Source organism: Vigna unguiculata, chromosome 4 (assembly GCF_004118075.2).
Source record: "Vigna unguiculata cultivar IT97K-499-35 chromosome 4, ASM411807v1, whole genome shotgun sequence".
In the NCBI taxonomy this organism is placed as follows: domain Eukaryota; kingdom Viridiplantae; phylum Streptophyta; class Magnoliopsida; order Fabales; family Fabaceae; genus Vigna; species Vigna unguiculata.
The window spans coordinates 16436479-16508567 of NC_040282.1; the positions used below are offsets into that span (position 1 = coordinate 16436479).

Sequence of the window (72089 nt, forward strand, 5' to 3'; positions counted from 1 at the left end):
ATGCACATAAAAAGTTGACACTAAACTCAATTATCCGAATACATACCCTTGAAATAAGAATTCACTAGAGGCGTGCACTTGTATAGTATTTATGCTCTATAGAGCCCTAAACAAAAGGGTTATCACCCTAGTACTCATAAGGTTAATCCCCTTCATGCCTAGGACCAAACAAGTTTATTGACTAGGACCTCTTGCGATTCTCACCACATAACCCATTATACTCTACATGAGTGTAAATGGTTATAAAGTTCAGGGTACCCCCTTAGTGAATCTCATACATCAATGCATACATTAAAGTTACCACCATCAAGAATTTGTCATTGAAATTCCGTAATCACCCTCTCTTAGTATATTGGTTCAAAATAGTTTTAAAACAGTGGGCTTATGTTGAATTGCTCAACTACTCATATTCTAATTCTCTAAAACATCACAAGATAAATCCAAACAAGCACAACCATTCTAACATGCAACCTTCAACCAAATCTTAAAAGATCACCTCAACAATACACATCAAAGCATAATTATAAAAATATTTAATGTATCCCCAATTAATCTATCAATAGCATGCATCCATCAAATAGAAAAAGCACCACAAAATAAGTCAAGATTAGCTTCCCCTATGTGCTAAAACTGCTCAACAAGCTTTAAGACACCAAAAACACCTTTAGTTTCACTGGATGCTCTATCTATACTTAGGAATAACACAAGAACGATCAAGACATAACGTTGTGATCATTGATTAGCAAAGACTCATATAGAAGATTAAAAAGACACATACAAGCGAAAAAAGCCTCACATGCAACATAAGATAAAAGAAGACCAAGAGAAAAGGGCTGAAACTTAACTTACCGAACAAAGAAACTCATCGGTCCAAATTGAAGAGCTCGTCGTGAGGATCAATCTTATGATCTCGATTCTTTAATAGACAAGCAAAGAGAGGAAAACCCTTAGAGAGAAGTCAAGAAACTCTAGAAAAGTAGTTTCTAGATAGATAATATATTTTAAAATAATGAAACTCGTTTATAACAGTTATATTCATACTAAAACCTTTTAATATTAAAATAATCGAGTCTCGCTATTTTTAAACCACTATTATTTCTAAAATGTTATTTTCTAGATCTTTACAATACATACCACAGTTACATTTTTTTTAATAATTAAAATAAATATTTTTAAGAGAAAAACTTACAACTCAATTCCATCATGTTTTATATTTGATACTTTACATTTTTATACTGAATAAAAGTAATCGTGTTAAAATAAAAGAATATTTCAAAATTCCAGCACAACTAAAAATAAAAATAAAGTTATAAAAAAGACGAATAAAATGTGATATATATTAATATATTATTTCTATTATGTAAACCATTTTATCAAATTCTAAATAATTCAAATATTAATATAAAGAAATCTTTGAATAATGAAAAATTTTAGTAACAAAAAATAATCAAGTCACTATAGTGACCAATTTAAAAACTAAAAATTATTGATAACTAAAATAGTTTCTAAAAATTATAATTGGTCTCTGAATTGGTACCTAAGAAAAGTGTCTATTATAAATTGGTTTCTAAATTAATCACTAACATAACCAAGGTTTTGACTATCAAAGAAATTGTTCCCTAATTAAATATATTGTTCTCTAAATATAATTTCGGTTATTATTTAATAGTTTTCTTGTAGTGTATCTTTAAAAATCATTAAACAAACTTTCATTTTGAAATATTTTAACCAAACTAATTAATTTCTTATGATATTAAAATTTTAGTACTTTTAAAACTAATAAGGAAAATGAAGTTAAAAATGAAAATCAAACCGAAAATATCATTTTTAAATACTTTTTCATTTTCATTTTTTTATTTTTAAAAATAAAAAAAATAAAAGTCTTTAAATATGACTTGTTTTAAAACAAAAAGTTACTTTTTGATCATGGTACGATTTATTTCGGATGAAATTTTGTATGAATTCTTTTTCCAAGCAATCATAACCTCTCCAAACAATTTCTTGTTGACCATACCTATGAGACCAAGTTACCTGAATGAGATATAAATATAAGAGAGAGATGGGAGAGACAAAAGAGAATAATTGAGTAAGGAAAAAAAATGGAGAAATATTGTATCAAGAACAAAGGAAATGAGAAACAAAAATGCATGGTCAAATCAATAGAAGAATTGAAACTACAATCTGGTACACATATTTAAGATCTTCTTCTATCATTTTAACTCTTTGTTTATTGTGAGTTGAATCTCTAATTTAACCTTGTGTTTGGATAAAGCATTTCAACAATACTGAGAAATTGAAATGAATTGTATTTGAATTACTTGCAATTAAATTCCATTCATTTTTTAAATAACTTGTTTGGACAAAAAAACTAAAATACCTTACATTTCAATTTTTTGTTTGGATAAAATAATTGAATGTCTTGTGAGATAAAATTTCATTTTAAAAATATTTATTTTAGGCTTAATTATGTTTTGAATTCATGATAAATTTGAAACGGGCTCAATGAGCTAGATGGGTCGGGCCGCCCCACGACTTAGTCGGGTCGAGAAACCCAGACGGGCTAGGTTAGGTCGGCTTGACGATCGAGACAAGCCTGATCAACCTCACGACCCATACGGGTCGGTCATGCCCGTCAAGTTCGTTGACCCAACCTGACCCAACCCGTCTAGGACGTTGACCCATCTGGATTGTCGGGCATGCTTGTGTCATTGGGCACACCCGACAAGTCTGTGTCGTTGGAGTGGCCCGACCTAGCAAGGTCGTCGGGCCAGTCGGTATCGCCCGGGTCTTCAGGCCCGTCTTAGTTATCGGGTAGGTTAGGCCTGACTAGGTCATCGAGTCGGTCAAGCTTGTTGTAACATCCCTAAGGAATATTACTAATTTAAATAAATACATAAAGAAAAGAAAATAAACATCACGGTATTATTATTCCCAAAACGCGGGAAAATGAAATAATTTAAACATCGCGCCACATTTATTAAAATCGTAGCATTTAAAACTTTACAATTTCCAAAATAAATTAAAACATAAGTGATAACATAAATAGAATCCTAGCTTAATCCCAGCTAGCCCTCACTCCGTAGCTTGAGCGTTCTCAGCATCACCTATATCACTATCTGCTCCCGTGTAACGAATTACACAATCATCGCCATACACAAACAGAAAGGGTGAGCTTATAAAAGATAAAGTAACATATAATAAATCAGAAATAACAACAACACACCCATTTATTCTATTCCATTTAGTTCTTGGCCAAGTTCCTAATTTCTCAAGGTTTTACAACCTTCAATTCACTTAACATTGTTAGCCTTGGACTCAGGGTTTATGATGCTCGCACGAACATGCCCGCTTGTGGTCCTGCTTCTACGAACCTCCCCGCTCGTAGTCCTACTCCACGGACATGCCCGCCCGTAGTCCAACACACGTGATCCACCAGCTACGTACCTCCCCGCACGCAGCATCTCTCAAGTGTGAGACGAACCATACGAACCTACCTCGCCCGTATCCTTACACGAGAGTAACTGGATATGAACCTCCCCACTCATATAATCACGTATTACCTCCATCCATGAACCTACCCGCTCATGGCACATAATCCCCTGATCCAAGTTTCGCCTCAAATGCCTCCAAACAACACACACAAATCACAATTCTTGCTTAGGCTAGAAGCTTTAGCTCAAGCGATCAAGCCTGACTCGCTTAAGCTAGGCTCTCTCGCCTGGGCAAGCCTGTGACAGTGAAAATATACGAGAACTCGCTTAGGCGAGACCTTACTCGCTCAGGCGAGAACTCCCTTCGCCTGAACCCCAAAATTCTCTCGCCTAGGCGGCGAGTCCTGCAACCACAAGCAATCCATCACAATTTCTCGCTTAGGCGAGTACCTCTCGCCTGAGCGAGCCCCTCGAGCACAACCTCCACACTTCACGATCTCTCGCCTAGGCGAGATACCCTCGCCTGAGCGAGATGCTCAAGCAACAACAGGGTTTGAGTTTCTGGTATTTTTGCCTGGGCGAGACTGGCTCGCTTGAGTGAAATTAACAGACATTCTCCTCTGATCACGCACCCCGATACCAATTCCAACCCAATTTCCTTCCTTCCATATTTACCAAGCAATCCAAAACACTTCGAGAGTTATATGGACATTATTTAGACATAGTTTGACACCAATTTTTGATATTGCCCATAACACATCATACAACAAAGATAATACCTCCATCATATTCATAACAGGGTATAAGGCATTGTCCAACAAACATCCAAATAACCAACAAACCAATTCACAGCACATAGGCACGAGAATTCAAAGCAAACCAACATACAATCATGGGCATATGACTCTTACTCATACACATAACCTAAAACATGAAAATAGCTCCCCTTACCTGGTTTCCTATGCTTAAAACAAGAAAAGATGATGGTTCTTCTTGCCCAAAATTAACTTCTCTTGGTTTTTACTATTTAATTATGGTAAATAGTAAAAACAAAATTCTGATTTTTAAGTGTCTCTAAATGCATTTTAAAGACCATTATGGGTTGTTTTCCCACTCTTTCACATTCAGACCACTATTTTATTAGCAAAAATAAAGAGAGCAATTTCGTTATGAACGGGATTTGAACACACACCCTTGAAATTCCAAAGTTAAGACACAACCAATTAAAATTAATAGTCAATCAAATAACACACATATGGCAAACATAGGACTTGAACCCAAGTCCTTTCACACAATCAAAGTACTCTCAACCACTTGAGCTAGCACTTTTCCACGTCATAACAATTAACATTAAATGCCATAAAAGCTTCTACTACCCGTATTTATTAAATAATTATTAATTTAATTATTTAAATTTCATGGGTCTTACACTTGTCGAGTCAACGGGTCGGTTGGGTCACTGGGCTGCCCGACACATCTGGGTTGTTAGGCCCACTCGTCACTTCTAGATCATCTGGCTCGCCAAACCAGTGTAGGTCGTTGGGCTCACCCGTCCTGTTTGAGTTTTAAAGCCCGCCTGACCCATGTGTGTCATCAGGTCACCCTGATCTGTCTGGGTCATCGGGCCCATTCTGGGTTGTCGGGCCTACTCGACCCATTTATGTTGTCAGGTCAGTCTAATCTGTCTGGAGTGTATATCCAACCCAGCCTGTCATGGTTGTCGGGTTTGCCAGGTCTGTTTGGGGTTGAATATAGAGTGTGAGGTTGAGTGAGAAGAATTTCAAATTCCACCTTTTTTTAGGATATTTGTATTCCTTCTAATTTAACTAATTGAAATACTTTAAAAAAATGCATGCATTTTAAATGCTTTTTAATTTTTCTATCCAAACAAAGCATTTCATTACAAAGAATTTCAAATTCTCCAAATAAATGAATCACTCTCTTGAATTGTCTCATCCAAACACACCATAAATGTTTTCAAACGGTAATTCTTCAAAAAAATTCATTGCATCAGAAAAGGTTTTAAGATTTGTCTAATTCAATTTTTAAAATCGATTTACAAGGTAAAGATCACACATAAGAGACCATAATTTTATTATTTTACTCACTTTTTTACGTAAAATATTGCCTAAATAATCGACCGTCTATAAGATGTGATCTTTAGTAGTTTTGAGTCGCACCTATATATTTGTGGTCTTTTCTATATTTAGACAACAATTTTATATAGAGTTGTCAAAACGGGTAACCCGACCCGGCTCGACCCACCACGGGTTGATGATTTAGTGAGCCAACCCAACCCGGCTCACTTTTTAGCGAGTCAAAAAAATTCGAACCCGACCCGACCCACCATGGGTTGGCAGGTTAAACGGGTTGGCTCATGGGTTCACTTAACTAAAAAATATATTATTTTTTATTTTTTTTCAGTCAAAACTAAATTGTAATTCTAATTAAAATCTAAACAATCCAAATACAAACCAAAATAAAAAAAAATACAAATTATTTATGTGTTGGATAAAAAAACAACCTAACATGATCCAAATGTAAAGTCTAACTTAATCAAAATAAATAAAAACACTTGTGTGACCTTTTTATCTGCGGGTTGGTGAGCCAACCCGGCTCACCACGGATGAGTTGAGTTCTAAATGAGCCGGGTCAAAAATCAACCAGTATTGAAATTTGTAAAAAAATTTCAACCCAACCCGACCCGAACCCGTGGTGAGTCGGGTTGGCTCGCGGGTTCCGACCCATTTTGACAGCTCTAATTTTATACATGTGGTTTAAAGTAAAGAATGATGTAGTGTCCCCCATTCTCCTCTTTTCTTTCTCCTCCTCTTCTTCTTTCTCCTCATCTTTCTTCTCTTCCTCTTACCACTTATCACAAATTAATTATCAACAGATTTAGAAACAAAAATTCAATTACTGGTAAATTTATCAATTGATTTTTTTAAAAAATCAATTACCAATAAATTTTACAACAATTTTTTTTACCAATGCAAAATATTTGATTATCAATAATAAAAATTTGGTTATATTATACCTTTAATCCTATTTTCGTAGCAAAATATCAATTTGGTCCCTCAATTTTTTTATCTCAATTTCATCCCTATTTTGGGAAATTTGATGCAATCAAGTCTTTTTTGTTAGTGGTGTAGTAATGACGTTAAATGGGGTGCCACGTGTTAGTTCCTAGACTTTTTGAATTTTTTTTTGAATTTTTATTTATTTTTCTAATTTTTTTAAAAAAATAAAAATTTGCCATGTATCAAGCTGACATCGTGTCGTGTGGCAGTGATAATGTCACGTGTCATTATTATGCCAGGTGTCATTTCTCTATTCTCAATTTGGTCCTAGTATTTTAATTTTTGTCTCAATTTACTCCTATTTTTTGTAAAAATTGTTCAATTTTGTTCCTCTACAAATTGAAAGCAACTTTAATTTCTATATAAATATGCACAAATACTTCTATCAAAATTGATATTTCAAGTAAATATTTTTAACAAGATTAAACTTTATTTAAAATTGTTTTAAAGTTGTTAATAGAAAATAATGCTAATAATAAAAAAAATCATAAATTATATTGATATTTTATTACATCATACTTTAATATATTTTTATTTGAATTTATATTTTAAATAATTGCATATTTTTAAAATGTGTAAAATTCAATAATTTCTAACAAATGTTTTAGTTGGTGTAAAACTAACAATTATATAAATTGAAGAAAAATTAACTAGTTTATGTAACAATCAAAAACAAATAAATTTAAATTTTAAAAACAATTTTAAGTAAAATTGAATGTGAAAAAAATTTAAATTAACTTAGTTTTGTTGAAAATATATAATAAAAATATCTACTTGAATAAAAAAATCAAATTTAATAAAAATATATGTATAACATTTATATAAAAGTTAATTTTTGTTTCAATTTGGAGGGGAACGAAATTGCACAATTTTTACAAAAATTGGGACTAAATCTAGACAAAAATTAAAATACAGGGACCAAATTGAGATTGAGAAAATGACACCTGACATAATTGTGACATGTGGCACTGTCACTGCCACGTGGCACTATCAATGTCATGTGGCAGACACGATGTCAGCTTGACACGTGGCAAACTTTTAACTTTTTTTAAGAAATTTAAAAAAATAAAAAAATTCAAAAAAAAATTAAAAAAATCCAGAAATCGACACGTGACATCCCATTTAACATCGTTACTACACCACTAACGGAAAGGACTTGATTGCATCAAATTTCCCAAAATAGGGACCAAATTGAGATGAAAAAAATAGAGGGACCAAATTAATATTTTGCTACGAAAATGGGGACCAAAGATATAATTTAACCTAAAAATTTTAAATTATTAATAAATTATATCAACAAATTTGACCAACAGAATCGTTATTAAAAGATATTTTTGTCAATGATAATAATTTATCAAAAAAATTTATCAACAGAACCATTAATGATAAATTACATCGACAATTTAATAATTTATTTTATAAATTATAATTCAGTCTTCTTTTTTAATGAATATGAGGTTACATTACTAGATTGTAAAGTGATGATTGCATCTTACATCAATATTATAATTTCACCTTATTCCTAATTCACGGAAAATCTTCAACAATGTTAAGATTCGAGGTTTTTCCTTTTGTTTTGTACATGAGACACTCTTTCTTTCTTTCTTTTTTATTTACGGAAAGTTTTTTCCTTATCTCTTTTCTGCTTCGACCTCATACACGTATTCTATTCTCATTTGGGCTAAAATATTGTTTATTTATTCTTTTATCCCGTTTTATTTTTCTATGAGCTTGTTCATGTGTATTTGAGTTTACTTGTCTATTCTTTCCTTTATTTTAATGATAGGAATATTATATTGTAAGTGTTTGAATTAGTTATTTTAATAACTACAAAATTGATTCGATATTGTTGATACATTAAATAATTGATATTGAATCAAGCATGTGACCATAAGTTTACTGCCTACAATTACATGAAAGGATAAGGGAAATATCATGAGATTATTTTATAACTATTTAATACAATTGTATCGGTTTGAAATAATAACTAAGGTAAAATGAATTATTTATCTTTGAATCAGTATAGTCAAAACATTTTATTTATCTTATTCAACAAATTAAACATTGTTTTTGTTTTCATAATAATTGTATTTTAGATTTAGTTAAAATATTATATAATTAGGTTTTATAATTTTGTTTCCATTAATATTGTAAGGACTTGTGCTTTTATTTGATAATGTACATTATTGGATTTTAAAGGGGATAATTAATTCTCATTTGTGTTTCAATTTAAATTTAATTAAGATATATGGGTTACTTTAGAATCAAATGGAGAGTGAGTATAGTGAACAATGTGAGGTGTAGAAAGTATAGCTACGTTGGTTGAGTAGTTATTGGGCCTTGGTATTCGTTGAGACAGATTTCACATATGAAAACGGGGGCTTCTCCCTGCACCCCCAAACCTTCTCCTGTACCCCCAATAATTACCCTTTTGACCCTAATCAAAAGTATGAAACGAATTCCGAAATCCGTTTCATAAAATTTCATGTTTTTTTATAAAACGGATTTCGGAATTCATTTCAGAAAAGTATGAGACGGATTCCGAAATCTGTTTCTAGAAAAAAAATTAAAATTTGTGAAACGGATTTCGGAATCCGTTTCAGAAATGTATGAAACGGATTTCGAAATCCGTTTCACAAAAACAAAAAATTAAAATTTGTGAAACGGATTTCGGAATCTGTTTCAGGAATGTATGAAACGGATTGGAATCCGTTTCACAAAAAAAAAATTAAAATTTGTGAAACGGATTTCGGAATCCGTTTCAGAAAAGTATGAAACGGATTTCAAATTCCATTTCAGAAAAGTATGAAACAGATTCCGAAATCCGTTTCTAGAAAAAAAAATTAAAATTTGTGAAACGGATTTCGGAATCCGTTTCATACTTTTCTGAAACGGATTCCGAAATCCATTTCACAAAAAAAAATTAAAATTTGTGAAACGAATATCGAAATCCATTTCAGAAAAGTATGAAACGGATTCCGAAATCCGTTTCTAAAAAAAAATTAAAATTAAAAACGTGGTTGTCGTTGATGTCGTTGAGAGAGTGGTCGAAGGTAGTGTCGAACTCGACGGCGAAGGAGGTTGAGTTGGGGGAGGGTTGGGGGAGGCCCATGGAGAGGGCGGGGAAATGGGTGGAGGAGGAGAAGCGGGAGGAGAAGGAGGAGGTGGAATTGGTTTGGGGGTCAAGAAAAGAGAGGGTAAAAGGGTAATTATTGGGGGTACAGGAGAAGGTTTGGGGGTGCAGGAAGAAGTCCCCTGAAAACACATAGAGGGAGGGCGCTATCCTAACAAGGAAATAAGACTCCTCCTAGCAAATACTTACATAACCTTCTTGTCTTCTCCAAAGACAAAAAGCTTGTATTCTATTTTAACCTTCAAACCCACGTGCTCTCTCTTCGAACTTACTTCTCTTTTCATTCTTACACTTCATCTTACAATCTTGTTAAAAGGAGTATTGATTACCGATTTATGAGCTTACTTGGAAAACTATTATTTTTATTGGTAAATATTAGTTACTAGTATTTTGTTAGCGAAGAGAGAGTTGAACCTTATAACTCTAAAATGTTAGTGGAAAAATTAAACCCACAACTTCTCCCACCCTTTCTTTCAACTTCAAAAAATGTCTTCTTCTGTGTATCTTTAAACTTTCATTATTTTTCTTACATACATACATGTAAGGGTTATTTGGGGTGAGGAGAGTGTTTTGTGATTAAGGTTTTCATCCTAAATGTGATATGAGAGTGTGTTTTTAGATTAAAGAGTGAATTTGAATGAGTAGAAAAGAAGAAAATGAAGGGAAAGCATATTCTAGAAGAACTAAAGTCATCTATGTAAGGAGAAACAAAGCTCTTATTTTCTTGGACCATCATGGAGCATCTCTAGTAGTGCAGGAATTTGTGGACCTTGTATTAAGGGTCAAGTAGTGTATGATATCCTTTTTTAGCCTTGTATCATGGGCTAGTGTAGGGCTTTTGGTCAAGTTGGGTCAACAAAAGTCAACACTTATAGTTGACCCAAATTTGCGCATAAATTAGTTAAACATGGGTGATTAAGGTTTTGTAACCAAACTTAGTTACCAAAGTGGAAGACGTTGTAAGACCTGTGAAATTTAATTAATTAAATAAATAATTAATTAATAAATGCGGGTAGTGGGAGCCTTTATGGTATTAATTATTGATTGATATAATGTGAAAAAGTACTAGCTTAAATGGTTGAGAGTACTTGATTGTGTGAGAGGACTTGAGTTTAAGTCCTATGTATGCCATTTATGTGTTAATTAATTGATTATTATTTTATTGATATGCTTGATTATGATGAGTGATAATTTAATCCTATATTTATAGAAATTATCTCCAAACATGAATTGGTTGAATGGTTGTGCATTGACTTAATATTGGCAGGGTGATGAGTTTGAGTTTGGGTAGACCCAATTTAAGATTTCTTTTTGCTAAAATTAGTTTTGGCATGAATGTGAAAAGGCAGAGAAACCCTAGCTGACAATGGGCAATTAATGGACCTTGAATGGCAATTAAGTTAGCATAATGTCATTTTCGTTTTCCTTTCTTCATTGCTAATTAAGACACCATTAAAAGACCAATTTTGGGTGAGAAGAAAGGTTTCTGAGTGTCTCATTGTTGAGCAAGGTGAGGAGAGGAAAACTGAAAGCTATCACTACATTCAAAGAAGAGAGTGAGTGTGGTTCGTGAAAGGAGAAAGGGTTGTCATTATTGATCAAGGAAGACCTCTAGGCATATTAATTTTAAAGCAAGGAATCTAGGTTAGGGGAGCTGAGTTTCGTTAATGTTTATTTTTGTGAAAAATTGCATGATGTATATTATGGAATGCATGAATAAATACTATTTCTGTTTGAATTTCCGTGTTTCTGGAAAATTCCCAAAAACCGCTTGACGGGTTACTCGTAGCTGCCAGGTGTAAGATCCGAGAAAATTAAATAGTTATTTAAATAATTAACACATTTAATGAGTGGAATTATGACGTGGAAAAGTATTAGCTCAAGTGGTTGAGAGTACTTTGATTGTGTGAGAGGACTTGGGTTTGAGTCCTATGTATGCCACTTGAATGTTATTTAAATTATGCATTTTTTTTAGTTATATATTGAATGCTTGATGTGATGATAAATTCCTAAAGTTGTAGGAGTTATCACAAATGTGAATTGGTTGAATTGGTTGTACATTGGACTTGGTAATTGATGGGTTGTGGGTTCAAGCCTTGTTAAAAACCAAATTAAATTTCCTTTTTAGGTTAGTTTTATTTTTGCATAAAATTTGAAAAGGGCAGTGTAACCTAGTTGTCTAAGGGGCTGGAAAATCATATTAAAAATCCCTGGTGAATTGGGACTGATTATAGAGGGAGAGTGAGAAGGAGAAACCATCGTGGGAGTGGGAGCAAAGGCAGAGAAGCTTTTGATTAGAGTTACATCCACATTAATTCGAATTTGAAGCGAATTCCAGGTAAGGGGAGTTGTTTTTGCGTGTTTTTAGTCGTGAACCCTATATTGTGCGTTGCTTGATTGAAATTGTATGTTTTTCATCCATTTTCGGCACTATTTCATTGAGATTTATGGGTCTTTCCCAGAAACCGCCTGGCGGATCAATCCCTACCGCCAGGCGGCACATCAATGATAGGCGTTGTTCTTGCTTTGGCATCAACTGCCTGGCGGTGATGAATTTCTGCCAGGCGGTGTGACGTTGTTCGCGAGTTTCCTTTGATTTGTTATGTGCGCATGGGTCATTGGAGCTTTTGATTGTGATCTTGTGTTGATGCTATGTGTTATAGTACGAAATTGTGAGAATTGGGGTCTGTTGGTGCTTTGGAAATATTTTTCAGAATTAGCATGGTTAGAGTTGGGGTGTTCGAAGGGGTAGAATCCAAATTGAATTGCTATGGTTCATAGTACGTACGAATTAGAGGATCTAATGTCAACGGAAATTGGGTCAGTAAACCACGAGTGAATCATTGTCTGGTATTGAATTTGGTAACTGAATTGAGTTTTGGACGTCTTGAGCATGTCACGGGTATAATAGCCTGGGTTTTTCTGGGTTCTGGTGTACCGCCTGGCGGTACTCAGCTTGTCGCCAAGCGATGACGAGGACAATGGCAAAAGATGTTGTGTTGGTGTTGGTTTTGGTTGGTCGCGAGGGAAGAGGTTGGGAGTGAGTTGGAACAGAAGTTAGGTTGAGGAAAATGGAAGAGACTCGGGTACTGAATGTCCTTGTAGTTGAGATAATAAGGGGATTAAAATATTGAGTTTTACTAAGTATACTGATTATGCAATTGGTAGGCTAACTTGTAAGTATGAAGTGTAAATGTGTAGGATATGATCTATGAAATGTTGAGAATCTAGATGCCTTGAGATAGGAATGTGTAATTGGTAAGAAAAATAAAGGAAGGAAAAGCAGGTGTACATGGTGTTAAAGAATGTGCAATAATGTATCATAATGATGCGTGTGATGATGATAAAGCAGTATCTAGTGTAAAGTATATGAGTCACTTATGTCTTAAAGGATTGGTAAGGATATTGATAATCATACATCGCGGAAAATGGGGGGATTTGGTGAATATATGTTGTAAGCAATTGAACTGCTGTAATCTCATAATTGGACTTGACTTCCATTAAACGAGGGTGCACCGATAACTTAGAATGCTTGGGGTATAAGTCAAATAGTATGGAGTACCTAAACCAACAGCTTTTCGCTACTATCATAGCGCTTGGTGGCTTGAGTAGGTGCGCCAGGTGATAGAAACTGCAGGAGAGGTCCCTGCACCGCGTGGCGCCTGGCGGCAAGGTATGCTTCGCCAAGCGACGCCTGTAAAACAGTGAGTCTGGAGTCGTTGGCGCCTGGCGGCAGGAAGGTATCGCCAGGCGGTCTGGGCCTGTGTCGCCTGGCGGTGCTGGGTGTTGCGCCGGGCGAGAATCTAACAATCTATGACTTGTGTTGTGTTGTATTTAAGAAATGATGCTATGCTTGGATCGGGTGATGCTGTGCCATGAGCGGGTAGGTTCATGGATGGTGGTTAACATGTGATGATATGAGCGGGGAGGTTCATATCTAGTTACTCTCACGTGGGGATACGAGCGAGGTAGGTTCGTATGTTCCGTGCTAACATTTGAGAGATGTCACGTGCGGAGAGGTACGGGGCTGGTGGATCACATGTGTTGGACTACGGGCAGGTAGGTCCGTAGAGCAAGACTACGAGCGGGGAGATTCGTAGAGCAGGACTACGAGCGGGGAGGTTCGTAGAGGCAGGACCACGAGCGGGCAGGTTCGTGTGAGCATCATATTCCTGAGTCCAAGGCTAACCTTTTGTGTGAATGGATGGCTATACAGTCTTGGGGTTAAGGTCTTGGCCAAGAACTAAGTAGATTGAATAAGATGGGTGTATGACTTATCTTGCCTATTTTATATATGTTATTTTATTTTCTGAGCTCACCCTTTCTATTTGTGTATGCCGATGATCGTGTGATTCGTTACACGAGAGCAAATGTTGATACAGGTGATGCTGAGGAAGCTCAAGCGACGGAGTGAGGGCTAGCTTGGGGATTAGAGCTAGGAGATTTTCATATGTATTTTATTATGTTTTCGTTATGAATAAGAATTTTGGAACTTGTAACACGTTGATTATTTATGTTATAAGTTTTTGGCCCGTGTTTTCATAATTTAAATGTTTCCTGCGTTTGGGAATAATAATATTGCGACTTTTGATATTCAACATTTTCTTTTATTATTTATTTTAAGTAATATTCCTTAGGGATGTTACACTAGGCGACTCATACCAATACAGTGTCTTTCTGGGTTCCTTTGTGGAACCACCTGGTGATGATGAACACCCGCCAGACAACGCGAGCCAAATTTTTGTTCGATTTTGTTGTTTTGGGATTTATGGGTTGATTTCGATCGAGGAATGAGGGAAGCGTATCAATTATTTGGTGGTTGGATGCTAAAATTGTTGAATGAGATAGAGATTGGAAGTGAATTGGATGAAAATCTTATGAACATGGTTAGGGTTTGGGGAAAATTGGGGATTTTCAAGTCAGTGAGGATTGATGCACGAATTACATTGAGCAGTTATAGTTTCAATTTTAAATTGATATTAAATAGCATTGGATGAACGTTGGCTTGATGGATTCTGGAAGTGCACAAAGGAATGCATTCTGGAAGGATTTGAGACTTAGGAATTTGATTCGCGCAATGTGAGGAGAAGTTCTGAAATTTCCAGAAATTGGTGCAATGCCTAGCGACAGGCTATGTGCTGCCAAACGCCATTGCAGAACAGAGTGACATTTTGGTACTGTGAAGTGTAGAGGGGAGCCTTGGATTTTTGTGAATCAATTTAATGTTGAACAAGTGATTGGGAAACCATGTGGACATAGACATAGGGGGATGATATACCTAAATTAGTAGTATGAATTTATGTGGGTGTGTGTGAATCATTGTGCTTGAACCAGAACTAAAAACCAATATTGTGCAAGTACTGGTGTGGCGTCTAGCGGTGGTTATTGACCTGCCAAGCGATAGCTACAAAATAGTGGGTTCTAGAGCACGTAGCGCCTCGAGGTGAGGGTGGTCCTACCAAGCGATGTCTACAAGTCAGGGTGCTCTAAGGCACTTGGCGCCTAGTGGCACGTGTCCCCTACCAGGCGGTCTGGAACTAGGTTTTGCTTGGCGGCTCTGTAGCAGCGCCAGGAATGCAGAGGCCAGACTTGTGTATTGCATGCTTTGGATATGTGTGATCTATAAGGCTTTGGTGATATCTTGAAGGTCGGCTTGCTAGTGTTCCTTGAGTTGTGGCTCAGAACATATCCCCTAAGTTGTGGCTCGGGATAGGGGTTAAGCACGTGGCATTCCTTGAGTTGTGGCTCGGAATGACATCTCTTGAGTTATGGCTCAGGATGGCGGATGAACACGAGGAACTCTTGAGTTGTGGCTCGGGTTGGCGAGTGTTGCCGGTGTGAGTGTGCGCATTGTGGCGTGTACGGATAGGTGCAGTTAGATTGCCCTCCTTAGTATTAAGCTGGCGAGTTTGGTAGTCTTGGGACGTTATGAATGTTATTCGTATTGGGAGCTCCACCTGGCGTTACGAAGTGTGGTCCGTAGCGTGGTTTCCCGCATGTGCTCTACCAGTTGTGGCTGGTAGATGTGATAGTAAGACACCTTGAGGTACTCATCAAAAGACGTAGAACACGGGTAACATGGTGGTGGCCATGTGACGTGAAATCAAAGGATGAAGTTCCTTTGGTATGCTTGTATTGATATATATATATATATATATATATATATATATATATATATGAGTTTTATTTGTTAGTTCACCCTATCTGCTTGTGTTTGGCGATGATCGTGTACGCGGTACACAGGAGCAGATGATGTTGCACGTGAATTTGGTGAGGCATAGCGTCAGAGCGGGGCTAGATTAGGAGAAATTTTTTTTAGTGTTTTGATGTTTATGGTTTTGGAATAAATTTGTAAACACTTATGTGACGCTTTATAGTTATGGATTTAAGTTATTTTACATTGAAATAAAGTTTTAAATTTCCAGCATTTTTGGAAAATGATATTTCAATAAATGTCGCGTATTTATTATTTATTTAATTTTATTATTTAAATCCGTAATATCCGGTCAGGATGTTACAGACGTCCCACATGAGGAGATGTGCCTATGTGGCATGCTCCTAATGGAGATTATTTTCCATAGGTAGTTGTCATGTGTCATGTTTCTAGTGGGAAAACTTTTTGCAAAGCAATGGCCACATGACACTCTAGGAGTGGCGTGCTTTTCTATAAGTTAGTGGCCACATGTCCTCCTCTCAATGGAGAGGATTTCTAGACTTGTACACTTGTACCTTTGGTTAGGGATGGTAATGTGAGTCGGGTTGGGTGATTCGGCCTGTAGTCTTACAATGAAAAACGTGGGGTGGGCTAAGATCTTGAGCCTGTTGGTCTACATAAGCTTGGCTCGCATAATCCACAACCCGTGCGGGCTTGGAACGGAGCGGGGCGACTAGCATGTTGGCCTACAATCAATTTCCCCTAATTGAAAACCTAATTTTTCTTTTCCAACGCGTAAAACAACTTCACATCACTCAACTTTCTTTCTTTGTTCTCATTACTCTTTCTCGCAGAGTCTCTTTCTTTCATGATAATCATGGAACATGCTTATCTCAATATGTCATCAAAGCTAATCATATCTTTCAAGCATGAATTCTACTTGCACTTCAATCAACACCAAACCTCCCTTTTTCATGTTGTTTTTTCATGACAATAAAAAGCTTTTTGATCAGATGCATTATGATCTAATTATATCCTGAGTATGCATCCATGAAGCTCAACAATCCACATCTAGACACATTATCCACCAAGATATCGATATTTAGCAAAAGGATATGAATGTTTGGGGCCATGCAACATTGAGGTCGATGAAATTCAAACATATCCTCCATTCAAGATATTGTATTTCCCTAATATGGTCAACCCTTACCAACTTTTGAATCTCTATACTTGCAAATCTCACCTATTCCTCTCCTAGCCTTCGTCGCCTTTGAACTTTCACCTTCGATCTTGGGTCGACATTTAACCGATGACACAAGAAGTCTAGATCTATGTTCGGCATATCTGAAGAAGTCCACGCAAACGATCGTAAGTCGATTTTTAACATTTGAATCAACATTTGTTCGATGTCTGAATCGAGTCCAACTGCAATCTTAAACCTCTTTTCATCTGCTATTTTGATCTCTTTGACCTTTCCCACCAAATGTGGTCATCTATTACTATGTATTATCCTAGAGACTAACTCGAAATTTTAGATTGGGTTAAAGAGGTGATATAGTAAGTTGTCCGACGAGCTCTTAGGCCATTTTCATAACACTTTTTTGAAACTTTCCGGTTCACTCTCATCGTCACCACCTTTCTTGCCTCCGTTGGAAACTTCATCTTTAGATGAACTGTCGATGTGATCGCCCCGAGCTTATTAAGGGAAGGCCTCGTCAATAATATGTTATAAGAGGATGAGGCATTCAACATAATGTATCGAACCAAAATGATTTTTATTTCCTGCTCATCTGAGAAGATCATCCACAGGTTGAAATAACCTTTTACCTCCACATGCTCTCTAGAAAGTCCTATTATGACTCAGAAGTGTTCAACTAACTCCTAGGAATTTGATGTCCCACAAAGTTATCCTAAAAAAATTACATTTGTCGAGCTACCTTTATCAATCAAAACCCGATGTATGTTCCTTCCCATCATTATGATGGAGAGAACAAGATGATCGTCCTCATGAGGAATTATCCCTCTCCGATCATAATCTATAAAGGTAACGACAGGTGTTGGCTCTACACTTCACTTTGTTTTCTCTACCACCATGACACTTCAAATGTATCGCTTTCTCGTCAACTTAGACAGTCTTCCACCCGCAAATCCTCATGCTATGGTGTTAAAGTCCCCTAATACAGGGGTTTCATGCTTATCATCGAGTACCTTCTTTGAACCGTCCTCTTCCTTATCTTGGTATAGCTTTGCAACATCCCTCACATCAATTGATTTATCAATGAATGAAATTTTTATATAGTTTGTCCCTGAGCTTGATGAAAGTGACACCAAGTACTCGGTCTGGTCCCAAGTACTTCGGTAGTAGAGGTAGGGAAATACAATTGTTGAGAGGTTTCTTCCTCCTTCAACATATATGGTAGAGACAACGTGAAGAAAGGACATTGGGGCCTTACTTTCCCCCATTCCTCTAGCCTTTGAGCTACGTATGGTGTGTACCTCTGATCTATCATTTTAAACGAATTGTCTTCCTTTGAATTCCTTGAATCCTTGATACCCTTTATGTTGGTAACCATGCGCTTTTCCTCGTTTCTCTTTTGTCTTATAGCCTCCTCAATTTTTATGTGAAGTGATGCTCGTCTTCATATTTCTGCTAACGACCTTCGGGTATTCTGAGTAAAGATTCACTAAAGAGGTTCGGGTGTAAACCTTTAACAAAGGCTCTAACCAACATTCCCTTGTTCGGATCTACTAGGCGCATGCTAAAGTCACAAAACCGCTCTAGGAAAACCTTTAGGGATTCATCCATTCTTTGTTTTATATTAAACATGCCAGTCATCTCCAGGGGCTTTGCATGGTTTGTCGCGAACTACTTCGGGTAAATCAGAGAGAAAACTAAGAACGAGGTTCTGCATGACCTATTATATAGACCTTCCCCACCAATATTCATGCTACATCTGGTAACCATTGATTCTTCGTCTTGTGGAGTGGGGATCATTTTTTACTGAGACCACATGGTGGGCACCAATTGTTCTGGCAAAAAATTGTGTATCTTTTATCGAATACAAAATTTGGAGAACCCTTTAAGCTAATGTGATAACTCAAGATAAAATATTTTTGTCCTTTAACTATGGGCGTTAACATTTTATTTATAGGAAAAATAATTACAAATCATTTTTATTCTCCAAAAATAGAAAAATATTTTAGTTACAAAGGATTATAACTAAAATAAAGATTACAAATATAATAACAAAATACTGATTAAATATATTACCAAGATAACATAAATATTAAATAATAATTGTAGAGCTTGTTAATTCAAATATCGGTTTTGGGTTGAGCTCTTTGCTCGACCTACATGTGACTTGTTATTGTTAGACCGATATGTTTAGTTTAACCTAGACTTTAATCTTTCTTGCTCATGATATAAAACTTCCAACTCGATCCATAGGTGACTTGAAATTGGATCATTGTTTAGCCTAGATGGACAAAGTCCTCAGGCTGTTAGGTCCATTATATTAGGTAGTTGATCTTTGAATTAAACTTTCACAATTATAATTAGGTCAAAAAGAACCAAAAGAACTCGGACACACAATAGAACTTAGGTATTATACATTAATATTTAAATTTAGGTATTTTTCTGAAGTTGTTCGGTATTTATTTTTTATTTTGATCCTAAATATATTATTATTATTATTATTATTATTATTAAAGACTATCATAAGAAAATAATTTTATGGACTAAAAGGTAAATTAAAAAAATGTCTAGAGTTACTTTTAATTTTAGAGATTAACAATAACATCAAAATACAATTTACAAAATTTATCCCATCAAATCCTACAATTATCCACTGATAAGTTAAGGAACATTAGGTTATAACTTATAAGCCTCTTGGAGTGTAATTGGCTATCATTTAGTAGATGACAAATTCTTTTCTTTACGATGGACAATAAGTGTAAAACTAAATTTGCACTCTTCTTTTTAATATAAAACTTCAACTACCCATATAATATTGAAAAGAAAAATGATATTTTAATTCACTTTTTTTAATTTATTTTTAATTTATTATTTTAATCATTATTAAATTATTTTTTTTTATTTTTTTTAATAATGTGATGTGATAATCTAATGATGATTGAAATGATAGATTAAAAATAAGTCAGAAAAGAAAAAAAATTAAAATATCATTGTCCTACCGAAAATGACTCACACTTTTATTCATATTCGCACAACCCATAACATCCTGTGTCTCTACCATTCAGCCAATTGCACAACTTACAGTGGCCGTCTTCATGTCATAGTAATCCACTTAATGTAACAAATAACAACGAAACCTTACTTTAAATGAAGACATATGCTGCACCAAGAGTCCTTGTCCTGAATTGTTTTTTTTTTAATGTTAATATAAGATTTTCATAGTATTTTTGTTCTATATTTATATTTATAAGAATATTTAATATTTTTCTTCTATTTGTTTTCAACGGGAATAATTTTTTTTGACTTTTTTTATTTTAAAACAAATTACGTAACTTTAGTTAATATTATTCAATTTTTAACTGATTTATTATATATATATTTTTTTAAATATTAAAATTAGTCATTTAACACATAAACAAACTGCTAATGACCAATAGTAACTTTACACTAACAAAATTGTTTTGATAAGTAATCACTTGTTAGTACATTCTTCAACAAAATATATAGAATCCAAGAAGCACAAAGACTTAATAAATTCTTCAAGAAGATCCAAACCCAACTAGAACGTTAGTAAGCCATCATTACTAATATCAAAATCAAAGTAACAAAGTTACTTTCTTTTCCTCTCACCCACTTCCACCTAAGATTTAGACCGTTGCTAAATTAAACCTTTTCACTTTGTCAAGTTCTACTACATTGATGAAAGGCAAAGAATCTCTAAGTATAAGCTGTATTAAACTGTTGATTATTCAATCAGCCACAGATACAAAAAAGACACTACCCAAACCTTCAAATTCTTCAAAAATTCTTCTCATTCATCATGGCTGACACAAAAACAAACAGCAAAATCTCACTGCCTCAAACCCATCAACCAAACCCCAATCTTGAGCCTCTCTTGCATGCCCTTGATCCCATATCACTGATCCTCAACCAGAATTCCAATTCTGACAACCCTTTTCCTCTGAGACTCACCTCAGTAGACAGTTTCGTGTTGGAGAGAGGACCCAATTACACTGCGTATGCCGAGTTGAGAGAATCCAGGTTGCACATGAAGTGTTTGATGCAAGACCGGAAACAACAGGCTCAGGTATCGGAACCAACCACAAAACCTGCAACACCACCAAGGAAGAAACAGGTCAAGTTTCAAGCTTGTGAGAAAATCTCAAAAGGGTCCTTTTCTATTGCTCAGTCGGTGCCAGATTTTTCTGCTGCGTTAAGGAAAGAGAATAGGAAGCCTGTGAATACTCCGCCTTCAATGACACCACCAAGCAAGAGTGGTAATGGGGTGGTTTTGAGTTCAAGGGGGAGCAAGTCAGTCAGTGTGATGGCTCGGAAGAGCTATGCCTGCATTGATGAACTTAAGGTTTTGTCTTCTGCTACAGCCATTGCCATCAATGGTGAAGGTAGAGGTGGAGGAAGGAGTAACAAGGTGATGGGAAAGACAGTTTCAGGACACACCAGACAGTTTTGAATGCTGGTGTTCTGGAAATGTTGTTTCCTTAAATTTGGACTTGTTCTTTATTGGTTGAATTTGTTGGCTTTGGGAGGCTCTGGAAATGGTTGTGTGATTTATCTTTTTATTTCCATTCATTCTATTTTCTGATCTCTTTCTGAGGATCCTACTGTATAATGTAAACTTGTAAAGTTAAGGTGTATGTAAAAGTGTTTCTCGCTGTAACACTGATATAGGAAATACACAGTTTTGCATTTCTTCTTTAAATGGACTGGTTGATTTTTGTGTTTTGAAATGAAGTATCTTCGATCAAAGATTCAACATAGTTCTATGATTTGTCACTAATGTTTAACCCAAACTCTGCCATTCATCTCTTCCCACATTCTACTAGTAATATTGTAATTGCTAAAATTTAGGATAAAAAATTTTCTTTTCCTTTTTCAATAAAATTCTTCCTCAAGTTTCTGTTACCAACCTTTGGGTTTAAAGATTTTAGTGGAATATTCTGTTTGATTGTTCCTGGAAGGCAATAGTTGACTTAGAGGCAAATTATGCAAAAAAAAAAAAAAAAAAACCGAGATTTAATCAGAAAAAACATCATGCTAGTCCACGGTTTCCCTTTTATTTGATGCATAGAATGTGCCCAAGTTGTTATATGAGGAAGATCTTAATCTCTCTCAACTTGTGTCATTTAATATTTATATTTTGATCGTAACAAACAAATAAAACAATTTTAATGTCTCTAGCATATTTTACCTTGTGTGCAACAAGTATTAGATAAAAAATCTTGATACTTGATCATGACCAATAAAAGCTTCTTGTTAAACTACCAGTCATGATTGAAATACAAGAAGAAAAATTCAAACAAGCTCACATTAGAAATCTACTATAACGGATTAAACAACTACAAAGAGGAGAAGAATCTTCAACAATCTTCACATGAGTGCAATAATAATATCCTACAGGAAAATGTTCTCTCACAAAAATAATAAATTCCACAAAAGACTTCCCTTACATTATTTTCAAATTTTGAATTATAATTTTGTACAATTTCCTTCTGTATCAATGTCTACTTCTTTTCCTATTTTCCTTTCACCTCTTCTCTCAACTTCTAATAAGGTTGTTTACCCAAAAAGATTATCATGTAAATCTATTATCTTCGCCCCTTCTAAATAAAGAAATAATAGTTTTATTGTTATTATTTATCTTAATTGTTATTTATGCGTTGCTGATTTATAATTCTTTTTAATTGTATTATATCCGAATACCAACTTTATTAATCTTTGGCTTAAATACCTTTTTGATCCTCATTTTTGTAGTGTTTGTTGCGGATGATCCTCATTTTGATAGAATGTTTAAAATGGTCATCATTTTTACCGAATGTTTAAAATGGTCCTCATTTTCGCAATTCGTGTTTTATTTGGTCATTTTCTGTAATGTCGTTTAAATCATTAACGGAGCATTGTACAGGTGGCACGGTTTGTATTAGGGTGTGGTACGTGTACTGTACAGGTGTGGTAATTAGATATTTGGGGATAAATAAGTGAGCTAGGGTTTTGGTAAGGAATGTTTGGGCAGTTGGTGAGTTTTGGCAATCTTGTTCCTCCATTCCCAATTGGTGTTGTTGCAATTTTCTTCTTCCTGCAATCCCATTATATAGGTATGTTACGGTCCCCATCTTCTTCCTTTACCACTGGCTGTAATCGTTGGAGGCAACCGTGTTGTATCACTTCGTGCACTATTGGTGGTTCAACGAGAAATAGATTAACCTCGATTTGTAACTGCGGAGAGATGACAGTTTTGAGGATGGCAAGAAGTCCAAAGAATATTGGTAGAAAATTTTGGGTACAATCTGTTTTTATTTTTGTGTTAATAATAAATTGGTTTTAATTTTTTGTTTATTGATTTACAGAGTGGTGGTTCCAATAATGTGGGCTGCCAATTTTTCAAATGGTGGTGTTGATGAAAAGGATGTCATCATCATGATACAAATGAGGCAGATTAATGATTTGGAGAAGTCATTGAAGGTTGCTGAGAAGAGGCTGCAATTAGTAATAGGGTTCATTTGTGTTGTTATTGTATTATTCGTATTGTTATTGTGTGTAATCTTTTAAAGTCCAATCTGTTTTGTACTATTGTTAAATGAAGAAATGAATTAGTTTGATTATGTTGATATTAGTCCCAACATGTTCAAAATGACATCTTAATCTGAGCATTGAAGTAAGTGATATTGATCTAAGCTTGGGAAAAATTAAATTGATCTAAGTCTGGAAGAAGTTAAATTCATAATATTAATTCATCCTCATCAAAATGCACTACATCAATGATTGGTATGAAGTCCTCGACATTGACATTGATGAAATTCATTGCTGCAATAGCATGGCAGCAAGGGATAGCAGTCAGAAGTCATTTCCTACAACTGCAATGTTGAGCATCCACATGCACTATGCTCATAGCAGCCTTCCACATGAGTATCTTTAATTTTTGGCCAGAGAATCTTTTTCTGAATTTTGCATACAGATGCCTCATGCAAAACCTGTGCTCAATAGTGGGTAATAGGTCCTGAATGGTAGGCACTAATCCCTGTGCAATGATAAGATTATTAGTACTTACAACATTAAACAAAAATTAATAAATTGAACATATATTAAACATACCTTTTGTTGGTCATACATAAAGGTCATTGTCCCACACACGTCAATACATCCAAGATCACCATTAAGCAATTCCAAGAACCATGTCCAAGTTTCTTTGTTTTCAACTTCCACAACAGCATACGCTAAGGGCAGTAACTGATCATTAGCATCTCTACCCACAACACTCAACAACTCACCTTCGTATTTTCCTTTTAAAAAACAACCATTATGGAAGTAATTTAGAAACCATGTAGAACATCACAACAATCGAATGACAAACAAACCCCAAAATAGAATTACGAAAACCCTAACCCACGAGCAAACACAACCCAGAAAACCCTAAATCCACTTACCTCGTTGATGATGATTAACTAGAAAGTTGAAATGAAGAGCGCAACTGCAATCCAATGATGAAATGACAAGTATTAGCTACTTCCTCTGCAAATCCGAGCTCAAGAAAGACGAAGATAAAGAAATTTCCCTAATTGCAAAATTTTTCCTAAATTGAAAAGTTAACGTTAATTAGCCATATGTACAGTACATGTAACACACCCTAATACAAACCGTGCCACTTGTACAATGCTCCATTAATGATTTAAACAGCGTTACAGAAAAGGACCAAATAAAACACGAATTGCGAAAATGAGGACCATTTTAAACATTCGGTAAAAATAAGGACCATTTTAAACATTCTGCCAAAATGAGGATCATCCGCAACAAACACTATGAAAATGAGGACCAAAAAGGTATTTAAGCCTTAATCTTTTAAAAATATCTATATTTTCTTAAATAATTAAAGGTTAGATATATTTTTAGTCTCTGAACTTTGACGTAAAATTGAAATTCATCAATATTTGAAACTTTGATACGTTTTGGTCCTAAAAATTTAAAAATAAATGGTTATAATCTTCTTAACATAATTACGTTAAATTTTTTTGACGTGTCAAACACGTTTTCCAGCTAACATTGTGTCAAATGGTGTAAACATCTTAAATACTAATATAAAATGCATTTGATAAATTCACTATTACATTTTTTATAATGAAAACAACTTATAAAAATAAGTAATAATAATAATAATAAACTATATATTAATATAAGCATAATTTATTATTGGTTCTCACGTTCTTCCGAACCTAGTTCTTTTCATGCTCGAAAATGTATTAACAAATAAACAAATGAGGATATGAGGCCCTAATGGTCTTTTCTAATTCCAATATCACATCTCCATGCACTTCACCCTATGTTACTTTTATCGAGTTTAAATCTACGCCTCTTAGTTGTTTGGTTCTTTTGTCTAGCATTAGACTAACTTCATGTGATAAGTTGTCCTTTAACAATGGGAGTTGCTATGCATTTCTTTAGTTGCCAAACATGAGATGCATTATGTAGATTTCCAAGAGAAGGAGGTAAGGCAACTTCATAAACTATTGGACCAATTCTTCTAATAATCTAATATGGTCCAATGAACTTAGAAGTCAACCTTTTCAATATAGTGCGAGAAGTTGTAAGAATATGTGATCTACAACTTCAAATTTCAATGATTGTCTTCTCTTATCTGTATATGATTTTTGTCTAGTCGAAGATGCTTTCATCTTCTTTTGAACATGTTTTACCTTCTCATTAGTTTGTTGTAGGAATTTATATCTTAGTAACATGCTTTCACCATCTTGATACCAACATAAATGAGTTCTACACGTACAAAGCTTTAAGAGGTGTCATTCTTATACTTGTATGGAAACTATTATTGTAAGTAAATTCTACCAAGGGTAAAACTTTTTCCCAACCTCCATGGTAATCAAGTATACAAGCCTGCAACAAATTTTCAAGGGATTGTTCTTACAAAGCTTTTAGCGTAAGGAGAAATTTCAATAGAGTTTTGGTACTTGCAAAATAATACCTTTTCTTTTTGTTCTTCATATTCTTCTGCAAGAAGAGTCTCTATATAGACCATTTTAAACCTTTTTTTTTGTTCATTGAGTACCTTTGAACGTGCTCAAAGGTCTTCTTTCCTTTCTTTCTATTATTGTCTATTGAGCTTTGACATGAAGAAGCACTAAACACATTCCATGAAGCATTAATTACTCTTTTCTTTATGCAACTTCTTTGATAGTTGACAATACTTATCTTCTTAGGTTGCATATCTTTGTGTCAGATAAAGTTGATGGGTATTTTATCTCTAGCTCGAATTCCAAGAGACATTTGAATGAAGTTTTTGAACTTAGCACAAATCTCCTATTAATAGATAATGAAGACATTCTTTGCAGCATAAACTTAAGCTTAAGAATATTTTTCGAGTATGTCTGCTTAAAATGTTGGATTTTCATTGATCCATATTTGTTTATCAGATGGAGTGAAACTTGACCTAGTACTTTATCATCACATATTCATGATTTGATTAGCGTTAGTCAAACATAACTTCTTCACGTTGTTCAAATTTATGCTTTGTTGTAGTTAAGCACTCAATTAAAAAAAAATGTTGTTGGACTTTTGCTCTAACAAATTGATTACTTGAATTGGTTAATTGTTCAAACTTGGATTTGAATGTTTAGAAAACTATGATTAGAGGAATTATTTGGTTCTTGATTTTGTGGATGGACCTCATATATGAAATTATCAAGTAAGTAACCGGTCAAGTGAAAACACATAGCGGCTCAGGCCGCCTACTTCAAAAGAAAAGACATCATCTATTGATAACATCAAACTTAAAATATCGCAAACAAGGCTCCTGGTACCAACAAACACTAACTCAAGGCCTAGGCTTAGCCCAGGCCCATCTAGGACCCAAACAATGGCCCAACCCACAAGAAGGGCATACATAATTAATGACTCTACAAATCCACGTGGACCCCAGCAATTAAAGATACGCTTTCATTACTCCCTTGATCAGATATTTGACTTTTTGAGAGCCCTTTCGCTGACTTGATCGTCATAGCCCTATCCGCAGGTAACCCCTCAAGGGTCCAAACTGCATGCATTGGTAGATGGCATATGCAAGCCGAAGAGGAGCCAACTCGAGAGGTTGAGGATTGAGATAAGGCAACATTTGTGTCCCTAACATCTCTTATTTGTTTCCGCAGGAACGATTCTTATCTTTCTCCTAAAATCCTTCTAACTCGAGATTAAGCTTAACAACCATGACTAACAATACAAATGGATTTGTTCATCACAAGAGAAAAGTAAATGATCACATAATGTAGGTAAGGTGAACTAAGTCATAAATGAATCATGATACTTAGACTACTAGTAAAAAGAGTTACACCTTAACTATTACTTATAGCTTTCATCTTAGTCATGAATATTTGATTTAATAATTTGTATGAGAGTTAAAGTCTTATGTTGGAACATTAGTTATAACTATTAGTTATAGTGTTTGACCTATTGATAAGGTTTAATCCACATGTTAATTTTTTCATAATTTCATTTAAAAGTTGTCCACACCCTATTTTGATTGGGCAAATAAAATAATATTAAAAATATAATAAAATTAATTAACTTGGAAGAAAAATACAAGAAAAAGATAAAATTTTAAAATATTAAAAAGAGATGAGTTTAAAAGGAATAAAATATCTTTATCTAATAAAAATCTTTTATTATTCCATTTGATAAAAAATCAAAGTACAAAAATATTTAAGTTACTATTTTTTTAAATATGTTTTATATATATAATACTTGAAAAGAAAAAAAAAATAATTGCACTAATTGTTTATTTGTATACATATGGTTTATAAAAAACTTTATTAGTTCATGTGAAAAGCTGATTATATGCATAAATTAAGTTTATTCATTATATAATTTAGTTTTAATTGTATAAAGTAAATATCCATCCTTTGCAAAAATATGGTTATTATCTATATAAATGAAAATAACTGTATTGAACAAAACTAATTTTAGGTTTTTCTCTTAATTTATCATTTTTAATACTTTTTTTTTGCATATCATTTTTAATGTGTAGTTCTAGCATGAATTACATACATATCAATAACTAAAAGTAGTAACTTATCATAATATAACTTATTTACTGTATGTTAAAATAATTTTTTTTTATAAAGTTTAATTACACCATAGTTCATTTATTTTAAAATTTAATTACATAAACTAAACATTTATTATATTCATAAAATACTAAAATATTAGTAGACTATAACATCCAAATGTAAACCACTCTGCTTAATCTAATGATTTTTGCTATAATCTCCTGGTGAAAAAATATGCACGGACAAACACTTACATTTATATAATTTTTATAATAATAGAAAAAATATTATAATATGTTAATTAATTAAAAAATATTACTAAAATTGTCCTTGAAGTTGAAAATTATTTAGTACATTAAAAAAAATCATAAATTCATTTTTTTATTAACATTTGTAATGTTAAAATTATGTTGTAAGAATGTTTATAATTTTTCCTTAAAATAAGAGGTAAAACTATAATAAAAAATATATATAAAAACATGCACTTATAAGCATTTTATTACATATAACTGTGTGAATGATATTTAAAATATTAATACGAGAAACTTTAGAAATATATATAATTTTATTTCAAGGAATATGTGGTGATTATTTTGAAGGAAATAAGTTATACAATTATTTTTTTGGAGAGAGAAAGATTTTTCAATCACTTATTCTACTAAATAAAAAATTACTTTTTATATATTAATAGGTAAAATTATGTAATTAAAAGATATATACGTAGTTATAATCTGTCTGTGTGTCTTTTTACAATGATGATCGATGATATATACATGAATACAGTTATAAAATATTTTAATTTTTATTAATTGATATGATTATATAATAAAACATATTCAATCTGACTGACTAGTTTTTCTAGATAAAAAGTTGCTAAACCAAAATAAAAATACTGGCAAAAAGAAGTAATATATATATATATATATATATATATATATATATATATATATATATATATATATATTAAAAAGCAGTCACAAACTTCGATCTTTAATATTAATTGCTGTAAATTTACAAATCTTTAATTTGTAATCTATTTTTAATCACCTCCCTTAAACATAGCTTGTAATTGATTTGTATTATTAGAGAAAAGTAATATTGACTTTAAATTAAAATAATACTATTTTCTCTCACTACTGTTTTAATATATTTTCAAGTAATTGAAGAAAATATTTTTAATTAAGAAAGTTATAAGTGCATTTTGAATGATTTTTAAACTATGGAAAGATGTTAATACATGACTATAAAATTGGTCGGTATTAATTAAAATTCATCATTTGAATCCTTTAAACCCAGGCTATGTCAAAGGTCAATTGTCACGATCTTTTCTCTCTCCTTTCAATAGAACTTTCTTCCCACCCCTCGAAACCTTATCCCAACCTTACACATTTCGTATCCAATTCGAAATTCTTATAAATGAAGAAACAACCAAAAATGATTTTATAACTTTTAGTCAAATTCTTGCTCCCACAATAAGAAAACAAATGAAAATAAAGAAGAAAAAAAAATCTACTTTTCTTCTCTTCTTTATTTTGTTCAAAGATATATTTTTTAATCTTAGTCAAATTGCACCATTCATAATAAAAGCCTATTTAATTGGTATAGGAAAAGATCTCTTAAAACAAAGTACATAATTAAAAAGGAAACTTCCTTGAAGGTGATCTATTACCAAATCCTAGTGATTGAAATTTCGTCATTTTACAATATCAGATTTACCAAAAAAAACTTCAAATTCAAGTCATCCAGTTTCGTATTAAGAAAACTGAAATCCAAAATAAATACTCTTGAAATTTTATTCACATTTTTCCATTATTTATTTACCAATTTTTAAGATTATTTGCTTATTGGGTATTTGTTTCTTCACCACATACCTTATCTTTTTTTTCCCGAGTCAGATATTCCATACTTTGCGGATCCCATCCATGTTGTTTCCAAAAAATAATGATTAAATCCACAGTGCATCACAGACCCCCAGAGCTTTACCGGTGCCACCCTTTGAATGGTTGGCATTTGCATAAAAACTAGTAAAAGTGAAAAAAAAAAGTTATTCTTTTTCAATATTCTATTCACATTAGGAAGTGTTCTTTTTAATGTCTATATACGTATTTTTGTTAAAGGGGTGTGTCAGAGTCTGTTTCCTATGATTCTGTTTCTGGGTACATAGATCAGGTTGAATACGAGTGTTTGGGGTGGTGCAGAATTCAGAGCAAGTGTGCAGCGAAGGAAGAGGAATAATAGGAGAAAGGTGATAAGGGTGTCAAGATCAATGGGGCTACCAGGTGTTGATAGAGAATTGAAGAAGATTTTGAATGCAAACATGGACGAAGTGGGTGCCAGAAGGCGTGCACGTGAGGCCTTCAAGGATATTCAGCTTGGAATTGATCACATATTGTTTAAGGTTTGGTTTTGTTTTCTTTCTTTTGTTTTGTTTTGTTTTGATGCTGTTTGTGGAATTGATGAAATGAGTAAATCCATGCCAATTTTTGTTGTTGTTTCTAATGTGCTTGGTTTTGTCTTGTGAGTGAACTTTTTGCTATTTGATTATGGGGGGACTTGCAAAATATTTGGTTTTGCCCTTTATTGTTTCTTACTTCTCTCTCTTTCTTTAATGCTGAGGATATTAATTGGTAGACTTGAAAATTTGACTTTGAGATTTCTGGTTTGCAAGCAAATCCGTTGTAAAGAGAAAGATATTTGTTCTGACTTTAGCTTCTTTTTCGTATTGGGTATGGAGGGTTTGTTTGGTATATTCTGTTGAAGCTAATTGTAAGGTGAATTCTTCTTCAAAATAGTTTACCCTAATTTCTTAAAGCAAAAAAAGATGAGATTTTAATATATTTTCTGTTAAACTTGATTATGCGGATGAATTTTGTTTCGGATGAATGCTTGAGACTAGTTTTAAAATTTTAAATTCATTAAAATTAACTGTCACCGCCAGATTTAATAGAAAAAATGTGCTAAAGCTCAAATTGAACAAATTTAACTTACTAGTGAAATGAGACGAGTCATGAACACTTCAATTCTAGTTTGTCGTAAGGGGTAGGGGGCTTCTACTGTTGCTATTAAATGTTGCAGAATTGGAAACTCTGCTCTTAAATGCAACGGGGCCAGCCTTCAATACAACTACAATAGTATAGTGCAAGAGGAAAAATGTTAGGTGGGGACTCTTTCAAAATTCAAAGAGTTTTTAGTTTAATTATGTCATTCAATAATTTAGGGTACAAGAATGTAAATTTCTGAAGTCCTTCTTGCATAAATATAATGCTCATTTACACAATTAATCAAACGTTTAAGTGTACTGAAACAATAATTGGAGCAATTCTTACTTAAGCACGGCGAGTGGAATCTTGAAATTTTTCTCAGTTTTTGATTAGTTGTGAGTTGTTAGCATGTACTGGTGCAAAATGGCTCCAATTTCTTGTGTAAATGTATGAACCTGACTCAATAAAAAATGTGTTACAGAGACATTTTGAAAAGACTTGTCATGAGCATGTAGGGATTCACAATAATTAAGATATAGTTCAGTGAGTTTCTTGAGTAGTTAATATTCCTTAAACATATTACTTTTTCTTTTTTTATTATAGTTTTTGGACTCTGGTATGGCGTACAAGTTCTTTCTTACTAAACTTTGAATCAGACACTACCATATGCAATTAGATCTATACATTTTCTTTTCTCCATTCTGTTTCAAACCCATCCATTTCATGACATTTTCTTGGTCTTGGCTTTTGGCATTAACCTTTTGGTGCAGGAATAATTTTTTGGGGAGTGCAGTGATTGTTTTATTTCACTTTAAATCAGTAATATTTCATTTCCTTTAAATGTTAACATCGATTCTTTTGTGCTTTCTGTCTTTGCAGACTCCATGTGATGGAGTAAAAATGGAAGAGGTTAGTGAGAAATTTAGTCTTAAACGCTTTCCTGCAATTTATGTTTCTTCTGAGTAGTTACCAAACAAAGTGATGATTGGGTAATAGAATCATCATTAGTGCCAACTATTGTCCTGTTTTCCTATTGAAGTATGATAATTGACTTAATTTTGTTTGCTATGCAACAGTCATATGAAAAGAATTCGAAAGGACTAGAAATCTTCTGCAAAAGTTGGCTTCCTGAAGCATCTACGCCAAAAGCAGCACTGTTTTACTGTCATGGTTATGGGGACACTTGCTCCTTTTTCTTTGAAGGCATGTAGCTGGGACTTAGACTTGGTAGCTATAAGTAACTAAATTCATTTATCATGAGGATTAGCAACTCAATGGTATCATGAACTTTTTGCAGGAATTGCTAGAAAACTGGCATCATCTGGATATGCAGTTTTTGCCATGGATTATCCAGGATTTGGTCTATCAGAAGGTCTTCATTGCTTTATTCCCAGTTTTGATGGACTTGTTGATGTTGTTATTGAGCATTACTCTAAAATCAAAGGTACCTATACTCCCATGAACTCCCAAGTCATGAAATTCTCAGTCATCATGAAATTCTTCAATTGTTTGTTGCGTCCGGGTGGTTTGTGAGTATGCTTACTTTGTAGTTTAGTGAGAGTTAATGGATCTTGAACTACTATTTATTTTTGTATAAAGTATTTGATCCATCCCTTCTGAAATTAGTCTATACTATTAATCAATGCTCAAAATATGAAGAATATCAGAAAAAAAAAAAAACAGTAAATTAGTGAGCCGTGATTAGACATCAAAGGGTCAACGCAAAAATGTTTTTGAGTGCTTTCAAGGATATTTTTTTAAAAAACCTTGGAAGCTAAGGGGAACAACAAATTCTTTATTTGTTTATTTTGAGGTATGTGGGAGGGTGATGAGTTCCACACCTATTTAAAAATATAAATAATTGAGCTTTATGAAATGGAATTCTTCAGGCTGTAGTTTTTCATCTACTTTTTGGCATGATGAATTCTAAGCTATGAGTTGTGTTTCTGATAAAGGAAATATCTTAGCTGTTAACCCATGACTGTGATTATGTGCTCAGAAAAAGGCATTTAGCTTAGCTGGTAGTGTTTTCCTATGTTTTTCTTGACCTGGAAAATAGAACTGTGACTTTAATAACATAGAAACATTGAAACATTCTTAAAAAACTTAATGTTACATCTACTTTCCTTTTTCTTGGGAAACAAGTTAAACAATTTAATAACAAGGGATATTGTATTAGGAGAGTAAATGGTCTGTTAGTAGGGTGCTGATCAGTTAGTTTGTTGATGGTTAGTTACTGATAAGTTCTCAATAAATTGAACACCATTGTATCTCATTCATCATCTTTTAATCAATCAATATGATTCTTTGTGATTGCTTCTCTCAAACTACTCAGCACTAGCCTTTGATCTCTATCCTTCTCATCCTCTCATTACTTACATATTGATTCCGTTATGTTCATTCAAAAGATTTGGTTCATGTTGCAGAAAATCCAGAGTTCCGTTCTCTTCCCAGCTTCCTATTTGGACAGTCCATGGGTGGAGCTGTTGCATTAAAGATACACCTGAAACAGCCTAAGGCATGGGATGGTGCCATTCTTGTTGCACCTATGTGTAAGGTATTTTTCTTGAAGCACTATCATGTATGGAGTTCTGGCTATTCTTTGCTTTGATCTCCCTTTGACTAGAAAATCTGTGTAGATTGCAGATGACATGGTTCCACCAAAGTTGCTCACTAATCTCCTGATTGGTTTATCCAATGTTTTACCAAAGCATAAATTGGTTCCAAACAAGGATTTAGCAGAGGCAGCATTCAGAGATTTAAAGAAGAGGGAACAGGTTTGTGTTTTGTGATTTAGAGTTCAACAGAATGATACTTTTGCTCAGCTAATCTTAATTCAAAGATCCATCTTTCCTTCTGCGCTACTTATTGTCTCCATTTTTCTCCAATTGTTTTCATGCATTTGTTTTTGGTAATGTGTGTTAGTAAGAGATTCACAGGTTTCTAATGTCTTTGCAGACTGCTTACAATGTTATTGCTTACAAGGATAAACCACGCTTGCAGAGTGCTGTAGAATTGCTCAGAACTACTCAAGAAATAGAACGGCGATTGAAAGAAGTACGTTCTGATCTTCTGGTTTATCTGAACTAATTGGTTAGAAGAAATTTTGGTAAAATTCATAGGTTCAAAATGGTCACAATTCTTTGGTAGCAAAGGCAAGGATTCTAGTATAAGAATATGTATCATCTAAAACTAGTTCAATTCAATGGTTGAAACTGATGTCTACAAATTCTAAAACAAGAACTAGAAATCCCTTAAAACATAACAGGCTTTATCCTCCAAATTTCCAAATGTTTGAGAATCATTAGTGGGTCATGTCTCGATGATTTTGCAGAAATAGTGAATACTGATCCTTTCAAGACTACCCTTTTGCTCTGGATTCCAAAGACACCACTCTACTTCATATATTGTGCATTTGATTTGATCCTCCTCTCTTAATTATATTATGCTTACCTTGACCCAATTCACATTTAAGAAGGCAATAAATATATGTGCGTGCTTCTTACACCACACCAATGTACTTGGAATAGTTCATCTCACTAAACAAGCTAACAGTAGTTCTTTACTAATGTCATTGTATTAGTGTGGCACATACTACTATCCTCAAGCCAAAATGTCCTATAGCTAACAGCCCTTAAAATGGATTTATTTTCTCCATGGTAGTAAATCTTGGAGTTTGTATCGATTATCACTGTAGAAACTAGAAACACTATACTTTTAGAGAAATGATTACATGATTCAGGACCACTACATGATCATAGTTTCAACCATTCTTTGTGTGATACTTAATCAAAATTTTAAATTTAGGAGAAAGAATTGATAATCCATCGGTTAGATGTCACGTGTGGTTGGGACCACTGGACTCTCTAATAGTTTCTCGTGCTTTTAGTTTGATCAAGTGTTCTTTTTAGAACTGCTGTTTAAATCTGAAATTTCACTTGTTTCATCTGTAATAAAATTTATGCATCTTCACGTGTAATTGATTATGATTACAGGTTTCTCTACCATTATTCATCCTTCATGGAAAGGCTGACACTGTGACTGATCCATCAGTGAGCAAAGCCTTGTATGAGAATGCGAGCTGTTCAGATAAGAAGCTTAAGCTTTATGAAGATGCCTACCATGCTCTTCTGGAGGGTGAGCCTGATGAAGTAATAACTGAAGTTTTTAATGACATCATCTCTTGGCTTGATGAACACAGCTTGAAACATAACCAGCTTTCCTCCTAATACAGATAATTTATTTTTGCTATCTTCTGATTTAAAAGATGAGTATTTTTATTGAGATTGTTTCAAGCAGTGGAAAATAGAAAGCTGCCGTTAAAGTTGCCTATTCTTTGCAGCTTAAGTTTAGTGCTACACCATAACCTTGTTTTATGTATATAACATAAAAGGTATATATGTATATTTTTTTATTTCTTTCTGTACCTTTCCCTTTTATATCTTTTAAGACTTTACGTAATAAGAAAAGAAAAAATATGGGGGGAACAAAACATTAACACCTTTGTTTGGCATGGTGCAGAAGACTAGAATAGATGTGTGACAACATGGTCCTGTCTTTTTCCTTTTAGTATTCTACATCCCTTGGTCTGTGAAGGTTTTTGTTCAAAGTTTAGGTAACTTCAGGCTAGTGTATTGAACTATTTTTTTCTAGGTCTGGGCTGCATTATATTTATAAGGAGATTTCTCTTAGACTCTCCTAAGGTAAAATTCTCAGTACTCGAAAACAAGATCTAGAAGCAAGAAACTCGGAATATTTGAAAATTGATTTTCTTGTTTAACCATTAAGCTCAACTGATAAATCCTCAATATTTTGATAATGGAACACCTTTTTTAGATAACAAAATATCTTTCCGAAATTGGCGCAAAATTTGATTCTATATTTGCATAAGTTGGTCTAGATGCGACCTATAAGTCGATTGTGAAACCGTTTAACCACTACCTTCGGTTTTAAGACAGATTATGAACAACGACGAATGGAACTTTGAATGGCCCCGTATCACAGATTATCCACTCGTTTCATCAAAACGGTATAATTGTGGTACGATTATATTCGATTATTTGTAGGGTTAAATATGTTTTTAGTCCCTCAAGTTTTAGTGAAATTTGAAATTAGTTTCTTATCGAAACTTTTAACCAATTTAGTCATTTATCTTTAGAAATGCCTGAATTTAGTCCTTTTAATCGAATTTTGTTAAGTTTATTTGAGATTTCAAACGTATTTTATGATAATATTTGAGTTAGCATTTAAACGAAAATGGGTCAAACGATATAAACAATTCAAATATTATCATGAAATGCACTTGAAACGTTAGATAATATTTGAGTTAGCATTTCAAACGTTGTATAGGTGCACAACCTTGCTATGAACCATGTTGTTTAAAAAGGGATATTGTTCAACCTTTTGGTATTCACCTTGATTATGATGAAACACAATCTATGTGCCTTGACTCAATCATGACGAAAAGCTTAACTGACATGATGTGAGTCCATTTTATATTTTTTAGGAGTACAAGGTGTTTGAGTAAATGTTGCTTGAAAAAATTTCAAGAAGATTCTCATTAGATATTAAGATAATCAAGAGGTTATCTAAATGTGAAGATGCACTTCAAATGAACTTAGAGGAAAGAAAATGATGAATTCAAATTAATGAAAGAAAGAATACAAGATAAGATAACATAAATTGTGGAAGCATAAACTGGTCAAGAATATAAATGAACTTGAAGTAAAGAACAAAAGATGAAGAGAAAGGAAATGGAAGGGGATGTGGAAGGTGACACACTACTTGGGAGATGGACCAACCCAAGATGAATGGGTGGTTGCCACCACTTGAGCAAAGGTTTAAGATAAGACCAAGGAATAGACTCACTCTCAAAGAGCGACACTTACAACCAAATTTGGCTATAATAACTCTACTTCTTCATTCAACAACTCTTTACAACTACAAACGAGGTCTTCTTAAATAGGCAAAGAGAGGGGCCTCTTGGCAATAATACAAAGCAAAAGGTCTCCCTTGCAAAATCAAAGAGTATCCTTCTAGAAGCCTAATGATGAGGGAAAGGGATGATATTCACCACTCATTAGAAAATCATAAAAATGTCCATTTTATCTCCTCCAAATGTGCATGGTGTGTCCCCCACTCCAAGATGCTCTCTTTTCCACTTCTAATAGGCTCTCCTTTTTCACTTCCAAGGGTCTTCTTAGCAAAACTAGGGGTGTGGTGATGTGATGAGAATACTTCCCTAGGCTAGGCTCCTCCTTAGTTTTTCATTTGCCTAGAAGATGGTAACCTCAGAAAGAGGAGGTGCCACAAGCAATCGTACAAAACACCAAACACAAATATGAGTTCTAGATTTTATTTAAGGCAAAACTAAACCAAGTAATATAGAGAAGGAGAAGGAACTTCCCTTCTAAACATGTTTATTTTTCCTAAGCATGTTCCTCCATCTTTGGCCAAGGTTAGGGACTTTTCATTCTCTTGCAATTGGAGAGAATTTGAACACAAATTTTTTGAGCCTTTCTTGATGGAATTTGACTTCATTTGAGGATGCAATTTCTCCTTCCTCACATGGAAGGTGACACACCACTTTGGTTTGTGGACTTAAGAGGAGAGGGAAGGCAGAATGAGGAGGAAACTGACCAACTTTCTTTGGGACTTTTTTTTTTTGTGGGAAGTAACCCTTTTGTGGAAGCTTATTCTTTTTCTTTCCTTTCTTCTTTATTTTTATTTTTTACATTTTGGGTTAGTCCTCATTAACCTCTTAAGATGTTAAAGGTGCTAAGGTGACCTTTTTTCCCATGAGAGTGAAAAATATATTTATTGGTATAGCATGTAAGGTGTGTTTATCAAATTATCATGGCCTACCTAGCAAAAGATGTGGCCTCGATGGGAACAACATCACAAAGTACCTCATCCATGTACCTTCTTTTGGAGAATCTAATGATTACTTGTTTATTACCCTCTATCTTACCCTCCTTCCTTATCCATGTATGCTTGTAGGGCTTGACATGAGGAATGATACCTAAACCTATACAAAAGGAGTTGGTCAAATAATAAAAGTAATAGAAGATAAACATAAAAAGATATAAAAACAATGATAAAGAAAATAGATTGATTCCATTGCTTTCAAAATAGATTCTTCATTGGTTATCTAAGGATTATCGTTCAAATAATTATTGTTGTAGATTTACAAAATAAGACCAACAAGAAGCTAGAAACAAGGTTAAGGTCAACAACAAGAAAAAAAAAAAAAACTCTCAAAGTGTTTGGCTAGCTCACCAAATTTAAAAGGTAGGATCCACTTAACTTTTAAACAACAATTCAAGAGTGTTCAAATCCCTAAAGGTCCAAATTCTTGAAAAATGGAAATCAAATGGAAATATGCACACCGACCATACACTCAAAGAAGTTCATGGAAAGAAAACCATAAAGACAAAACTTAAGAATTTTCAAAGACAAACAAGAAAAGCACAAAAAATTTAGGCAATTCATGCAATTTTTCTTGAGATAAAATCACTTTATAACTAAGCATACATAAGCATGTTATGAAAAAAACAAAAGCTTAAAATTGCATAGCAAAACTCAGGAGTACGACACCTAGTGTTATCAAGTCGCGCTCAACGCAGTATAGACAAAAGCAAAATTCGACGTACGCGCTCAATGCTAGGATGTCTTGCCGAGCGTAGTGCAATCAGTGAAGGTGACCCTAGCAATAGGGTTGCAGTGCTCAGCATCGTAGATGTGGGGCCCAACAAAGGCACAAATAGTAGCCTCTGTCAAAACATCCGCTAAGTGTGATAGAATGCACCTAACGTTAGAACAACGTAACAACTATAATTTTTTAGAGTTTTGCACCATCTTAACCAAAGGTGGGATTATTTGGACCATTTTAAGATAGCTACACAAGAAAATATCAAGAACAAGCTGAGAAAATACCTTAAAGCAAAGCTCTAATTAGCAAATGAAGTGCGCCAATCACATATTTTTAAGTTGTGCAAGGTTTTGCGTTAATAATGCTTAGGAAAACTCTAAAAATATTTCCACTGGACATTAAGATAACCAAGAGGTTATCTAGATGTGATGGTTCACTTCAAAGGAGCTCAAAAGAGAGAAAAGGATGGATTCAAATTAACCAAAGAAAGAACACAAGATAACAAGGACAACATAAATTATGAAGGCATAAAGTGGACAAGAACATAAATGAACTTGAAATAAAGAACAACGGATGAAGAGAAAGGAAATGGAAGGGGATGGGGAAGATGGCACCTCAGATGGGGTATGGACCAACCCAAGTTGAGTGGTGGTTGTTGTCACTTGAACAAAGGTTAAAGATATGACCAAGGGATAGACTCACTCTCAAAGAGAGGCACACACAACTAAAATTGGCTATAATAACTATATTTCTTCATTCAACAACCCTTTACAAGTGTGAATGAGGTCGTCTTAAATAGGCAAAGTGAGGCACCTCCTAACAAATCTTAAGAAAAGTCCAAAAGATTCCCACTACACATTAGGATAACAAAGATGTTATCTAGATGTGATGGTGCACTTCAAAGGAACTCAAAAGAGAAAAGAGGATGGGTTCAAATTAACCAAAGAAATAACACAAGATAACAAGGACAACATAAATTGTAGAAGCATAAAATGGACAAGAACATAAACGAACTTCAAATAAAGAGAAAAAGATAAAGAGAAAGAAATGGAATGGGATAGGGAAGGTGGCACCTCAGGTGAGGGATAGACAAACCCAAGTGAGTGGTGGTTGTTGTCACTTGAATAAAGGTTAAAGATATGACCAAGGGATAGACTCACTCTCAAAGAGAGGCACACACAACTAAAATTGGCTATAATAACTATATTTCTTCATTCAACAACCCTTTACAAGTGTGAATGAGGTCGTCTTAAATAGGCAAAGTGAGGCACCTCCTAACAAATCTTAAGAAAAGTCCAAAAGATTCCCACTACACATTAGGATAACAAAGATGTTATCTACATGTGATGGTGCACTTCAAAGGAACTCAAAAGAGAAAAGAGGATGGGTTCAAATTAACCAAAGAAATAACACAAGATAACAAGGACAACATAAATTGTAGAAGCATAAAATGGACAAGAACATAAACGAACTTCAAATAAAGAGAAAAAGATAAAGAGAAAGAAATGGAATGGGATAGGGAAGGTGGCACCTCAGGTGAGGGATAGACAAACCCAAGTGAGTGGTGGTTTTTGTCACTTGAACCAAGGTTAAAGATATGACCAAGGGATAGGCTCACTCTTAAAGAGAGCCACGCAAAACCAAAATTGGCTATAATAACTCTACTTCTTCATTCAACAACCTTTTACAAGTATGGAGTAGGTCCTCTTAAATAGGCAAAGTTAGGGAACCCTAACAACTCTTAAGAAAACTCTAAAAAGATTCCTACTAGACATTAAGATAACCAAGAGGTTATCTAGATATGATGGTGTACTTTAAATAGCTCAAAAGAGAGAAGAGGATGGATTCAAATTAACCAAAGAAAGAACACAAGATAATGAGGACAACATATATAAATTGCGAAAAGATAAAATGGAAAAGAACATAAATGAACTTCAAATAAAGAACAAAGGCTGAAGAGAAAAGAAATGGAAGGGGATGGGGAAGGTGGTGCCTCAAATAGGGGATGGACCAACCCAAGTTGACTGGTGGTTGTTGCCACTTGAACCAAGGTTAAAGATATGACCAAGGGATTGGTTCACTCTCAAAGAAAGGCACACACAACCAAAATTGGCTATAATAACTCTACTTCTTCATTCAACAACCCTTTATAAGTGTGCAAGAGGTCCTTTTAAATAGGCAAAGTGATGGACCTCCTAATAATAATACAATGTAAAAGGCCTTCCTAGCAAAATAAAATAGTATCCTTCTAGAAGCCTAATGATAAGGGAGAGAGGGACTATTCTCCACTCATTACAAAATAATATAAATGTGCATTCGCTCTCCTCCAATTGTGCATGGTGGCCCCTATCCCAAGATGCTCTCTTCTCCACTTCTAAGATGCTTTCCTTTTTCCAATTCCAAGGGTTTACTTAGCAAAAATAGGGGTGTGGTGAGAACACTCCCTTGGTCTACGCTCCTACTTAGCCCTTCATTCCTCTAGAAAGTGGCAACCTTAAAAGGGGGAGGTTTCACTAGTAAACCTACAAAGCACAAGACACAAACATGAGTTCTAGATTTTACTTAAGACAAAACTAAACCATGTAAAAGAGAGAAGGGGAAGGGACTTCCCTCATAAACATGTTTATTTTCTCAATACTTTCTTCCATCGTTGGTAGGGATTAGGACATATCATAAGCTCATCTCTGAAAGCTTCTATTGGGCTTTCAAATGTTGTGTTGTTTCAAAACATGGAGTTTTCCAACAACCATGTCCTTTCAAGTACCATTCGATGTGGTTTAGATCGATTAGTGCAACATGTGAACACTTACAACTATCACACCTTCTTTGGTTATTTTCAGTATACTAAACATTTAGGGAGATCACTCATTTCGTTATCTTATTCCTTGGATCATCTTGTTGGTGCATAATGGCTCGAAAAGGGGGAGGGGGTTGAGTAGAGCATGTAGACGTTTGGTAATCTTTTCACACAAACATATTACAACAATTACAAATAAAGGAAGGAGTAAGGAAGAGAATAATGCACACAAGAATTTATATTGGTTCACCTCCACCTAAGGCTACGTCTAGTCTCTTAAGCCACCTGCTTAAGAAATTCACTAATCAACACCTTTGACTAGCAATGAGTGTCAACCCTTCTAGGTTACAACGTGTTTAACCTCTTCAGGTATCACGAGTCACTTCTCTCCAATATGAGTTTATCTTATCCAAGAATATTATAAAATATCTTCAAATATTGTCTTTCATTCTTTACTTTTGAAGTTATTGATAATCAATTAGAGTGTATTATTTCTTGTGAATTACCAATTTTTTCCTTTTCAGCCTTGCATCAATTTTAATTTCAAACTGGCTTTAATCATTTGGAGACTCTCTTGTAGTCTTCAATCTGTAGAGTCTATTTTCTGTCTTGCGATTGGTTGATATTCATATGGCACTATTTAGAATAATCAATCAAAAAAGAATTCAAAATACTTCCTTATATGATAGAATTTACATTCTTCAATCAAAGAATGTTTCCTTTCTTAACTATTCAATTATCTTTGATATTATTTAGATTAATTCTTCAGTCAAATATTCAATTAAAATATCTTCTAATAATGTTGAGACTTGCTTCGTGATGAGATGCTAGAGAAACAACCAATTCCAACAAGTGTACTAGGTGTGTAGTAGTATCAAACAAGTGTCATATCCATATGGATTTGTTAAGATTGTCCAATATTTAATTCTGGATTCAATGGAACATTGTTTATTTAATTTGTGATGATCAAAAGACTTAATAAGGATTTAGAAAATATGATGGTAAATACATCTTAAGGTTAGACTTCATTTTTTCTTCTTATATTGTGCTACTACTACTTGTCCTTAATATCTAGTTTGTAATTCATGCAATGTCTTGGTACCCAATGTGATTCCTCCACTCCTAGTTGAAGGAATCCTTGCCTTAAGTGCACGACTTTATATCTAGCCCAAGTGTTCAAGCATGTACAAGCCTCTAACAAGAATGAGGAGGTTTGGTTGGACCACAATTTAAGATTAGTTTTCGAACTCAATCCAAAATAGTGAATTAAAAGGATTAGTTAATTCACCTAAACAATAAGCATAAATCAAACCACAAATAATTGAATAAAAACATACATGAATGTTAAAGAGGTAGTACTATAGAGAATTAGAATCAATTACATCCAACCTTAACATAGGAAAGTTCAACTACTCTCAAAACATAAACAATTTATGCATTATAAGTGTCAAATTCATGTGGAAATTTAGGCATTCTAGACACTTATTAACTCCTCCCAACTTAGCTCTTTGTTTGCCCTCAAATTAAGCAAGGAAATTCAATACAAAATGGCAAAGATATAAACATGAGTTGGTAAAAGAACTAGTTCCAACAAAATGGAATCCATTCATAAATTAACCAAACACAATTGTAATTTAGTTCACGGTTTTAAAATCAACAAAGAATTTTCTCATGGCTTCAATTTAATCTTGCACAAAGAACCTCCCAGTTTAAGGTTGTGTTCTTTTGAGAGGAAGGATTAGGGAGAGATGGAGAGGAAGAGATTGGATGGATTAGAGGGTGAAGTTGATGGTGTTCTTTTTAAGGAATTAGGAGGTGATTTTAAAGTGGATTAGAGAACGAAGTTTGTGATTGAATTGAGTGATGTAACATATTAAAAAGAAACTTTTAATAGATAAAAAATGAAATTACCAAAATGTTCCTAATGTTAAAAGTAATATAAAATGTTATATAAATGATTTAGAATAATGTATTTAATTTCTATTGATTGTCTGAAATAATAAAAGATATATGTATAAAAAAATGAATAATAAAATTTATTTGGTATAAAATTAAATTTAACATTTACCAATTTAATGTTTACATGGGAAATAATTTATTTATGTTTTATATTTTTTTTTCTTTTTAATAGTAGTCTTTGAAGTATAAAATGTTTGGTTTATTTGATATGAACACATTTTTCAATTTGATTATGTTTGTTAATAATATAGGTAACGATTTTTAATAATTTGTTTTTCTTTTCTTAAAATTCTATACAATTATATATTGTTTATATATTTTTAACTTTTAGATTTTTATTAATAATAATTTTTTTTTAATTTTATTAATAAATTAAAACTAAAATTACATATATTTATTTGTTAAAAAATTAAAATTGGTAAATATTAATAAACTAAATTATCTAAAATTTTTAAAATAAATAATATTTTCATGTGACACGTAAAAAAAACATATGAAAAATTTAAAGACTACAATAAATTGAAATAATTTTTTTAACTATTTCATTAAATAATTAACAAATATTTGAAAACAAAATTTTATTGGAAAATTTATTAACAAAATAAAGATGATGTGATTGGGTATGAGAGGTAAAAACTAAATATAATAAGGATAAAGTGGTATTTTCTTATCCATTACCCTCTAATCTTTTCAACAGTAATGGGATGGAATTTTTGAACAATCTTGCTATTTCGTGCCTACCATTCCCTTGCATCACTCCAAAAAGAACACGATGCTCACCCTCTATGCCTCACTCTCCATTCTCCTTGAACAATAGATTCGCTCAAAAGAATATTGCCTAAGTGTTTAGCTCTAAACACCTTGTAAGCTTTCACTTAGCTTCGTATCTTATTTTCAATTATTACTTACACATCACCGACATAGATCACTAAGAGCTTTTGAGCTTGTAGCATGGTTTGGCTAGAAAGGAATTTGGCTTTTTCAAGATGAGCAATACTCACTGATAAAAAAATAATTCAACAATATGCACATATCATAAGACTTGATCCTGTCTTTCTTAATTCAGTTTTGTTTATCGTTGTTTGGTGCATTCTTTTTCAATAGGCTAGTTCTGATTTTTTTTTTCTATCACTTTTTGTCTTTGATCACTAAAACAAATTATTGAAGCAATAGGATCCATCTAATTAATCTTGGCTTGGAATCTACCTTGGTGAGTAGATACTTAATAGTTGCATGGTTAGTAAAAATAATGATAGATGATCTTATAAAGTAGGCTCTGAATTTTTCCAGTCCGCTCACTATGGCCAAAAGCTCATTTTCTATAGTCACATAAGTAGTTTGAGTCATTTATAACCTTGCTAGTGTAGTATATGACATGAAATTTCTTATTTTTCAATGCACCTACTACACAATCACTTGCATCACACGTAGGCTCAAAACAAGTGCAATTATTATTGGTGATGAGCTCAGGCGCTGCTTTAATAATCTTTGAAAAATCTTTTATAAACCTTTAGTAAAAACCAACATGGCCAAGAAAACACTTCATTCCTTTTGTAACATCCTAGCCAGATATTACTTATTTAAATAAAATTAATAATAAATAAATAAATAAATAACATTTATTCCACACATTTCCCAAAACGTGGGAAAATAAAATTTTATCATAAGTCCCAAAACGTTGAAAGTATAAAATTTAATTCCAATCCTTACATCTCCAAATCCAAATTTAAAATCCAAATTACAGAAAAATAATATAAAATTGTAGAAATTAAATATCCCTGAGTTGCCCCACTCTGACACTAAGTCCCACCAACACCTCCTACAACACCATCTGCTCACATTGATCGATCTTTGCTGTCACGAGTGTCTACTCGCCCCTTCGACTAAAGACCACCACCTAATAGTCCACATGCGGAAATAAATTTGTCACGGCCACAACCCGTGACACCAAGTGGAGTTCCCCAATACGAACTGCAGTTAATATTTGTCCCTAGACTACCAAACTCGTCAGCTAATATCGAGGAGGGCAACCTTCCGGAACTCATCCGTACGAGCCACGATCTTGCACATTCCACTAGACTTCCAAAACCACCGGGTTACAACCTTGAGTGGCCACGTGTTACCCCAATACAAGTTGCACTCGTAACTGGACCCCTAGCAAAGCATCACATCAAAACCTCCATCCAAAGCTGTGTAGAATCCTCCTCGTAGTTCAACTCTGCTCCCAAAACTGCCTAGCGCATTACTCGTATCACTAGGCAAAAACTAGTTCCATATCGCTTCGTGGACAATCACCTAGCGGACAAGTCACGCCGCCAAGCACCAACTCTCAGGTTTTGTCCTAGAATTCTCTTCGTGGCCTATTGCTTGGTGGGTCTACTTGCACTGCTAGGCGCCACATTAGTAGTGTGACACTACTGGTTTAAGGTTCCAAAACATTGTCCATACAACAATTAACCAAACAAGTTCTCATCCAATCCAAAACATCATCTTCGTAACCTAAAAATCCTCGTCCCTTTATAATATAATATTTCTTTAAAATATGCTTTGTATAATAATCACCCCGCTAATCTATAACATACACATATATACTAAAATCATGCTATCTATGCTAATATATATTCATATGCAAATATTAAAATCATATAAATTAAAATACTGCACAAAAAAAAACTAATTCTATTGGACCTTCTATAATCACATCACCATATATTTTTTTCTTTTTATAAACAACATCCCAAAGCAAAGAAAAGAGAAAAAAAAAACTAAAGATCTATCCTACGAAATTATTTATTGACAAATAAAACAAAACAATCTTCACTTCTCTAATAACCTTATTTTTCAGCCATTCATCCAACTTTATCACTTATAAAAATTTTATACAAAAAAAACATTAAATACACCATATAAGGGATCTACTGCCCCGTAACCAAACTTTTCGTAAAATATCCAACCACGCTTTAATTCACAATTTTAAACATCCAAAGATACTCATTCCATTTTTTTAGGCTTAATTACTCGGATAATACGCAGTTTGGTTCCAAAATTTCAAAATGATATCCACTTTTAAGTTTGTCTCAATTTAGTACCCAAATTCGTAATCTGCATCAATGTAGTACCCTCCATTAAGTTTTCGCAAATGCCATTAAGTACCTTGCCACATATCAGCCTCTGGTTTTTTAATTTTTTTTTAATTTTTTTTTGAATTATTTTAAAAAAAAATTGCCACGTGTCAAATCCTTGATGTGACACGTGGCATTGTCAGTGACACATGGCAAGGTACCGCCACGTGGCAAGGTACTTGCCAAGTGTCATTGTCTTGATTTCAACTTAGTCCCCACATGTATCTATTTGTTTCAGTTTAGTACCCATATATGTTTATTTGTTTCAATTTAGTAGCCGCTCTATTTGTTTCAATTTTGTCTGAATATTTTTTTACAAAATAGAGAAATATTGTGTCTCCCTTAAGACCAAATTTATTATTTATATAAATGTTATATTTATATTTGTTATTAAAAATGACTTATAAAATTAAGTATTGAAATTTATATTAAAGTTAATAGTAAAAATCATGAATAACAAATTTACCAAAACTTTGTTATTCATGAGTATAACAAATATCAATGTAACAAAACATAAATCTGTTATTCATGACTTTTACCATTAACTTTAATATAAATTTCAATACTTAATTTTTGATTTTATAAGTCATTTTTAGTAACAAATATCAATATAACATTTATATAAATAATAAATTTTGTCATAAAAGAGATACAATATTTCTCTATTTAAAAAAATATATTTAAATAAAATTCAAACAAATAGAGCAAGGACTAAACTGAAACAAATAAACATATATGGGTACTAAATTGAAACAAATAGACACATGTGGGAACTAAGTTGAAATCAAGACAATGATATTTGGCAGGTACCTTGCCACGTGGCACGTGTCACATTAAAGATTTGACACGTGACAATTTTTTTTTCTAAACTTTTAAAAAAATTTAAAAATTTAAAAAAAAATTAAAAAAACCAGAGGTTGACACGTCGCAAGGTACTTAACGGCGTTTGCGAAAACTTAAAGGATGTACTACATTGATGCAGATTTCGAATTTGGGTACTAAATTGAGACAAACTTAAAAGTGAATACCATTTTAAAATTTTGAAACCAAACTGGGTATGATCCGAGTAATTAAGCCATATATATATATATATATATATATATATAAACAACCCGCTGCATATATAACACCAGTACAATTCTTCAAACTCAAACTATTTTCTTATTTATTACACAACATCATGACCCTTGGACTCTCTAACACTAACTTATTCCTAATAACTATTAAATTTAATATAAAAAATGAACAAATAGAAATTATTAGAATGGTGAATACGGTTATAATAATAGCACAACCCATATTTTTCAATATATCTTTAACTAAATGGAAACAACAACATAATAACTTCCACATGATAAAATATAAAAAAAATCCAAAATTTCTTTATAATGCTAAGACATCCAATTAAAATTACTAACCCCATGAAAATTTTGCAGCCATGCCATATAATTTTGAAAGAAAACCAAATTTGTACTTATACTTATAATAAAGCTACTGCAATTTATTTGGCACACATCCACTCATTAAAACAATCACCATTTGTCATCCAATCAAATGAGTTTATTGTACATCTTTTACCAAAACTCCAACCACAAAGAAAAGATTGGTAAACTAGAATAATATTAATTAAGTATTTAGGGGGTATTCAATCTGTCATGTTAAAACAATTCCCCATTTGATTAGAATCTTCACTGCCTAGGACATAAAACTTAAATGCCCCAACCCCTAAAGAAAATCCCCTTTTGTACCATCTCATATAAAATGGAAAAAAATAAAAAATAAGCAACACGATGACACATCAATTCTGCACGTTCGTTGATAAGAACCCATTGTAACTATATTCCTACTAACCCGAAAATCAAACCAAATTAACAATCTTCTCATGGCAATATGCTTCTAAACTTTAATAACGAAACCCATTCTACAGAAATATAGTTAGCTCCTTTATGCCTAGGAAGATTCGAACCAACAATACAAAATCTAAAAGAAACCATACAAAATATGGAGTAGGCATCTTATTCACAAAAGTGCAGTAAAACTATACCAGTATCATAATATAAAATCACAATAACTCCTCTTACAGGTTCACACACCCAAAAGACAAAAAAAAAAACTAACAGAAAGAAAACAAAAGACAATTAAGCATTTTTGGATGTGTTCATACATCGGAGCAAACAACAAGAATCATGCATCAAACCATAAAAGAGAAAAGAAAGAAGTTCAGCTTCCCCTAACCTAAAATCCCACTAAAATTTGATCGACATAGGTTCCTCCTTGCTCCAATGTTGATCTCCCCTCCTGAGACCTTCTCCCGACAGTCAACACTCTTCTTAATTAAATTAATTTAAAAACGAATTAAATCGAATTAAATTAATTATCCTATTTAATAGGGTCCTTAAAACCTAATCAATTCCAATTAATCTCTTTGTTTGTGTCCAGATTCGTGGAACCTATCTCTAGCTCTTCATATCCTCAATTCGTTCCTAAGGCATAAAAAAATGATGTTATTATTTTACTCTAGCCAAGGTTTGAACCGACAACCTCCCAATTACCAAATAATATGCACAACCATCAAGTCAATTCATGTTTCTTGGTAATTTATACTTATCTATGATTTTTTCTTATTACTCTAGTCTCAAGCATACATGCAAAACAATAAAGTTAGCAAACAACTAGCATACATAGGACTCAAATTCAAGTCCTCTCAACACAATCAAATACTCTCAACCACTTAAGCTAGTACTTTTTCACATCATAAATCCAAGCATTAAATGCTATAAAGGTTCTCACTACCCACATTTATTAAATAATTATTTATTTAACTATTTAAATTCTCGAGTGTTACACCTTTGACATTGGTAGAAGGAGGAAGTTTAGAAATGACATCCACTCTGGCTGGATCTACCCCAATTATTTTCTCAGAAATTTTATGTCCAAGGAGTATGCCTTCCTTTACCATGAAGTGGCATTTTTTCCAATTTCTAGTTCAAGGCCAAAATTGTCTCTACATATATTTTCAAAACTACATTCAAATGGTCCAAGCATGACTCCAATGGTGAGCCAAAACTATTAAGACTTCTACGCTTTTCTCAATAGAGTCTAAAAAGATATCCATCATGCATCTTTTAAAGGTGGCTAGAGCATTGCACAATACAAATGACATTTTCTATGTGCAGTTTTCTCTCTAATCTTTTGGATCAACTAAAATTTGATTATATTCTGAATAACCATTCAGAAAACTATAGTAGGCTTGTATAACTAACCTTTCTAACATCTAGTCTTGAAAGGAAGTGGGAAATGGTCCTTCCTTGTGGCTTGGTTCAACTTCCTAAAGTCAATATACATTCTCCAGCTTGTGACTGTCACAAAGGGAGTTGATTCATTCTTCTCATTTTGTATAACAGTCACACCTCCTTTCTATGGGACAACTTGCACAAAGCTTACCCAAACCCTATAGGGTAAATCATGCCAACTTTAAGCAATTTTATCACCTTTTTCCTTTTAACCTCCATAATTATAGGATTGAGTTTTTTCTAAGGCTGAGCTATAGGTTTGTACTCCTCCTCCATCAAAATTTTGTGATTGATACTGTAACATCCCGTCCGGATATTACGATTTTAAATAAAATAAAATAGAAATAATACGTCAGCGTCATTTATTAAATCTCATTTCCCAAAACGCAGGAAATCTAAAACTTCATTACACAGTCAAATAAACTAAAACCAAATCATAAACTTGATTAAATCATAAGTATCGCAAAGTGTTTACTAAATTATTCCAAATCATAAAACAATAAAGCTCTGAGAAAACTCTTTTATCCCAGTCTAGCCCCACTTCGGCTCTATGCCTCACTAGATCCACCTGCAACATCATCTGCTCCCGTGTACCGCGAACACGATCATCGCCAAACACAAGTAGATAGGGTGAGCTAACAAAATAAACATATATATATATATATATATATATATATATATATATATATATATATCTATGGCACAATTATACAATCACACCATCACACCAAAGGAAATCCATCCCTTGATATCCCATCACATGGCCACCACCATGTTAATCGTGTTCTACGTCTTCTAATGAGTACCTCAAGGTGTCTTGCTGCCATACCTATTGGCCACAACCGATAGAGCACGTGCGGGAAACCATGCTACGGATCATACACCGTAACGCTAGGTGGAGTTCCCATATACGAACATAATTCGTAACGTCCCAAGACTACCAAACTCGTCAGTCAACTACTGAGGAGGGCAATCTATCTGGACCTATCCGTACTGGTCACAACCAACACACTCACACCGGCAACACTCACCAACCCGAGCTCAACTCAAGGGTTCCTCGTGTTCATCCGCCATCCCGAGGGATGTCATTCTGAGCTCAACTCGAGGAATGCCACGTGCTTAACCCCTATCCCAAGCTCAACTCAAGGGATACGTTCCGAGCTCAACTCAAGGAACACCAGCAAGCCGACCTTTAAGATATCCTAAAAGCCTTGTAGATCACACACATCATAGCAAGCATAACACCAATCTGTTGCAGCAAAATCGCTTGGCGGGGGACACGTACCGCCAAGCGCTAAGCGCCTTAGTCTTCACTGCCACTACAACTATCGCCTGGCGAGACTTCTCTACCGTCAGGCGCCACGTTCCTTAGTATTTATTGAATTGCAGACTCCACCTGGCGCACCCCTCCTTACAGCTAGGCGCCACTGTGATCCAGAACTCCCTGTTTTTACGTTGTCGCCTGGCTAGTCGATCACCACCACCAGGCGCTACACCAGTACTTGCACAGTACTAGTTTTAGTTCAGGTTTAAGCACACTTCACATAGGTTGCTCTCATTTGCTCTCATTCTAGAGTACCCCTAATGAAAAGCATTGCCATTTATAATGTTCCAGGCCTCGTAGCACCTCACATGTGCATTCATCCCCTAGTCATATAAACCATCCCAAGCATGCTCAAACAAAATATAAGAAGCAGCACTCTAACAATTTTAAACACATGATCTTATGCACCAATGCAATTTAATATTGACACCCATGCCTTCACCAAACCAATTTTCCACATGTGACTAACCCAAAGGAACATTCAAATTGATGGAGACTTACCATATAACCCAATTATGCTTCATTAGAAGTTACTTGAACTAATCAAGGGCTTATTCATGTATTTTACAGACTCCAAAATAAGCAATACTAAGCAATGTATATCTCTAGCTACTGACCTCCAAATCCAATCTCCACCGTTGAAAGTGAAGAACCACATGTTATGGACCACCTGGCAAAATTTCACCTAAATCAGACGGTTAATGAACCGAAAAATGCAGTTTTACAAAAACTATGCGAACTAGAAAAAATTAGTGGCGCCTAGCGCCCAGAATTAGGAGCCTGGCGCCCGGCGGGACTAAACTACCGCCCGGTGGTTACTGTTGTGTGAAAAGTACGAAAAATAGTGTTATTCGTGAATCAAAACACCACGCACCTCTGGAGTGGCGCCTGGCGGCCAATTGGGTGTCGCCAGGCGGTTCTTGCAGTTCGAAGAACCCAAAAATTTCCTCAACACCTGCGAACCTTATTCCAACCCCTACAATTCTTGTTCCACTCGATTTACGATCCAATAGGCTACCTTCACATGTTTTTATATTCATTATTCCTTCATAAGACTCCTCCATATAGAAATTCCACTAACCTTACCACTTAATCTAGTGCGACTATGAAATCCCCAATTCATCAACCCACCAATTGATATTCATGCAATTTTCACCCAATCGAACCTTCAATTTTATATACTTCAGTGAATTCGGGCTTCCAATCATTTCCAAACAATTGGCACTATCTTTTCCCCCCGAATAGAATCAATCCAAAAACCCCAAAACACTAAAATCGAGCCAAATTGACTCGCGTCGCCTGGCAGGTGTTCATCACCGCCAGACGGTTCATCAAAAACCCAGAAAACTGGGTATGCAGTCACGTGTTGCCTGGCGACACAAGCCTTGCCGCCAGGCGGTTCCATCTCTGGAACCCCAAAATAACCCAGAAAAGGATGAGTCACCTGGCAGTGGTTCATCACCCGCTAGGTGGTTTCTAGAAAATTACAGAAACATGAAAATTACATGATATAAGCAGGTTATATACATCCAATTTTTCATACCATTTAACAACACAAAATAAAAGTACGGTTCCAGCTCCCCTAACCTGGATTCCTCGCTTTAAAATAGATGATTCTAGAGTTCTTCCTTGATCACCAATTTCCTCCCTTGGCTCCAACCCAATTCAGCTCCTTTGCTTACTCTCTAATCACTTTGTTTCCTCTGAATTCGTGTTCCTTACATCACGAATTGATTTAGTTTGCCTTTTTATTATGGTCCTTAATTGTGGTTAATGGCCAAAAACGAAAATGGCATTAAAATGAATGTAATTGCCATTTAAATTCCATTATGAGTTGTTTTTCAGTCACTTTTGGCTGCTATTTGGCTAGCTAGGGTTCCTATGCCCCTTCACCTTCATGCCACAATAAATTTTGGCAAAAAGGAAGCTTAAAATGGTTCTACCAAGGTTTGAACCCATGACCATGCTAATGCCATTTAACCAATTCATGTTTCGTGATGATTAATATAATTCTATGATTATATTATCACTCTATATTATCAAAAATAATAATAATTTAAATAATACACAAATGGCATACATAGAAATTGAACCCAAGTCCTCTTAGACATTTAAGTACTCTCAACCACTTGAGCAAGTACTTTTTCACATCATAATAATCCGCATTAAATGCCTTAAAGGCTCCTACTATCCGCATTTATTAAATAATTATTTAATTAATTATATAAATTTCTCAGTTCTTACAGATACCTTTTAAATAACAGAGAATCCAACCTATGGCCTTCTTATTGATAATAGGCATTATCATGTTTTTATTTTAGTTTACTTTTATGTTTATTATTATTTTATTTTTTGATTTTATTTGATATTTCAAGTTTTATTCAGTAAAAGTGGAAAAAATAAATGTGTGGATTATATTTTGCAAATAACTGGAAATCTAAGAGATTTGCAAAGATTATCAGCAGAATGACTAACATATTGAATAGTCATAGATTATCAACAATATCAGATATTCACAAAGTTGGTTACTCAAATTACAAGTCAGAATAATTAAAAAATAATTCAAAGATATGGAATCTCCAAAGATTAAAAGATATATTAAGGATTATCTCTTACAATTTATTCAAGTACCAAATCAAGTCCAAATCCAATTATGAAAGTCTATAAATTGAGGGTCTGACATAGGTAAAAAAAACACCCTTAAAGAGAAAGGAACTTGAAAGGCATGTGAGAATGCGTGGGAGCTCCAATGAAGGTGTCGTTGACGTCATAGTGGTCATTTGGATGAGATGGTCAAAATCGCGTGGTCGCTTGTCGAAATTGGAACTCTAGTGATGTTGACAATGACGACGAGAGCAAAGACAAAGGTGATGAAATTATTTTCTAAAAGAACTTGACTCTAGATACCATGTTAAATATAGTGCAAAACTATATATGGGATTAATCTCCCTTGTGTAGAAAATACGCATAGGGCTAAGCTCAAAATATAAATAAGGAATAATAACAAAGTAACTAAAGATAAAAGATAAGGATAGACATAGGATATGTACACTACAAGAACAGTCATGATTAGAGTCCTAACAAACTTACCTCAAGTAAAAAACGAAAGCTAATGCGTTCGTCATGTGTGAGTTTTCGACCCTTACCCTGTACCAAGAAGCTTTTCCATATTTGAGTGCGCTTTAAAAATTGGAAGCAAATTAGATACAATCACACCCATTAAAAGGCGACTCTCAATCTTTTTTGCAGCTTTATTTTTGCGTCCCAACTACCTGGCACCACCATTTTTATTAATTTATAACAAAAACTTGCAACGTCCATGCCCTTTATAAATACATTTTTTTTTAAATTATTAAGATGCGTAGAGTCAGTTAAACTGTTTGTAAACCCATGCTAACTTTTTTTAGATGTGTAGCATTGTATTAGCTTCCGCATAGCCCTTATAGAATGCTTTTCTTTTAAAATTAATTTATTAGGTAGCGTGGGCCTAGAGATGACCAAGCTCACGCTAACTTAATTTTTTAAATTAATTTATTACTTAGAGTTGTCCTAGAAGTCTTTTGACCCACTCTAACTCTTTTTTTTTTTAATTATTTTATCTTGTAGCGTTGACTTGGCCGTGTTCAGGCCCATCCTAACCACTACTTCCTCAATATATCTTAAGAGAAAATCAACCCATAACAATCAATCAAATTTGTTGAATAAATAGTATTGCTCATAAAAAAAAATCTAATTTTGAATAGTGTGTATTATATATTCCATTCAAGTTAGCAGAAATGATATATTCTTTTTAATCATATTTGCGAAAACAAAGATAAGAAATCAAAGTATCTTGGTTCTATTCTCTTATTAGTTATTAATCTAAAAATATATTTAGTAGCAAAATTCTTATAAATCACTTATTCATCTGGTATAATATATATATATATATATATATATATATATATATATATAATTGGTTTACCAATTTACTAGATTGAAAATGTTAAATTTTTTATGTTCAAGGATTATGATCCAATGACATATTTAGTAAAGATTTATGATATAAGAATAGGATGTACTCAATGTGTACAAGCCTGCCCAACATATGTGTTAGAAACGATACCTTGGGACGAATGTAAAGTTAAACAAATTGTTTTTGCCCCAAGAACAAAGAACTGTGTTGGTTGTAAGAGGTGTGAATTCGCATGTCCGACATATTTCTTAAGTGTTAGAGTTTATTTATGGCATTAAACAACTCGATGCATGGGTCTAGCTTATTGATACGTTTCAAAAAGAACAACATACAAGTAGTTTTTTTTACTGGCGACAACCTAAGCTACATGTTTCGATTAAAATAACGAAAACCAAAATCTAAAAATACCCAAAATCATACCACATACAGCTGAATATGCAATCACATAAAAAATTTTAGATCCAAATTTCAACATCCATTATACAATTCCAAATTCAAAATCATTTATACCAAATACAACTCAATATTCAATAACTCAATAACCTAAGAAGACTCAAAATTGATTATACCATTTTAGATTCAAAGATATGTCTAGAAACAAACAACTCCAATCCACATTATAAGAGACTATGCTTCTACAAATTCCAAAATGACAAACATATGTTTGGAAATAAACACCAAAAAGAGTGCATTATAAGATATTATGTCTCTACAAATTCCAAAATGACATATAATTGCATAAAGACCTAACCAAAAAGTGTTTCAAAATATTACATAACATTTCAAAAGTAGGTTCCATTGGGCAAGAAAATGGTGAACTATATGACTTGCAAACGTAATGAAATAACTAGAATAACTTAGGTAGCACATAATGTAGCAAATAGAAAAAGATGTACAAGTTAAAAATCTAGTTTTACATGTGAATTAATTATCTAACATTGGAGGTGAACTTCAAGAAAGGGGTGGTCATCATGGTCTTCAACATAGTCAGGATGGACTTCACTTGTACTCGTTGAAGTGTAGCGAACATTTCGGTCCTACATTATCGCCATTTCTTGTCATATCAACCTCATTGCGTCTTCCACTTGCCATATCAACATAGTTAGGGATGTCAATGAGGCAGGTAGGGTACAAGTAGTAGTTTCCTCGGACCCTACCCGCTGGATAAATATCCGCCTCATACCTATACCCATATCTGTGCGGGTATCCACTATGTAGGTACCCACATATTTTTTTTAATATTCACGGATGTCCATAGGTACCCGTGGATATTTAAAAAAAGAGAAATTTAATATTTAATAAAAAAATTAATCCATAAATTCAAATAAAAATACAATGCTTAACCTCTATAAATTTCAAACAAAGTGAAAAATAACTCATTTAAATTGTGTTGAATGATGGTTTACAAATAAATGGAGATTTTTTAAAACCAATTGATTAAAAATAACCCATTCAAAATCAATGTGTTAATATTTTAATAATTTGTTTTTAATTTAAATTAAGTATAGCGGGTACTGGTATCCACAAACACGGATACTATGTTACTCGTACCCGCCCCGTTAACATGTGGGTATAAAAAATACCCATAGTCGTTACCCATGGGTATCCATTCTTAATATCCATTTTTTAACTGTTACGGGTTTTATTTGCGGATACCTGCGAGTACGAATTTTTTTGACATCCCTAATTATAGTGTCAGGTTCAGAAAATACAAAATCTTAAAAAACTAGGACTTGGTAAAAAAAACCCTTCCTAGAGGGGAAAAAGGTTGTAGTTGTTGAAGACCTGTATTACTTGCTACCACAACCAAGCCCTTAAGAAAAGACTTCATAACAACAAACTTCATAACTACAATCACATAGCCTAGGACCTTCTAACCTACCCTTCGAATAAAACTTATGATACCCAAACATCATGTGAAGAACATAATTCAAACACATATACACATTTGGTAAACAAGGAATGGGAGAGTGATAAAGTGATCGGAAAAACTTTCGAAAAAAAAACTAGGACACACATGGTGGCAAAACCGATGCAAAGCTAACATTGAAACATCAAGTTCCAACACCAGTAACAAAGATCAATTATATGTCAATTGGTTCCACAAAAATTGAGAAATCTGATATTATGCTTTATGAGATAAATCATGAAATGTTATACCTCATATATGTTGATGCCATTGGTGACTATTTGACAACTGTACCAATTTCTTACAAATAGTAAATGAATATAAGTCTAAGGATTGGATCCACACGTACTTGCTAAATTAATCATAAGGATTTTGAATAAGAGAACGAAAATCGAAGAAATATTTTGAATAATAAAAAATTAAACATTCAAATAAGAATTTTAGGTTTTTTTAATAAAAAAGAAAATATTATTCTAATGATTCCAATTTTGAAAACAACAAAGATAATCAAGTATGAAACTTGATCCTTTGGTGATAAAATTCTTAGATTACTTAAGGGAGAACAAGATTCCTGGTGAGCTTTGTCTTACAACCAACATGAAATAATGTGACTTACAACTCACTTCATAATTCTTGTCCATATTCCCAGTCACAGGTTATACTAGAGCGTTTACCCATTTCTTACACTATAAAGAAAAATTCAAATGCAATTAAAAATTATGAAAACTGTGATTTGGATAACGAGGCCAAACAAACATTTAGATTAAAGTATAAACAATTAATTGAATAAAGGGTTAAATATGTTTTTGGTCCCTCAAGTTTCAGCGAAATTTGGAATTAGTCCCTCATCAAAATTTTTGACCAATTTAGTCCTTCATCTTTTAAAATGCATGAATTTAGTCCTTTTAACCAAATTTTGTTAAGTTTATATGATGTTTCAAGCGCATTTCATGATAGTATTTAAATTATTTACACTGTTTGACACATTTTTGCTTCAATGTTAATTTAAATACTATCATGAAATGTGCTTGAAATGTCAGATAAACTTAACAAAATTTGGTTAAAAGGACTAAATTCACGCATTTTGAAAGATGAATGACTAAATTGGTATAAAGTTTTGATGAGGGACTAATTCCAAAATTCACTAAAACTTGAGGGACCAAAAACATATTTAACCCTTGAATAAAAAAATAATGTTGGAAACGAGAAGATAAATTACGTGAGTTAGGTAGTTAGGTCAATCTCCAACAACAAGGTGTTTAGCCACTTATAATTTTAAACTCACACAAAGGTTAAAGAGAAAAATAATTTAGAGTTTTTAGAAATTACCATCAAGCTAGCATCCATGATATTTTTACAACAATCAAGGTTTAGGTTCTCAATAGTCCAACATTGAAGATCGACCAAGAATGAAACTACATTTCCTGTGATATTTATGCAACACCACTAAGATTCACTTTAACCAAACCAACCTCAGAACTCTCTAGCAGTAGAAGAATAGTGAGAGATAGAAAGTGAAAATTTAATTTGAAGTAAAGGAGAGGAATGGAGGGATGAAGAAGGACTGCATACACTTAAGTGTTTTCCTATGTTACAGGGCATTAATTAGGTAGAAAAAATTAAGAGGAAGATTGGATTGGATAGATGGAAAAGGACAAGAACAAAAAATAAAAATCAACAAAGTGAAAGCAACATTACAAGAAATTCATTGATTACCGACGGATATGTTCTGACGAATAACCATCCGTCAGTAAAAAAAATAAAGATTATTTAAACCAAGTGCAATTTGCAAGAAAAATGTCTTAATATGCACTTCAGGATCGCTTTAATTGGTCTAAATGAACTTCTACACTATATTATTATATCCGATCCCACTTAAATAAATAAGAAAAGTGGTTTGAGAGTTAAATTTTTTAAAATAGGTTCATTAATTTCTTTCATCTTTCACCAAAGTTAAGATTATTACTATAATCATATCCTAAAATTTTTTATTCAAAATGATAAAATGATGGCAAATATTTTCAGAACATTCCCCCATTTTCTAAGCTAAAAAGGAAGTGACAAATCATTTTTAACCTAAAATACATGTCTTATACATCATGATGATTTTGCTCCAACCATGGTGTTCGAATAGATAGTGTTATGTGGTGAAATAATTATGATTAATGATATGCTTTATTCATGTTGCACCTGTGCATAGATGTAGAACTACTATCTCTTTGTAGAAAGGTGTTCAGAAAGGTTAGAGATAGCAAAAGGTTTGGTTTGGAACATGTAAGAACAAATGAAACTATATAATAAGGAATCGTCACAAAGCACATTGGATTCTTGTTTAAATAGATGCACACCATTGTCCCTACATAAGTCTCACACCTTTTCTCTTTCCCCCACCTAACTCCTTTCCATTCTCTATGGTCTCATGAATACCCACACATTTCTTCTCTTTTTCGAAACTACTTTCTAATTTTTCCCCTGACACAGAAACAATGCAAAATAACACCAAATTTCCCATTCACACATTATCACACACAAACCAAACATCCTCATAAAAAATGGGAATCACAATACCCTCAACATTAATTTCAAAAAATGAAAAACATCATTCATATTCATGGTTGGTCATCATAACCCCAAAAGAAAAAAAAATGAGGGTTTAGGGGACATAATGCTTACCCAAACTCACACCTCACAGCGGCACAAACTCGCTAACTAGTCTTCGAAGCTTGAAGCACACGACCCACTATGGCGAAATGCGAAGCCTACATTCAAGTCTGTGTTGTGCAAAGAAGAGTGAAAGTTGGAGAGTGGGTTTCATAGAGAAGAAATGTGGAAGCTGGGAGTAGAATGACAGGGTGAAATGGCTGAAAATGAAATATGAGAGTGGAATGAGAAAATATGCGAAAATACGAGGAGTAAGATAAAGTAGTGTAACTTTCGTGAATAAAATAATACTTTGTGTTTGCTACACTACAAGTTTCAGCTTTTCTTCAATAAAATAATATTTTGTTTTTGCATTCCCTTTTGCGTCAGGCAAACCCTTATACCCAAATTAATAGCTAACATGGGCTGAGCCCACGCTATACCATCATTAATATGATGCACTTCTTAGACAAACGACATGTGGCTTAATAATGAAATTTTGGAAATTTAATACAATTGTGCAACTTATTATGTAGGCCACTCATAAAATGACATGTGGTGCACTTTTGTTTTTTCATACGCACTTTTTTCTTCTATTATTTTAAAATTTTAAATAATATTTTAGGTTGGGTTAAAGGTGGGTTAGGCATACGCTAACATTTTTTTATTTTTCTTTTGCTTCTTTGTAATGGACGCTATTAGGATGCTATTTGCTTCCTATACCATGTCAAGCTAATATATGGAAGCTATTTTCATATTTTCTTGTAGTGGTATCTAAGATATATTATCATAATCTAATATATCTAAAAATTGCAAAATTTGGAAAGGCAAAACTAACAAGTGGAAAGGAGATACTTTACCTTAGTTCAATTTTTTTTTCTAGGAAATTGCACTGAGATATATTATGATCTAATATATCTAAAGAATAATTAGTTATTGATTGAGTTTGAAATAAGGAAAAATTATCCTCTAGTTTTATATGTAAACATTTTAAGTTTCATTAGGCAGTGATATGTGTAGAACAAAGTTGCATGTAAATATATCATCTATGATATATTCTATGGTAACTAAATCATTTGTTAAACTTTTAACTATTTATGTGTATGGACCCATTTCTTTGGTGGGTGTCTATACATTATAATAGTTAAGAAATTGTTTAACAAACTTGAGCATGTTCTAATAACCAAAATAATTTTACACAATCTATTTTCATTAAAGATTGAGGATTGGGGTAGGAGGTAAGGGTTAATAATGAGGTTTATGGGGGAAGACTAACAACAACATCTCTTATGCATGCTTCAGACAACATCTGTCATATTTTGCTGCAAGGAATCAATGTGCTAATGTATAAATGAAAGGGGATTTTACCTTGGTTAGGGTATTTTTAATTTTTCTAATGGTTTTACCTTGGTTATTTATTGACAATAGTTTTAACTTTGACTCTTCCTTGTTAATGCAAATCTACATTTTTTCAGCATCTCCAAATTTTTGTTGTTTCATAATCTTCTCGGTGTATCTAACAAATATTAACTTGCCATTTAAAGTTTCATTAATTTTACATTAAATCAGACATTAAACTAAATTTTTCGTTATGGAATAACGAAAAAATATAATTTTTTTGGAATCCTTTTTGACAACAATATTGTTTTCACTTTTATTCAAAATTTTGAGAATGGGAATGTAAGGCCCACTTACTATTTATGCCCTTATTTTAAAAGGCTGCCCCAAACGAGTTGGGCCTAGGATTGGCCCATAAGGAACCAAAGACCCTAAACCAATTGAAACACTTTCACTCTCTTCATTTTCAGAAAAACAGCTGTTTTGCTCTTCTATTACAAACTTGTGCTCTGTTAGGGTTTTGCTTCCACTCTTACGTTGAGCTAGAAGGACCCCGTTGATCCATGTAAGTTAACCTCCCAACTGTTTTTCCTCTATTCTAGCTCTATTGTCTTAGTTGCAACTGAAGTTTCCCTTATTGATCCAGTTTCCCCTCTGTTCCACTAATCTCCAGTTCACTGAGCTAACCTTGGAGCTGCTGTGCTCGCTAGTTTTGGTTTAGGAGTCTTGTGCTAGCTTATTTCTAGGTAAGGAAAGCTAGGGTTTCTTGCATTTTATAATTTCTTGCCTATTTTTGATCTATCTCGAGTTAGTATGAAGTGTGTGTTGCTGTGATTGCATAAAAATGCTTTGCTATGTGTTTTAGACATGAATGTATGGCTGTTGCAAATATGAACAGTGGCGAGAACTGATAGTCTCGCCCAAGCGAGCTAGTCTCGCGTAAGCGAGACTAGTAGAGGCTCGCCTAGACCTTCTCTGCCAACTGTCGCTCAGGCGGGCCATCTTTGTTTTAAGCGAGAGAATACCTTGCTTAGGCGAGGAGATCTCACCTAAGCGAGCTAGCGTGAATGGCCACTATTCCAGATTGTCGAGCTCTCGCCTAGGCGAAGGGAGCTCGCCTGAGCGAGAGTCCCTCTCGCCTTAGCGAGACCCTTCAGCCTGAGAGAGGAGCTGGGCGAGGGTACTATGATTTTTGTTGTTTTCCCTGTTCATTGGATGATTGGCAATTGTTTGATTTGACTTGTTATATTAAAAGCATGCGGAGAATGATTATGCATGAGTGGTATGATGCATGGGTCGTAAATGATAGGTGTGCTATGATCTTGGCATGTGATCTTATATGAGATGATTGGTAATTAAAGTGGCATGGTATTGACATGACCTACAATTCTATACTCATAGTTTGGGAAGGATGAGTTGGTATGGATTCAACATTAAATATGAATGAGGATTGGTTATAAAGGTTGGCATGAGATGATGTGCATGATAAATCTTACTTGATTGATTGAGTATGGTTGGTCTGTGGTCAGTATGTAATTTCATGAGCTTCTAGGTGAGACCCCATGGTGGTGCTTTAGTGGTTGGGACGTAATTCCATGACCCCTGATAGTGGGAGTTCATGGTGGTGCCCCATCTATATAATTTGGTAAGGATTCAAGGTAAGGTTGCATTCTGACACTCTAAGGAGTTAGTTAGTCTCACTTAGAGCAGACTGACTCTTGTGGTGAGAGTAGTAGGAGGCCTGAAACTCATGAAGGACTAACCTTGTGTGTGGGGGATTGAGACATTGTAACACTTGTAACACTTAGCTTGGGGATAAGCAGAGAAATCCACCACAAGTGCAAGCATCCGCTGAATCCGACTAGATTATATGTATCCGGATGAGTCAAGTCTGAGTCTTAGTGTATTGTTTGAAAGGTCATAACATGTTTGGATGATATATACTAATTGGAATGTGGGATGACAAGTAACTGTATGATAGACTGTTGTATACTCTAGCTTACCCTTTTGCTTGTTTGATTGCTTTGTATGTGGTTCTTCTCCTTTTGCGATGATCATCAATTTATTGATGTGAGCAGATGCGAGAGGTACTCGAGGTCAAAGGGGATGATTCCGCTGCATAGTCTGCCTGGACTGGACTTCATGTTTTCCTTGAGCTTTTCATTTAGGGCTAAGGCCCATGTATTGATTTCTCTTGGAATTTATTTAAATTATTATCGCTCTCTTACATTACTTTGTATATGGTATCGTGGTGTGCCTCTCTTATCGTCCTTTAAGTACTTGAGATATCTGTAAGAGTGACATTATACTCCGTTGATCTTGCTTCTTATATTATACTGTGTGACATTTCTTTTAATTAGCTTTATTAATTAAATGAGGTGTTACAGGAAACCAAAGTAAAAACAAAATAACAATTTTGCAAGTAAAAGTGAATAAAAAACCATATGTTCTGCATTCGAAGAATATTTATAACTTATTAGTCTCTATATATGCATTGTGAAACGTCGTTATTCGAACAATGTGCTACACACACAAGAACGAAATTAAGAGTGCTATGCTCTCCCATAAGAACCAAATTAATATTGTAATACATGTATAAGCACCAAAACAAGAATTCGTAAGGGTATCAACGGTGACAGAGACTATCGATAATGTTTAAACTTAAAAGGATCAATTCACAGATTCATAATTAATGTTTTATTTATTTATCTGGAAGTACATTATTCTGGAAATAAAGTACTAACATAAAACATCAGGACTTCCGTTTGGTCTATAAAAATTTGCTCATCTGAATCATACACTTACCATTACATTATTTTTTTTTAAATGTTATTTTACACCAACAATTCTCATAAAAATAAAATAATCTTAACAAAAATTAATTTTTATATTTTTAGAAGAAAATAAAATGAATAATAAAAAAATATATTATATAATAATAAAATTAAATATGGTGTCAAAATATCATTATTTCTCTTCTTACTTAATCCCACTTGAAATCAATCTCTTTAATTTCAACATTCTACTTTTTGCTCTTGAAACATTCTTCTTTTAGGTGTGGGGAGGGATAACAAATTTTGGATTTTCTTGGTTTTAAAACATTCAAAATTAGATATAATTTTTCATTATTCTGTATTTTATGCGATGTTTTGTTTCACATACACTCACATCCTTGGCAATATATTTCTCTATTTTCCTTCTGTTTTAAAACTCTGAACTTATTCTATATTTTCATTTCCATATTTTATTTTGAATATTTAAAATGTCTTGAAGTTGAAATGATTATCTTTCTTTAGTTTTTTATCAATTATATGTATATAGTAAATATTTAATCTCTATAAGTTTAAATGATGGTCAAAACGCTGTGTTATATAATATAAAATTTCTCTATAAAGTGATTTATAAAATTGAAAACAAGGAACTCATCAGAAATGTAATTAACTAAAAATTATGCCAGACAGAAGTTTGGATTATAAGAAAAGTAGAGTGAATTATTAATAAAATGTATGATAATTTTTATTTCATTACAAGCACAATGCTTAATGACGTTTATAATTTTATTAAAAGTAAAACATCAAACAATACGAATTAATTCGAACATGCACACTAGTTTATCACAACATTGAGGGAATTTGAAGAAACCATTGCCTCCAAGCATTAACAAGCTCAAGGAGTCGTGCAAGAGGACGGGTTTCGAGTACCTAAAAATTGAAAAATAAAATGCAAAGAATGTTAATTCTTCGAAATATCTACATTAAAATAAATAAACTTCTTATGCTTATTCACTAAAGAAAATTAAAGTTGATATATTTAAAATTTGAAGTAAAAAGAATAATAGTCAGGTTAATTAAAAAAAAAAACTATAGAAAAAAAATCAGAAGTTTACTAAGGAAAAATACATGATTTCATGGTAACAAGGAAAACCATTGTTTTTTTTCATAAGACTATCCAGTATATTGAACATCAATGATTTTTTAACTATTTTATTTTGTAGTCATGCAAACTTTTCATCCAAATTTGCAATAGGTTTCCCGGGACATAGTTTTATTAAAGAAAAATAATGAAAACACTAAATACACCGAGCATTTAAAATTCATGATTTAGTTAACATGAAACTTTTTTTTTTCTTTATCGGTAAAAAGAAAATATAAATATAAGCACACTTGGATGTTCTAAACCATAGAACAGAAAGTAGAATAAAATAGCATAGCTAATGAGAAGAACTATATATATACACATTTAATTGCCCTTGCGTAATAAATTGACATCATTAGTTTAAAAAGCAACTCATTGGATTGTAAAACTTGGTTCAATATTTAACATCATAATTATTTGTTAATTTTATTTTAATCAATAATATGTTATAGAAATAATATATATATATATATATATATATATATATATATATATATATGATAATGCGCATATAATATACAGAGATAGAAAAATTACATAAAATCTATGATATTGTTACCTTGATCAAGCTTAAGTATTCTAACAAAGACTGTTTTGACATGAAGATTGTCTTCTAAGTTGTTCATTCAAGAAATTGAAATAGGTATGTTACGAAGAACATCTGAATAAGATTGAGCCAAATACTGCTGTGAAGCTTACAACAAATCCAAATGTCATACTTATGAAAAAACCATTATTGAATAATGAATATTTATCTTGATAAACTTTAATATTTGGTTCTTGTGTAAATCCACCCTCAATACACAATTTCTTAAGTGGTGGTCCACAAAGACCGAAATTATCTTCATAACTAGATGTACTAAAACTCTGTAATTGTGTGCATGTTGGGATTTCTCCACTTAGACGATTATGGGAAACATCTAGGACACCCAGTCCATAAATTTGAGCAAGACTTGGAGGAATTGAACCAACAAGTCGATTTCTTGATAAATCAAGAGAATCAAGTAATGTTAACTTTCCAATATTTGGAGGAATTTTTCCAGTCAAATTGTTTCTCGATAAGTTCAATGAAATCAATCCAGATAATTTCTCTATTTTTACTGGAATTTCCTCTGAGAAATGATTGCTTGAGAGATCAAGATTTTTTAAAAGTGACAAACCTTCATCTGTAATTTGTTTTGAACCTTTCCATGTCAACAATGCATTCAAATAATATGGTCTGCCAATTTTGTAAAAGGCATCATTGATCACATTGCTACGATCTCCAAAATGAATTTGTTCTATATTGGCCATTGAAGTAAGGTTTTGTATGCATTTAGGAATTTTTCCAGATAAGTTATTCATTGAGAGATCCAAGACTCGAATGTTTTTTAGACAACAAACCTCTAAAGGTAAACTCCCACATAATTGTTTTTTTCCCAAACTTAAAATTTCCAATTCTTCGTTTGTCCCAATCCAATCAGGGAGAGATCCTGATAATTTGTTCTCTGACATATCAAGCATTACTAGCATTGTGCAATTCCTCAAAGAGAAAGGGATTCCTTCTACTAAATTGTTGTTTCTCAATAACAATGCTTGAAGATCAAGAAGCAATTCCATTGAAGTAGGAATTTTTCCTGAAAAGTTGTTGTGACTTAAATCCAAATAAACTATAGTGAATTCAATTGTCTCCAACAATCTGTAATATGTCCGAATAACTGATTGTATGAAAGGTCTAAATAGAATAAAGTTTGGAATTCCACCTTGGAAGAAGTTTGCGATAATTGAGAAACGCTCCAAAGTAGATGGTAACTTCACATCTTCAGGTATCGTTCCACTTAATCGATTTCCATCGAGAAACAATTTTTTCAAAGAGGATAATACTGAAATGTCAGACAAAGTACCGGTGATGTGATTCCATGATAGATCCAATTCCTTCAATGAGTGTCTAACGCAACCACCGGACAAATTACTGAGAATGGATGGAAGACCTTCTATGAAATTGTTTGAATATAGGTTCAAAGACTGTAAGGTGCATATATTCATGAAGTATATCAAATCCCTGGCGTTGAAATAATTAGAGGAGAGGTCAAGGTGCCTAAGTGAATTCATGACCATGAAAAAATGAGTTGATGTGGAACCCTCCAAGAGGTTACCACTAAGGTCAAGCTCAACAAGGTTGGAAGTAATGTTTGACACCCACTGGAATACCATTGCTCACGCGAGATCAAGGTATTTCAAGTTTCTAAGAGAACCAAGAAAATCTGGAATTTTCTCATAGCCAAAATAATTGGAACTGAGATTCAAATACTCTAATAGTGACAACTCCATTAACGACTCGTGGATCTCTCCGCTTATATAACCTGTCGGAAGGTGGAGGCTTAGGATATGGGCGGTGAGGTTGCTGCACCGAATCCCCTGCCACTGACAGCAGTGGGGAGTGGTCCAAGAAGAGAGCATGCCGTAGTGATCGACAGCGGCAGCCTTGAATTGAAGGAGTGCTTCCCTCTCCTTTGGATGGCACCTCATTTCCTGTTCTCCATTAACAACATGCGACACCAGACACAGCATAAACATCATCAATCGGAAACGAACCGGGTTCGTCATTGACGTTGTTGTCATGACAGAGAGGAAGTGTGATGGATAAAATGCAGTGAGTGTTCAAGCTAGATCAGCGTCGGTGAATTCAGCACTCTCCATAACCACATATAAATATATAACATTCAATGCATGGCCACTGTTCATAAATGCATATTTTTGAAATTCTTTTTCGAAAATTATCTTTGACAAAGTTGACAAACTTTCCCTAAATAGAATTAAAATATTTTATTTTTTTATTTTTTAATTAAAATAAAATAATAAAATAATATTTTTTTACCCAAATAGTTTGTCAAAAAGTTTGTGAGAAAAAACTCTGTTAACATATCATCTTCCATTCTTTTTTCAAGTTCTAGTGCTATGATAACACCTATTCTAAATTACAACTATTACTCAATTTCTGTACCCTCCATTAAAGATCTGAATCATAAAAGTGTTCACTTAATTAACACAAAAATGTTTGACCCTTATTGTTGATCTTATGCCCTAAGTCGTTTCGAATAATTTTTTCCAAGTCATCCCTCTCTCTCTCTCTCAAAATTTTCTATATTCAATTTATTTAACATTAGCGCAAAATTAGACATAAAGACGATAGGTCGGATCGAATAAAAATAGTGTTTTTCCATAACAAAAAAAATCGTTATTCGTTCTGCTAGAATATAATATTACAAAAAAAATGTAAAATTAAATTTAAATTAAATTTATCTAATAAAATATAAATTAAAATTTAACTTAATAAAACATAAATTTAATTTTAATTTTATTTTTATTTTTATTTTTATTTTTTTATGGGTAAACAGGTATCCACAAATACAAATAGTATGATATCTTACCTGACTTATTTATAAATAGGTATTAAAATACTCACTACCTACCTGTGAATATTAACTATTCATCGCAGATTTTATCCGTGGATACTCGTGGGTATAGGTATTTTTGTCATCTCCATAATCAAACACATATAGGTCTACCTTTTTTATTATAATATAATATATGTAATTAAAAAACATTATAATTATTAAAAAGAAAAAGGATATTATTACACTACAACAATATTTGAAATAACATGTGAGAAGATAGTGTCGGTAAAAAATAAAACTCATGTTGGTTAAAAGAAATTTAAAACAACACAATGTATTTTTCATAATTTTTGAATAAGTAAAATAATAATTTTAAGTTGATTAAAATATGCTTAACACTTTGTTACTTTTACTCTCTTTTTTATTGTGTGAAAATGATATATCGATTAGAGTGATGTTAAAATTTTGAATTCCTTTTTAGAAAAACTGTTTGCTAAACCAACATTAAAATTGTTTACACGAACTTAGTTAACAGTGTACTATATGATTTTTGTTAGCAATTCAAGGTAATTGACCTTGTTAGTAATTTTTCCTTAAAGAACATATGCAGTAAACTCTATTTCCTTAAAACGAATTGTACTAAACCCTATTTCATTTTGGCGTTAATCCTAAATCCCAACTCATTTCCAATCCCGGCTCAATCTCAAATGTTCGTTCAATTTCAAATCTCATCGATTCATAATTCCGATGTGAACCTCAATTTCTAACTGATCTTACATTCTCTTCCCAAAACACGTGGTGATGTTTGAAAAACAACACAAGTTTGTAAAACAACCCGACATTAACGTAAAATATGTATATTAGACCGATCCTGCGCTCATGTATGTTGGGTTATGTTTTCTATGGATTATGGTTATTAAGAGATCGTGGTTCTCTATATTGATATGAATCACATCATAACTCAAATAGAGAAGGACTAATGTACCACTTTGCTCGAGTTACTTTTATTTTTATTTTTTAAATTTATTAGTTTGTTTAAATATGGTCCAATTCATTCTAAAATTGGCTTACCAAATTATGTTTTGGTTTAACCAATTAATGAACTTTAGTTTTTCTTTATTTTCAAGTTAAATAAGGGCCCATTTTTGAACTTCAGAACCAGCCTTTGGAAGACCAAGAGGACCTTTGCTGAATATTTGTGGATGACTTTTGGTTACCTTAAATTCAGTTACAATCAGCAATTCAGTAGTGAATCATTATTAGCTTGAGTGGATCATTAATAACTTTAAGTGGGTTGTAATTGAAAATTATGTGTCTTTTATAGTTCTGATGGTTAAAGCTCCTATATAAGCTGAATCATTTTTATCAATGAAATCAAATAGAGTTTTGTTCAGAAAATATTAGAGTTTTATCTCTTCTATCTTAGTGAGAGTGATTCTCCTATTCTTGAGTGATTCAAGAATCCTTGAGTTTTATCAAAGGTCCTTCATCCCTTTGTGTGTTTAAACTCTTAGGGTTATCTTCCATTCTTGGAAGTATGACATCTATAAATTTTCGCTCCATCTTCTTATTTATTTCCATTTTCTCGTTTACACAATTTTTCAAACTTCTTGCTTATTGGCATTCCAACCTTGATAGATCAGTAAAATGAATCTCCCCCTCTAGATTCACATCATATATATAGACATTAGTCTTACACATATAAGGCATTTGACACCACTTTTACTCTAAAACCTTAAGGTAATGGTGTTATGTGTCTTTATTCTTATATAGTGTTTAACTTTGTCTATAATATCCAATATGAGACTTTTTGACTCACACTTGAACTATTCCCAACAGTACTCAAGGGTTTTTGAAATGCTGAAGTGATTTCAGACGAGAGTTAACAATAAGTTCCTGGAATGGAACAAACATGTCATGAGAAAATAGGGAAGAAGAAAGTGTAGAACGAAAAAAAGTGTCAGGATCCAAGCATTCTTACTAACAAAACAGATGTTGTGCCCTGCATTTAATCAAAGGTCAAAATCATTGGAATGAATTAAAATAAAAAACTATATGGTACATACCCTTTGGGTCAATAAGTCAGATTGATTGGCAGACCAGTACACCCTTTGGCCAATCATCCTGGTCGAACAACATTATATTGGGTTGATTATCATGGTCGAACAACCTTGGTCAAAAACCGTTAAACTAATCATCCTGGCCAAACAACCTTGGGCCGATCACTTTGGTCGAACAACCTTGGCCAAACACCCTTCTTGGGCCAATCACCCTATCGATCACCCTGACCAACTGGTAAGAACATTTATAAGTGAGTCAACCCACTAACCTATAATGAGTTGTACTAAATTACAAAATTTCTGGTTTACCAAATATTAAGTCAGGTTAAGCTGATCATTCTTTAACTCAACCAACGGTGGATCAACCTGTGTGGACGTTTACTATGACATCGTTTTTTGTGTTTTGAGTGTAATATTGAAAAACAATTATAAATAACTTTCAAAACTTAATAAAAGTGGATTACACGAGTCATTAAAAGGATAAGAAAAAATTGATTTATAATATTAGATTTTGTTTTTTTCCATTGTTAGTGACATTCAGTTTCATATGATTTTTATTGTGTTTATACTATTTTATATAAACATTGATTTATTTAATTCGTTTCATGAAAGTAAATAAGAAAGAGAAAATTGGAGAAGACTTGAGCAATCATCACGTCATATAATAAATGTGGGAATTGATAGTGGGATGGCTTTTACACTTGTTCAAAAGGACTTGTTCAAAAAGACTTGAAAACTTCGCAGAAAACGAAATACAACCACCTTAGCTCAATTGAACCATGCAATACTCCATTTACAATACATAAATGAAAGCTTATCAAATTTGAAACTTCACTCAAAATCAGTTTTCATTTCAACATCACCCTTATAAAATTGACATCAATTTTATAAATCATGTGAAGAAAATTAGTCATTTCACTTAAAAAGTCATCAATTTTATAAATCATACATGAAGAAAAGTAGTCATCGGAATTCAATTCTAAATATAAATTAATTGTATTATTCCAACTACAATTCAAGCTGAATAAATTCCAATTCACCTTTTAATTGTCTAATAAAAGTTATTTATGCTCTATTCAAACATATAAATGTGATTAAATCTAAACTTGAGATATTATTTCACTATATATTAACTTCTAAAACAAATTCGGAGTAAGATACCTTCTCTTAATTGTTGTGTTTCATTATTTAAAAAAAGTTAGATATGTCTTAACTTGTTTAGGGAGTTTGATTTCAACCATATCACTGTCAATCTAAATTAATTGATTTAGGTTTCACATGGAAATTCAAAACTCCACATGTAACTAATTATTGGTTCAAGACATAACTGATTATAATTACAATCCCTTAAAATAACTCAAAAAGACATTTAGATGAAATGATAGATATAAAAATATAAGATAGAATAATATAATATATTCATGTAAAAGTTTAAAGGACTGTGTATCCGGAATTAATGAAGATTCCATGGGAGCATGTAGTATGAGATGCTATTGTTCTCTTTCTTATAGGTATTTTAAAACGTATATCAAGAGTGTTTTATGTTGTTACTTAAAAATTGATTAATGGGGTCAGTTTTATATCCTATCAGTAGAGACTAGGGACCTCTAAAAAAAGTAACTGATTATTCAAGCCCATTACAGATCGTTTATTAAACAATCTAACCCATCACATAATGTTTATCAGAAACTCAAAATTATATATTACCC

The 72089-nt window shown here is 33.3% G+C and overlaps 4 protein-coding genes across 4 annotated transcripts; 2 read left to right on the forward strand and 2 right to left on the reverse strand.

Moving 5' to 3' along the window:
* The first annotated feature begins 20568 nt into the window (after positions 1-20568).
* Positions 20569-21713, forward strand: LOC114182385. Its single transcript, XM_028069259.1, has one exon. It carries the CDS (start codon positions 20814-20816, stop codon positions 21462-21464), a length of 651 nt encoding a protein of 216 aa, XP_027925060.1. The 5' UTR covers positions 20569-20813; the 3' UTR covers positions 21465-21713.
* An 8211-nt stretch (positions 21714-29924) lies between these two features.
* Positions 29925-35466, forward strand: LOC114182720 (caffeoylshikimate esterase-like). Its single transcript, XM_028069652.1, has 9 exons — positions 29925-30061; positions 30258-30457; positions 31920-31949; positions 32117-32243; positions 32338-32484; positions 33467-33597; positions 33680-33817; positions 33999-34097; positions 35036-35466. The coding sequence occupies exons 1-9, from the start codon at positions 30001-30003 to the stop codon at positions 35267-35269; spliced, it is 1167 nt and encodes a 388-aa protein (XP_027925453.1). The 5' UTR covers positions 29925-30000; the 3' UTR covers positions 35270-35466.
* Positions 35467-65591: 30125 nt separating this feature from the next.
* LOC114180543 (receptor-like protein EIX2) lies at positions 65592-67136 on the reverse strand. The gene has a single exon (XM_028066854.1). It carries the CDS (start codon positions 67134-67136, stop codon positions 65592-65594), a length of 1545 nt encoding a protein of 514 aa, XP_027922655.1.
* A 3-nt stretch (positions 67137-67139) lies between these two features.
* LOC114180544 (receptor-like protein EIX2) lies at positions 67140-67529 on the reverse strand. Its single transcript, XM_028066855.1, has one exon. The coding sequence runs from the start codon at positions 67527-67529 to the stop codon at positions 67140-67142; it is 390 nt and encodes a 129-aa protein (XP_027922656.1).
* Between the last annotated feature and the right edge of the window lie 4560 nt (positions 67530-72089).

What these genes read in the sequence shown, in the direction of transcription:
- LOC114182385 (XM_028069259.1), top strand. Translation starts at nt 20,814, where the DNA reads ATGGCTGACACAAAAACAAACAGCAAAATCTCACTGCCTCAAACCCAT.
- LOC114182720 (XM_028069652.1), top strand. Translation starts at nt 30,001, where the DNA reads ATGATTAAATCCACAGTGCATCACAGACCCCCAGAGCTTTACCGGTGC. An exon ending in TTGTTGCACCTATGTGTAAG is followed by an intron (nt 33,598 to 33,679) that starts GTATTTTTCTTG and finishes AAATCTGTGTAG; the next exon opens with ATTGCAGATGACATGGTTCC. An exon ending in ATTTAAAGAAGAGGGAACAG is followed by an intron (nt 33,818 to 33,998) that starts GTTTGTGTTTTG and finishes ATGTCTTTGCAG; the next exon opens with ACTGCTTACAATGTTATTGC.
- LOC114180544 (XM_028066855.1), bottom strand. Translation starts at nt 67,529, where the DNA reads ATGACGAACCCGGTTCGTTTCCGATTGATGATGTTTATGCTGTGTCTG.
- LOC114180543 (XM_028066854.1), bottom strand. Translation starts at nt 67,136, where the DNA reads ATGGTATTCCAGTGGGTGTCAAACATTACTTCCAACCTTGTTGAGCTT.